The sequence below is a fragment of the Mya arenaria genome, chromosome 6 (genome assembly GCF_026914265.1).
Source record: "Mya arenaria isolate MELC-2E11 chromosome 6, ASM2691426v1".
Taxonomy (NCBI): domain Eukaryota; kingdom Metazoa; phylum Mollusca; class Bivalvia; order Myida; family Myidae; genus Mya; species Mya arenaria.
In genome coordinates, this window is record NC_069127.1 from 29072105 (window position 1) to 29144193 (window position 72089).

General features: G+C 34.1%; 2 protein-coding genes across 2 annotated transcripts; both read right to left on the reverse strand.

The window, feature by feature from the left end:
- Positions 1–15499: 15499 nt before the first annotated feature.
- LOC128237681 (probable G-protein coupled receptor Mth-like 11) lies at positions 15500–17674 on the reverse strand. The gene is given in 3 exon segments (XM_052953266.1): positions 15500–15967; positions 15970–16057; positions 16059–17674. Coding segments are annotated over 3 exon segments (2172 nt in total).
- A 12029-nt stretch (positions 17675–29703) lies between these two features.
- On the reverse strand, positions 29704–34925 carry LOC128239291 (uncharacterized). The gene is made up of 2 exons (XM_052955877.1): positions 34789–34925; positions 29704–32181 (listed from the first exon to the last, which is right to left on the reverse strand). Exons 1-2 carry the CDS (start codon positions 34797–34799, stop codon positions 30027–30029), a joined length of 2166 nt encoding a protein of 721 aa, XP_052811837.1. The 5' UTR covers positions 34800–34925; the 3' UTR covers positions 29704–30026.
- Positions 34926–72089: the final 37164 nt, after the last annotated feature.

Consider the following 72089-nt stretch of genomic DNA (forward strand, 5'->3'; position numbering starts at 1 on the left):
TAACTGCCTTTTGGGACCTCAATAAATATACTCTGATAAAAGCATAGACAACTGCATTTATTGACTTTATATAAGAATGTCATTTGTTTAAAAAACGAGTTAGATAGTAACACCAACATTAATTCTCAATGTTTTTTATGATAGTATGCATTACATAATATGTCCCTACTTTATATATATATCAGGTCGATCTGTCGGCTTTTCACTGCATTTTCATTAAAAACCAGTTTAATTATTTGGTCGTCCGGACATCGCCAAATAATTTAAATGGACTGCTGATGTCATTAAGCTGTTGCATGTGGCTTATTCTTTTCACAACGGCAAAAGTTGTCGCAAGTAAACATGATTTGCCTTGTTCAATAAAACACATCAAAGCGTTTAAAACTATTAAATGCTAAGGAAAATGTTTGTACTATAAGGAATATATCTCACCACTTCGAGCCATATGGCATTACAAGAACTGGTCAGTCAGTTCGATCCATAAACACCTTTTGGGGCCAACTGGTCGGTCCTTATGAGTACATATGACACTCAGTGGTGTGTTTTATTTGTTAATACATGTTTTTTGTTTTTGTAATATTGCGTCTTTATTCGTTTCTTGTTTTATGTAAGCTAGGAATATCACCATTTGCATCACGGCTTGTCCGTGCAATAGGCATTGCAGTTTTATCATATAATATTTGCAATTCAAATATAAGTTTGCAAGGGTATTGTTTTATCTTAAAAAAAGGATATCAAAATTATCTATTTTAAATGAATGAGAATGAAAAGATACATTCTTTTTTTCAATTTCATATATAACTCTGGTTTCATGTCTCTAATTAGAACCTGGTGCAAAACAGTAAAACAATTTGGGATGGACAAACGTCGGCGAACAATATCTTAGTATGCAACAGGTATTACTTTTCATTTCAGTAACGTTTGCAGCACTGTTGAAACTTTCTGGACATATTTCTTCCACATTTGTAACACAGGCACAGAATACGTCACGCTTGAACCAGCCATGTCAAACACAACTGATAATGTCTCCCGTACAGAAGATCCGTTTTTGAACAACCCCAACCTAAGAGGGTTCGAATACGTCATGCAAGTCTTACAAACTGTATTATGCATCGCTTCTTTCCTGGGAAACGCGATGATCGTCATCATAATGTCCAGACAGAAGAATCGAGGACACCAAACGTCGATAATGTTCACAGCGCTGGCCATATCAGATACCCTGGTTACAATCTTTGGACCGCTTCGGATTCTGCTTTACGTAGCCTTCGGCGTTGAATACTTTTCATGGACAATAGATGATGGAGGATTATTTACTGTTATTATTTCATCTGTCGTTCAAATATCTTCATGGTTGTTGGTTCTTATAACAATCGAGAGGGTGATATGCGTTGCAATGCCACTTAAAGTATATGACATTTTAACTGTTCGTGTTGTTACGTTTTCTGTTGTAGTAATTTACCTGTTCTTTCCTCTGTTCAATGGCATTTTCATTTTCTCTACCTTTGAACACGAAGATCGAAAGGAACGCGGATTCACCGTATTTTACCCACGCGATAAGATATATTCTGACATAAACAAATGGACTGAGGCACTTTTTAAATTCCTCATTCCGATCGCCATTATATTGCCTTCTAATGTGTACATCATATACAAACTTGTTCTCAGCAGGTCATTATCGACCAGCGGGCCTAGCCAAACGACGCGGTCCGTTACGAAAAACGTCGTGATTGTTTGTATCGTTTTTATCGTGACCTTATTGCCTCGGCAAATAAACCAGAATCTTCTTAGCGAAGGAGTCTTAGTTGAAACGGATGAAAACATGCTTACTTTCTTTATGGTATTCATTATTTGTGAATACATCCAAAACTGCAACGCGGCTTTGAACTTTTACGTATACGTTCTTGCAGGAACTAAATTTAGAAATGACTTCTTGGAGTTATTTGCTTGTCTGATTCCACGTTGCTTACGTTGAGCAAAAATGACAGACTGCTCTTTGAGCTACCCTCTCACTTATTTACCGTTTTGACATTTGTTTTTATCTTTTGTCTCGGAGTGATCCAATTTTTTGCGTTGATATATGCAAACAAGTGATATAAGAGAGCTGAAAAAATATCAGATCAAAGATTTTCATATTTCCGTTCGAAAATGGCTAAAAACGTAACTTACGGTTTAAGAAAAAATGTATAAACATCAACTTTTGAAATTAAATATGACAATCTGCGATCTGATTTTTTGTCAGTAGTCTTATAATCTTATATCACTGGTTTCCATGCATGTTCGCATAAATTGGCTTTTTCCAAGACAAAGAAAAAAAAAATTGCTTAAACGTTCAATCTGTGAAATGCATCTTTAAGCGAAATGCTAAATGCTAAACGACAACATCAATATTTAAAATTATAAGAATGACGCAATAGAAGATCATCGCGTTAAGGTATCACCATATCAATGAATTTACGTTATTAAAGTTTATGTTAACTTGTATGTTTCGGATTTTCATGTATGTATATTTGCATTATGCTACAATCAGTACATATAATGCTGTTTTTTTTTCTTCTCATATGAAGCAATGTGTGAATAACACTCCTTGAAGAAGTGTGGTTATTAAAGATGTTCTTTTACTCCCAAACAAGATTGACCACAATAAAAAAATGTTTAAATACACCTAAAAGGATAAGTACATGTCAAAAAATAATGTTTCTTATGAAAGATACGGAGTTTAATTTGAAAGAAAGGTGTAGAAAACACGGTATTTCTACCTTATGAGACTATAGCAGATCGCTGTAAATCTTTTAGCATTCACCAATCATTTAATATTTTTGCGTTTTCTGCTATTAAATATACGGTTACGATCTTGTTATCAGTAATTAATATTGTCCATAAATGCATTATTTAGTAAGTAGTTTATCAATCAAAACTTATGTTTGTTATACATGTGTATGTATTGAATTTGAATAAGAGTGTCTTTTTAAGTGATTATTATAAAATAATATTGGATTATATTATTTGAATTTATGTTAAATGTTGATGTACGGTGGCCCTGTGTAAGTTTGGTATTATTTGAAATGATATTGCTTTCTCATAAATTATAGGTAAAATAAATGACTGTAAATACATAACAGATAAAGTCAGGGTTGTTAGTAATTTGTTCTTTATTTCAACTGAAATCCAATCTGATTGTTCAACTTTTTATGTCAAAAAAGCGTGTGTGCAATATTTCATCGGTGTTATATTATTTATATTTCCTTTGCACATTTAACCCTTTCAAAATGATACCGAAATAATATGGGGTCACGAAGCATCAACATTTCACATTACTGTACATCAGATAACTTAAAGGTGCATTAGCAGCTCTATTCAGAAGAGGTTATAAAACGTCGTTAATGTTGTTAATTGTTGGCCCTTTTTCATACCCAACTTAGTTTCAAACGAGTCCATGCACATGTCGAAATCATTTACCGTTCGTTAGCAAAATGCATATAAGCTACAATTACAGTGTGTGTATACCAAGTGATAAATTGCGTCATAATTGCTACGTCGGAAGGCAATATTTTGCTTCGAATAAAGACTTTATACAAAGATAACATCACTATTTTCCAGCATTTTAAATGAAACATAGCCCAGTCTACGCCGATTACGGAGCCCCGCCTTCGGTCTTTTACCAGAGTTTGAGTGAGAATATAGTTTTTTAAAGCACTTCGACAAGCCTTTATACAGCACTGTCAAAACATAATTTGGAAACAAGTATGTTGAAGTGTTTGATGAAACTAAACACCTTCATCAAACTCCGGTAATTAAACGAAGGCGGGGCTCTTTCAACGGCATGGACTGCCCTTTGTTTCATTTAAAACGGTGATGAAAAAGAAAAGTTATCATTGTTTTAAGTCTTCATTTTTAGCAAAATGTGGCCTTCCGACGTATCATATATGACGTAATATATCATGTGGTTTACACACACTGAGTCAAGTCTATTTGATATATCGAAGTGAATACTGCGTAGTCCATTACAAAATGCATGAACTTTTTTCTTTTTACAAATAAATTCGATATTATCGGTTTTCTTTAATTAGAATCTTAGACTGCAAACACGTTTCCAAAAATAAACTATGGCTAAAATATTGACATCATGCCATTTGCCAGCGTTGTTTATGCAGACATAGTACATCGCAAAAGCAGCCAGTCCGTGGTAAGTTGCCTCTGACGATAACCTCACAAACACTCCGACTTAGTATTGTTACATATCACATTTAGGGTATGATTGCATTGAGGCTTGGAAGAGTCGACTTCTGTTGCTACGACTGTAGTCTTTCTGCTGCAGGGGATCTCCGTATCTATTCATTATGTACTAAAAATATTTCATGAGTATATGTGTGCGTGAAAACTTTAAAACCGGTTTAATCCCCGCGTGAATTGATCAGTAGATTTGCTGTTATTTAGCGATAACCCAATGCCAATTTATAAAGGATTATTTTTCGTTTGTGTATCTTGTTTCATAGTTTATATTTGTCATTTGGCTGCTGGCATCAATGGTACTAATCAAAGTCAAAGTAGGCTTTTGTATATTTTTAGTTCTTAATCTTTGATTACAAGGAATATGACATCAGTGAACTCCAAAAACCATGTAACGTGGTCTTTGTATGTATGAACATTTGATTTTAAACTCAAACGACCCAACGCAACGTTTATAATGGTTCACAAACTACGAATTTGTAGAAAAATTGACAAATCCTATAATGTGTTGTTAAATTGTGTAAATATTATTTTACATGTCGTGCTGTGCTGAGGTGTTTTTTTATTGTACCAACAAATTTAGTGTCGTGCTTTATCATTAAATCTTGTATGTGTAGTCACTTCAATTGATTGTCTAGACAATTGTTCTATACATCATGCAGCTCTTTGATCCCCATGCGTCTGCATTTGTGTCCATCTGTTGCCAACAATCCAATGTTAGTGAGTCCCTTTTATGTATATGAACTATTTGTATTAGTTGTTCAATACAAGGCTATCGATCTGTAAGGTTTTATATGTTGTATTATGTTTATTTTTAGTTCTTGAACTTTTTTATTAAAAACAAAAGAGAAAAGAAGAGTTTTGCCGAAACGTTCACAATAGATTAACTAAGTGTTAGTGCGATTTTATTATCATTACTACTAGACATTAGGAATAGTTGTTGATTCGAGATTTCTATAAACGTATAAATAGTTAATATCTTTTGATGTAAAACTTTAATTTTAAATAAATGCACTCACTAGCAAAGCCGAAATAATAAGAAATAGTAACACTAACGGAAGCGAGACATGATATAAGCTTCAACGCTTCCTTCTCAATTCTGACGTGATTTTTTTACATATTGAGCAACCATAACTTGTCTATTTGTCACCATTCGGAACTAATCGGCCATTTGTATCGAAAATAACCTCGGATGTTTTTGGACGGTTTATATACTCAGAAATCGGTATGTTTAAGTCCGCTGCAAGTAGATCGCGTAGTAATTAAATTTAGCATTTAAACTAATTCTGCGGAAACGGAACATCTTGTTAGGAAAATTACGGTGGAGAAGCTAAAATTTGCTCAGGATGTTGTTTAAAAAATAAAAATAGAACGGGTACATCGTTTTGGGGTTGCGCCATCACTTCAGGAACAACATGCTAACCAAGGATCAAACATGAGGGGAATAGCGACCGAATGGAGTGGAAAACGGAAGGCCAACCGGAGCATGGGGGACGGAGGAGTCAAACCAGGAAGACGGATTGTGTGTATGTTCAGTTTTTTCAGAGACAAGGAGGTGGTTGGTGGTCAACGTAACAGCTTAAGAGGGACAAACTATTATGTTTCGGAACAATTTAACCGGATATCGTAGCCAAGAGGAAGAGCCTTTTTAGGAAGATGAGGGAAGATAGGGACGCAGGCAAACAAGCGTGGGTGTCGTATGGCACTTTGTACGTCAACGGGATGCCAGTGAGGGATGCCTAGGACGGGGAGGGTGGACCTGTTTAGTGTTTAGTTTGGAATTGTAATGGACTTAGTGTTAGTAAACGGGAGAATACAAACTTTGTTTCATTAATAACGGAATGATGTAAAACAAGTCAATTAAATCTTACAGGCAATGACTGTTTGTTGTAGACATCGAAATGCCAAGCGTTATTCAAGTGGGACTGTTATTTATGATTGATGAAATATCAAAATTGGGTTATCTGTAGTGAAAAATATACATGATACGATAGTTCGGTTAAAACTCGAAAAAAATTGTTTTAGACTAGACCGTGATGTCTTTATTGCATGTATATACTTATGGCGCGATAGCTCGCTTATAAACAACTTCATAGATGTTGATCTGTACAAGGGAAGTAACACACATTGTGATAGATTATTAGATCATGGGAATGCTACTTCCCTTAGAGTTGCGAATCGACGCTTAGGCTCGGATTGTGGGATAGGGAACTTAACATGATTAACGTATACGGAGCAAGCTTAACCATCTTCTCATAATTCATATCATTTAAATGTTGATATAATCGAATTGGGTAGATATTAAGCTATTTACAAAAGTAATGTAAAGAAGAGAAGGCAGTTTAAATATAAGCGTTGTAGAGACTTCCTAAAGCTAAAATCAAATTATTGGTATTTTAAGAGTAATGGTAGCTCAAAAACAAATAGTATTCCATTATCTGGTTTTCAATCGCAATTACAGACGATGCTTTCTGAGATGAATGTTAACTTACATGCAGAATCAGAAAATTTTAATAGAACTGATGATTTTGATGATAATGACCCCGTTTTTGAAAATTTAGACGCTGTTCTTATATATATATATATTTGATAACGTATGTAGAGGTAATTAAATTCTTAAGAGTTTGAATTCTGCTGGAGAAGATAAGCTGCTAAATGAGTACTTTATTGAAGCTTGCGATATTAAGCTGAATTAATATATTCAATAGAATTCTAGATTGTGGAGTGTTCCCTGAGGCATGGACTAAAGGCATTATTATTCCTATACATAAAAAAGGAGATAAAAATGATGTAGCGAATTATAGAGGGATAACTTAGTTGAGTAACTAACTGCCTGGTGCGAGGAAAATAATACCACATCTGATAAGCAGTTTGGATTAAGGAAAGGAGTGTCCTCTGATGAGGCTTTTTTTATTCTCCATTTACATACCTAAAACTATTTAACGCAAATAAACGTTTGTATCGTTGTTTTATTGATTTGAAACGCTATTTTGACTCGAAATATAGAAATGCGTTATTGTTGAAGCTAAATAAATTTGTTCTCAATGGTAAGCTATTGAGTATCATACGTAATATGTATCACTATGTCAAATCATGTGTCAAAGGATGTGATTGATATTCAGAATACTTAAAACAATATATATTGTGTTGTTTTTTGTTAAAATGTCATGCGGGTAAATAATTTCATGGTATTTCTATTTATTTCAAATGCCTTCATTAACTATAATGTTGTAATGAAAGTCAATGTGTAGATATTGTGTAATAAAACTGTTTATTTGCGTTCGTTTGAATTGCAATATTCAAATGCCAACTGGTAAACACTCAATTGTTTGCTAATTTCTTTCGCTACTGAGCTTCCTCTCAAATCTACATATTTGCCTTTCAAAATATATTCCAAGGTCAATTCGGACTTTTTAAAAAAAATCACATGTGGTCGGTTTGGCGAAATAATCCAATGGTTCCACTACGTTTTCCAAAAATATATCATTTTCTATTATTGCCATACAGCATGGCGCATTACAATGATGACACAACGTGTAGCTTATTCAATGTGACCTCAGTTATACTTATAAAAATATATACAGATACTTAACAGAGTAATCGATAGTTTTAACCTGGTCATGGTCTCTACGATAGCTCGTATATGCCGGATATTGTTGCAGAGAATGAAGATGCAAATGGTTATACCACTTTGTTCATAATCGTGTCATTTTCCTAACTCTCTAAAAACATACAGCCTAACTGTAATTACTTCGCAGGAATATTTGACTCTGCAGAATATAAGTAAAAAGTAGGACTGAAAATGCATGTTAATTTTAATATTTTTTTTGGAAAAGAGCATGGGCATTTCAAATGGGAAATGGTCCACAGACAAAGAGGTAGATGTGGAATAGATGCGGAGGCGTGGAATCCGATCATAGGGAGGAAGAATAGACAGCAGGAAAGGGAGGAGTAGAGAATGAAATGGCGGAGTGTGAGATGTTGCAAGGTGGAGGGAATTGGGTCTGAAAACGACAAAAGAAATGTACAGAAGAACATTATCATTTTGGAAATTGATGGGAAGACGATTTGTACGAGATGTAAAGAAAAGAGTTGAAACGGCGAAATAAGAGTTAGAGTTTTAAAGAGAGAACGGACCGGAATAAGAGGGGAGGGTAGAAGAGGAAAAATAAAAGGCGGAATAGAGACATACAGAGAAAAGGGTAAATAATAGGGAAGAAGTGTAAACGGGTTTGAAGGACGAAATCAAAACAGGTGTTAAATGGCTATTAAAACGTAGATGGCAATTTTATAAGGAAATTCTTTGTCATAGGGATAGTTAAATTGGACGGTGAAAACGGAAGGCAAATGGTTGAGATGTAGTTTAAACAGGGAAAAAGAACAGACGTGAGAAGAAGAAGAGGCAATTTCTTGTAAAAGCGAAATAAGACGAAAGGGATTTAGAACCGAAAGAACGCTTTGGGATTTCGTACCAATCATATATACCTTAGGAATAATAATACACAATAAACACATATAAAGGTATGCAACAGACGTAATATTTGAATCGACAACTAACATACGAAGCAAATGGTTTTTAAAATGTGAAAGCTAAAACACGTGGCTTCACTGTTCTTGTACACATCCAAAATAGAAACCTTCTGCAAACAAAACTCATTAAGTATTCGGAACCACTGCTACACCCGCACTCAACACAATTTCAATTGCACTGCTATGGCAGTTGAACAATACAAAACTGAAAAGATGAATTTGAATGAGACAGGAAATGTAACACAAAGTCCCTTTATAAAAATTATTTGTCAGAGAAAATTTGACTTTTTAATGGATAGATAGATATATTCATTGACAAGTGCATTTAAGTTATGCGCACATTTTAAGAACAGCAATCGTAATTGGATAATTAACTAAGTAGCCGTTATCATTTTTCTGTACTGATAGCAAACTAGTGTGCACATTGGTCAGAACAAGTCATTGTCACAATCGACTTAAGACCACAATGTCTCGAGACCACAATGGTCGTATATCGTATCCCAAAGTAATTGACGATCATTGTCTATCTGGTGACAAAACAGAGACAGATGAACACACATATTATCAGTCCACAATTGGCAGGATTTACCTATCTGAACATAACGGCGTGAAATAAACAGTCCTAATAAGGGATGCAAACGAATGTCAAAATTGATATTCGAATATTCGGTAATTCTTTCGAACGAATATTCGAATATTCGATTACCAAAATTCATCTTTTCAAAGTTGTAGTAAACTATAATAGTATTTGCTTAAGTAATAGGCGGGGCATTTTAGCCCTACTTTGTCTTTACCACAACGCGCGGCGGACCTTGAATTTCACCAAATGAGCCTCTAAAATACCTCATTTCAGAAAGAAAAAAAATACATAATGAACAAGGGCAAGAACAAAATATTTTCGTTTATACTCATGTGCCTTCATATCTGTAAACAACGTGAATTAGATGGATTTCTGGTCAAACGGCATTATACGCCAATGGAGGATTTTTCCGTAGGACGAGCAGACTAGTTCTGGGATTTACCTCTACTAAATATAGCTATGGAAAACAAACCAACTCGGGAACTAGGTTATTCCTTCATTGCCAAAGGCATTTTAAAAGGCATGTTTTGTGTCACTTGTCTTATAGGCAGTTAATGTAAAAATACGGGGACATTTTATAATACCCGACGATTTGTTCCTAAATGACATATGACGCGTGTTTAGTGTATTGTCATCACATTCACACCTGGAAAATAGGCAAATCGTTCTAAAACAAGACAAACGAACATTAAACACAACAACCGGGTTGCAGGCAAAAGGTTTATTGTTATTTTTATTCAACAACAAAACATCGAATATTCGAATGCCGATTTTGACATTCGAATACCAAACGTTTGATCGAATATTCGAATATTCGTTTGCATCCCTAGTCGAAATCCATTCAAGATTATTTACAAACAGTACGAAACCTTTATATGGTTTTGCAATGTCCCATAGTGGCGAACAGCTATTATAATATATAACATTTATAACGGCTTGGTTTTCGATAATTTTTTCATCGTAGCTAATAAAATTAACGTTGAGACTCAAAAGTCTTTTCCATGCGTATTTGGATGGAAACCTTCCAGTATCAATGTTCTTCGTTAACCTCTTTTTTGATGTAGAGTATCAAGGAAGTGACTTTGAAATTACCTTATTTACCTCATTTTCCTTATGAAACTCTCCTGGAACAAAGTATATTTTTTGACAATTCGCTCCAAACAATGTTGGCCAAAACGCAGTAATAGGAACGCACTAGGACCACTAACGTGCTTATGGGAAACATGCCTATTTACTATATTAATCGATGGAACCAACAATTATACTTATTGGCCTAGTTTTGTGTGAATGAAGCAATTGCTTTAGTTTCAATCAGTGTAACAGTTTAAATTGGCCATGTGCGGATTCCTATTACTAGCAAATCAGTCAATTGTAAACGGTTACTATGTCCTATTCATCAAGCAAAATACATGAGGAATAATCTATTAATGGTCCAGGAGGCTGTTGTTGTCAGAAAAGGGATATCAATGAATTGACCATTTTGTTTATAATCATGTGACTGTCTGAACACAAACAGTCGAACGTCAACTACTTGGCATGAACATTTAAATAGTCCATCAGAACCGTTTCGCTTTCCTTATGTCACATTCAGCTATTGAATATTTTTGAGTTTGTGCTAATCTATCGACGTGGTCGGAGAGGTCGCTATGTTAAAACTTTCACCATCGTTAAGAAACGTTTAGATATTTAATATACTTTACACATTTTGCACATTTTGCAAGTGTTTTAACCAAGTCAAAATGACCTCGTCTGTGTTTGTTTTTACCAAATACAAGATTGAATTAATTACAGGTCGACTGAGTAAAAATCTGTCTAAACCATTGACTGCAAAGACGGTCTGAACAGATATTTTGTTACTCGATTCTGAGTCAAGCTCAAATGACCCAGGACTTTAAATTTCTTATACCCTGGCCTTAATACTTTTTGTGACTTTAAGTAAGAGGAGGACTGTCTACTACTTTGTAAACATAATCTTTGATTACAGTGACCTCAGCAACTGTATATATTTTAAAAGTAATACGCCCTTGTCTCATCTTACAATGAATTGTCCATTGTTCATCGTCTTGGCCAGTCCCGACCACCGAAAACGACCGCTTTTCCCCTTGTCATTGTCGTTGTTGAAAAAACCTCCCCGGCATGACCATAATGCGATTCGTCGCCATGGGTTAGCGCCTCGGCCCTAGAACGATACGAGTATAGGACTTCGTTTACACGTTGCGTTTTGTTGCCTGACCTGCAACATTTTACCCAATGGTACGGTTTACCACAACCATGAGGTATCGTTCCGACTGCAGGGCATTGTTGTCGGCCATGCATCCTTGCTACCCGACTTCGGGTGCACATTTGTGGCTTTTTCGCTAGTAGTATAAACGTTCTTTTGATATGATCATTTCTATTCTTAACCATGTGAATTGTCTATGCTTGTGGAAACCGTAACAACACTTGTTGTTTTAAACCGATTCTTTTTGCCGCACTTGGTTAATCCCTTTACGAGTGTTAACTCATGATCTAGTTGTAATTTTTCTGATAACCTGATGTCTTGTATTCCCACAACAATTCTGTCCCTTATGAGTTCATATTTTAGTTCACCATATCCGCAGTGCTCGAAAAGCAAATATGAGGAAGTAATATATTTCTATAAGGATTCACCAGGTTGTTCAGATCTAGATTTGAATATTGCTCTTTCAAAGATTGCGTTTCTTCTAATATCGAACTAGTTTTTAAATGCTTTTACAACTTTTTTGTACACTTTTGCATTTTCTTTCGTTAAGTCCACTGACTTGAAAATCTGTTTTTGCATTTAGTCCGCTGCCGAACTTAACCTTTTAAATCTTTGAAACAATATATCAAACTCCTCTGGTCTTTTAAGGTTAAAGTTGTCCTGTGGTGGAACGTTTGATGTAGCCATTTTAAATGCGTCTTTCAATTTATATCCTCTTTTTAAAAAGTTACCACTTCTGATACCAAGTTTTATATTAGTTTGTGGGTTCAATATGAAACAGTCGATGTACATTTATGTACAGTTTATTGTCACTGTATAAAATGAACTAGCAGCTACAGGAACACCTAGGCAAAAGCCCCGTAGAGCAGTGTATATATTCATAGCTTTTTATGTGATATCAAGTTACAACGGCTATGCTTGAACGAGGTATACAGCAAAACGCACATGTGTAGTAGGGCCAAAAATGCTGACCAATCGTTAAGTTATGGGCCTGTTTGACTGAGAAATGTATACCATGTGGTAGTTCTGGTAGCAAGCATATTAACATTGATGGATTAGTTATTGTTAATGAATGCGTAAATGTTTACCAATCAGCAAATACTTTTTGGAAGTTGATAAAAATCAATGAATTGGGTTTCTATTGGATTGAATTATCTGTACGCCTTGAATTTTCCACTCCTCTATGTTCATGTTATTTGAGGGGTCTATGATTAGTTTGCTTATTTATTTAATTCATTTAGTTGATAAATTTTGAAGAATCAGAAAACATAAGACGAAATTACATGTTGTTCATAAGTAAGAATTTATATCATGTTTTAGGACTGCCGTTTGGATTAACATGACGCCTTTCAATCACCATTATCTTTTGTCGACGTGGTTATTTGACTTGTTTTTTCTAGTTCACTTGATAACCAATGCTTGTCAAGGAAAGCAGCTATAGGTTACACAGCTTTAACTGATATCTTGATACCATGAGAATGCTACTGTTAAGTTGTAACAATGCATCTTATTCATAAAAATATTTGAAATTGTTGATACGTTTATTTTTAAAATTTACTCAAGCAAAGATAAAAAACAAACAAAAAAACAATGACACTTAATGACATTGAGTTCGTAAGTACTCCATAAGTTCGTCATGCTGCTCATACAAAACAACCTAAATAATTTACTAATAGAATAAAGCTTTTGTTTTCGCTAGAACATGTTAACTTAGACATTGGAAAACATCACAGGTACTGTATATATCCACTCAAGCAAAAATAAAAACAAAAACAATGACACTTGCTGATAATAAGTTCGTAAGTACTCCATAAATTAACCATACTGCTAAAACACAAAACAACATAAATAATTTACTAATAGAATAAAGCTTTTGTATTCGCTAGAACGTTTTAACATAGACATTGGAAAACATCACAGGTATTGTATATGAACATGGTCACATGGACAAATGCCGCATACTATATCCTACAGTTGACCCCGTCCAATGTCACCGTGCGTTCAGCCGAGAACTGCACATACACTACCGACATGTGCTTGGCAAAAATAGCTGTAACGAAACTTAATAAACTCTTTCATATTCGAATAAAGATGAAACAATTATTATCATAATATATGACCAGATTCATACAAAGAGTAAATTATCCATGAAAATATATAACGTGTAATAAAGTGAGGAAGAACAAATGAAAAAAATACATTCCGGATAAAAGAAATTTTAAAAATATTAATGGGCTGGAATGTACTGTACTGGGAATGTATCAACTTATTTTCTTTAAAATTCGACATATAAAACATTTTTATCAACTTAAAGCACAACCTCGAATGACGTATTGGAAAAATGTTCAAAATATACTCTGCCACTCACGAGAAAATTCGTTATACTACTTATACTGATCACAATCATCAAACAAGTAAACTTTGATCATATGGTTTATACAAGTAACCAACAAAAACATTGTTTTGTATATTTTTCTAACAAACGGTAGACGTATTGATTTATTTCATGTAGACTATAACATTCAGTTTTATTTCCTTGACATTTTGTATTATTTTAAAAGGAATGGTGCGAATACTGCTGGAGAAAGAAAGGTACGGTATTACCATCTTAAACACTTCATCAACTGCAATGCATCTGTTAAACAGTTATAAGTACGATACACACGTTTTATCGACGCAGAACAATGATCATATATATTAATGTAATGTATTAAAATTTTAAAATTAAAGTGCTTAACCTTCAACTACTTCCTAAATAGTGCATTAATGGGAACTATTTTAAACTGATAAAAAGATTGCTACCGCGTATTGAAAAGCTGAATTAGCAAACATATTTAATTATTGGCGAGTAAGGATTTACTTCTATCATCTATCGTCTCATAAGGTAAAAAACAATTGTTTTTCTGCAGATTTCTTTCAATATTAACTCAATATCTTTCATTAAAACCATTGATTTTGACCATTATGCAACTTTTTCGGTATATTAAACCAATTGTATTATTTGTGATAAGTCTGATAAAGGATAAAGAGTGCATATTTTAAGTAGCTAAAACAAGACATAGACGAATGTTAGCATCATTTGATCAAAGCAATGATGAAAGGCACACCAACACCAGTAATTATAACAACATGTACACTACAATATCACTAAATGAAATTTGTAATTATTACAAAGTAGCTAAAATGTAGGCAAAATGTAAGCATATCTAAACAGTACCTAAAAACAGTTTTGATCATTAAAAGTACACTACAATATCATTAAATGAAATCCTCGGCTACCAAGTAACATTCGTTACACCAATAGAACTATTTCAAATTTATCAGCACAATATGTAAATACTGTTATTACGAAGTAGATAAGACAGGAAGATGAAAGCATATATAAAAAGAATCTAAATTACTAACAATATTTAAATACTTATCATTAAATGAACATTTCAATATCGCTAAATAAAATACTGGCCTGCCAAATGCACCTTCATCCAAAAAAACAAAAACAACAATTATGAATGCAATGAACGCTGTAATGGTTGTCAGGTTAGCGCTGTGGTCAGTGCACTCGCTTCTCACCTAGGCCACCCGATTCCCGGCCTGGGCGGATGCAAGTTTTGTTTGTGGTCACCAAGTCAGACAAGTGGGTTTCCTCTAGGTACTCCGGTTTCCCCTACAACACAAGACCACACTCTCGTGCATCATCGTGCCAACGAGAGTAATTAATATAAGTTGCAATAGCTTATTTCTCAATCGTTGTTAAATAAACAAGTTCAAAACTAAACTTTTGTTAAATGCCATCAATATTTAGAATTTTGTTAAGCTCTTTTCTATTTCTGAAAAAATACATGATGTAAAATAAAATTATACCGGATGGAAATTTTCACCTGCGATAATCAAGAATGGTAAAGTTACATCGTTTAACACATTTTTGTGTATATTTGATCTGTTCAAGAATACTTAAGGTTAGACTTCGAGGCAAAGGTCGTCTCTGTTTCTGCGGAGGACTTTAATGTGCTGGAGAATACCGCATATTTTTCGTGCACCAGACGGACTACTTTCCTCGTGCACAGGAAACTGATGGCGATAAAGAGGCCCTGGAATGTGTTAAATATTATAAACAAGTACCACATAACCTGCAAGTTGGCCACATTTGCAACAAAGGCAAACACCCATGTTAGACCCATGACTACAGAGAGCTTGATGTTGATCAGCAACGAGCATGTGTTCTTTTTTCTCCTTGCAGCGGCTCCTTGCTTTCTTGCCCGGGCAATGTGCACGGCGGTAAAGATAAAAGAAGTCATGTCAAAGAGCTTAAACAGGGCAAGAGGTCCAAGAAAGAATAAGATTAGGCTATTGCGTGAACTAATCCAACATATGTTTCGCCCATAGTATGGTTTCATACTTGTATCTATATTCTCAAATTGCCAAACTCTAATATCAAAGCCGCACAAACAATACACATTGGAATAACGAAGCCATAGAAACTGTAAAATAATAACGTTTTTCGCACTTTCGCTTGAACTTGGAGCGCTTACCTTACTTGAAAAGGTTTTCCACAAATCGAACGCAATAACGTTCATCCAACAAAAGGCTGCTAAAAAGAAATAATGGTCGCATATTGCCAGTATTTTACATACTAAAGGATAAGAAGACACTTCTGAAGAAATCAAGAACAACAATTGAGCTAGCAAAAGAGATACCACCATAGACATAAGGATTTTGCCTGGAGTATTTAGAAGTTGAGGAAAAGTGAGATAAACGATCACAGTCAAAAGAAGAGAAAGGATTGAAATTACAAGTCCGATCGTTGACAAGTACTCCTCTGACTTATCAAAGTTAAACGTGACCTTGACCGATTCACATTGAAAACAGGTATTGTTTAGACTATGGCAAATAAAAACATCTGTGCCAATCTGGTGGAATTGAGAGTCATTGTAGGTTTCCTGTCTCGATAAAATAAACAAGTTTGAATCGTTTGTAAATATATATTCAGCTGGATCTAGTTTCGCCCAGGTACAATAATGTCTGTCGGAATATTGTTGCATTTGTTTTTCGACTACAGCCTGTAGAATGCAGCGACCTTTTCGTTGAAATGTAGTTGGTGGGCAAAACACCTCCCGACATTTGTCGTACATTATGTCGTATATTTCATCATAACTGCATTTCTTTGAATCAATAATTTTTCCATCTTTTTCAAATGTACCGAGATTAAGGTTCACTAGAAGCGTAAGACTTGCTAAACGATCGCCAGACCCCTCGGTTGGTTTTGGTATAATATCAGTATGAACTGATAAATCCATACAATAAAGCTTGTTCATGTCTACACCATTACACTGCGCGCAATGTTCGTTTCTATACTCGTTACCATATTCATCATAAACAAGGTTATAATGACCTTGTTCACATAAAACAATAAGCTTCACTTCTGACTTATTTCCACAGGTAGAAATCGGTGGCACCACTCCACATACTCTTTTCGTGGAATTGAACAACGGTGCAGTGAACGAAAGTCGACAATGTGGACTGAACGGTATCATACGGACATTAGTCATATTTTCAAAGCAAACATGTTCAGGCGACCAAAATAAAATGTTGTATTCAAAGTTGCAGTATGCACAGTACATATTTTTGTACATTATTTGCAAATAAGAGCCGTCCGAAACAGGTGTTTTCTTCATAAGATCCTTCTCAAAATGAAAGTCACTTTCGCAAAGGGATTTTGTTCGTGCTTCAGTCCAGTTTGACGAACACTTGGAAACTAGCAAAACACCGTAATGACGATGTAAGACAAGTCCTCTCACCGTCTCGCATGAAAACTGGTCTGCGTTTATTTCAAAAGAGGTACTTTCGAGTGTCTGCTCAGTTATAAATCCATCGCAACAATCGTTCATTAACACACAGAGCTCGTCACAATTACAACTTTTGTCCGGATATGAGAGGCCCCTTCCACACGTCCGCATTTCCGCACACGTGTCCGAGTCGTATTCGAGGACGCTGAATGGATCGTAGTCGTCGTCCCTGCTGTAGCCCCATTGATGCGGGTGAGTCGTCTGCGAACGTACCACAAACGATGTCGGAAAAAGAATGAGAGTAACTACCAGCACCAAACCATCAGGACACATTGTGTTATTTCATGATAGACTGTAAATAAAAAACAGAAAACGTTTTATGAGTCCGTATGTAAAATCTTACGATTTAGAATTAATACACTGACAAGGGGCAGAATAATTTAAAACGTCGTGTACTTTTTTGGTTTTAGACGCCAATAGAAATAAATATAAAAAACTGTAGAGTATCTGTTTTGAAAAATCGCATTTCTGATATCATTGTAAATAGTACAACGGAATCATACATGGACAAGCAAAGAAACGAAATAATAGCAATCAATTATGCCCATGTTTGAACTCTAAGTCTTAAGAGACATTGAACGATCACCCTGTTTAAAAGCATATTGCTTAGGCCTAAGAGGCATTGAACAAATACCCTGTTTAAAGGCACATTGCTAAGGCCTAAGAGGCATTGAACAAACATCCTGTTTAAAAGAATACAGCTTAGGCCTTAAAGGCATTGAACAAACACCCTGTTTAAAGGCATATTGCTTAGGCCTAAGCGGCATTGAACAAATACCCTGTTTAAAGGCACATTGCTAAGGCCTAAGAGGCATTGAACAAACATCCTGTTTAAAAGAATACAGCTTAGGCCTTAAAGGCATTGAACAAACACCCTGTTTAAAGGCATATTGCTTAGGCCTAAGCGGCATTGAACAAACACCCCGTTCTAATGCATTTTGATTAGCCCTAAGAGGCATTGAACAAACACCCTGTTTAAAAGCATATTGCTTAGGCCTAAAAGGCATTGAACAAACAACCGATTTAAAGGCAAATTGCTTAGGCATAATAGGCACTGAAAAATATTCTGTTTAAGGCACTAGGGTAAGGATTAAAAGACTTTGACTTAATAAACTGTTTCTTCGAGTCATTACCATGATATATTACTTATGTATGCAAATGCAAATTGATATTGTGAGAAATTTTCAATCTTAACGAAAGTCTGACACATAACGGGGAAGGCCATTTTCTAAATCTTGTTATAATTTGTGGCCCAATTCAATTGTATTAAGATATAGTTTGTCAAAATATTTCTTTTGTATATTTAATAAAAATACGATCAAACTGAACTTATAACCAATCTAAAGACACATGGCTAAGGCCTAACATATAAAGCGTTGAATAGGAAGCACACAACGTATAAATTACACGGACAACCCAAGCATAATTATCTCATTATTTAATTCAATGTACTTTATAAAACTCATTTAGGCCACAACAAATTGATCATTTGTTCGTCGGATTTGCCGCACCTAAAATTCAAAAAAACGAAAACAAAAACAAAAAACAACAACCTTTTTTGCACCCGCACATACTTTTTGGCCACGCATATTATTTTTTTGTTTACTTCTGAATTTCCTCTACTTTCTGAAGTTCTTTTACATAGAATTTAAACTTGCAACGTCGACTTCGCCTTTTTGAAGGTATTTCTATGCTTTACATTCTTTGCGAGCAAAATTTCCTCGTGTCAGGACAAAATCAGGTCCGGGTAACCGCAAAACAGCCGATATTTGTTGACAGTCTTTTTTGTCGGGGATGTTTTTCAGGTCGCACCGTTGTATTTATTTCCGGTATTATTCAGGTTACTTTCAGTTATCGTAATGTAAAATACACGTTTTAAATGAGAATCAGTGTCATAGTCAATGGATTATAGTCTTCAGTAAACAACAACAGTTTCACAGTGCCGAAGGCAATAATTATTTATGTGTGTTTTAGTAAATCATTGTTTTGTACTCAAAATTTAGTGTTAAATAATAACTAAATCGGATTTTGAATGCAAAACTTATATTAAAATACACGGACACACGACTTACAACAATTGAACATGTTTTTGTGAGTAATTTTTAAATTCTTAAATGCATTTCTCAGTTATCATATTACTCATAATTGTTATAAACAGATAAAAATAGTAGGACTTGTCAATGTTTTAAAATATTCCCCCATCCCCCCATCCAGTTTCCGGGGGTATACCAGGGTTAGCCGGGTGAATGTGGTGGATTTACCAGGGGTTGGCTAGACTGAAAGTCCAGTAAAGTGGCCTGTGATTAAAGTGGCCTGTTTCTTACGGGCATTAAAGCTATGGAGGCCGTCATGATATTCTTTTTCAAGGCACGGACCTTTAACCCGCAGGTTCATGGCAAAGGCGAGGTCTTGAAAGGGAAACATCTTTATTCCACCACCTGCTCTTATATAAAGACCGGTGCAACATTTGCAGATTTATTTGGTGCTGCTTTAATTATGATGTCCCGCAATTTAATCCACAATGTCTTTTTTTAAATTGTTCTCTGTGTTATTTACATTTTCGATCTTCCGCAATGTCAAAGTCACTACAACCTTATCATGTGCTTTAAGAGGTTCAAATTTAGACCTGACCCAATATTTGGAAATGCTCAAACGTTGAATTACTCTGGCAAGTCTAAAATGTTTTTGTGATAGTAAGTTACGGAATGAATACAAAACATTTGGTCTTCGAATAACTGCACGTTAACTATGAGGAATGTTGTCTTTACAATATATCCACGTTTAAATTGAACTTAAGAGTAAAACACTGGATCTTATTGCCATTTGTTAAATATTGAGACAGATTTTCATGTGATACAATCAAAACCTTTTCATTTATAACTGAGAACCTATGTTTGCAATTAAAAAGCATTTCTTGACATAATTGTATGATAAATTTGGTAAGAAATAAATGTTTTTATTTTTTTTAATTTTTCGCTTTGCGCTCGCCTCTGAAATACCTTAAATATAAAAAGAAGTTTTTTTTTTTTCGCTCGCTCGCTCCTACTTTTTTTTGCAAAATCCGTAGAACAAATGATCAATTTGTTGTGGCCTTATTTAAAATTTGATGTTCACCAAACAAACCTATATTTGTATTTTCAATGGGTATAAAAACGGAAATTTATTGTTTTTAAATCCTAAAATAGTCAAAACGATTTACCTGAAAATTGTTCAGCTTTCATCAAAGTTCTCCAGAAACGAATGCTAAAGTATAAACGGAAAACAAGCTTCTCGGAAATCAGGGATTTTACAATTTACCAATACCACTCCATAACAATATTATATAAGTTCGCTCTTTCATGCTTATAATAAGCAGAGTATTCCGTTGTTGCTCCTATCCAAAGATAGCCCTAGACAACCTTGAAATCTCCAAATGTTTCCCTTTCAAACTGGAGACGATGCTGACATGTATTTATAATGCTCCAGTATGAGCGCCAGCAAAGCTTTGATAATGGTAGACAAGTTGAGGTGAAATATGAGACTTTTCTAGTTTCTTAAAAACTCCTGTCATATCCATCAGCGAGCGCCTTCACAAACGGAACTCTCCTGATTGGATCATTGTCGTGAAGTAACTGCTTTTTGCTGCTAATTCATAAATTATGATAAGAAAGTTCGTTTCTGGTGTTTGTATTTTTATTTTATTTTTGACTTCTGGTTCTGTCAACGTATATTGCAATGTATCATGAATGCTTATAACTATCATTTTTTGATAAAAAGAAAAACAAAACAGTATTTGTATTTCCTACATGATGGCAGATATATTTCTGCCTATCTATATAGATAATTGTGAAGGAGATTGTCTTCCGTGGTTGTCACTGCATTAAAAGACAATGATCCTGATAATAATATCCCATGTGTATCCAATCACCTTCTATTTTACCAGAATGTTCAATTCTAATCATCATCATTTATACCAAATTATTATGAATCTGACAAATAAATGTTAAACCGGGAAATGACGGAAATGTATACTCAGCGTTCTAATGTTGTTTTCTTAAGAATATATGTGTATATCTTTAAACACGTTATTATTTCATTTTTTACCAAAGTCATTTTTCGGCTTTAAATGTAAATGATACACTACGTTTTTCAAGCATTAAAGCTGCACTCTCACAGATTTACCGTTTTGACAACTTTTTTGATTTTTTTTTTGGTGTTAGAATGAGCGATGTTCTGCGTAAATATCTGCAAACCAGTGATATAAGACTGCTGACAAAAGTTCAGATCGCAGGTTTTGATATTTCCGTTCGAAAAATAATGTTTTATGGCTAATTGCGTTGGTTACGGTTTAAGAAAATTGTCTTGATTTCTGAACATTCACGATGCTCAAAAAGTTTTAATTGACAAATGCCGGTATCATTTTTCATATCGCGTAAAACGATTCTAAGTAATGAATAACACCTGTATAACAGTTACTTTTTGGGACCATATTCAACACAATATGTAGGCATTCATTTCGTAGTCGAACTAGTTTTAGCCCCTAGTAGACTCGAGTTTTGGTGACTCTTGTTTCTCCGACCGTTCCTGGCAGGGCGCTTATCTCATCCTTTAAATGTTTTGAAGAGGGTAGGGTTTGTTTGTGGTGTTTGTATCTGTGTATGTGATGTGTATATGTTTATATGTTTGTGTTCATAGTTCATTGTCATTTGTGTCCTTCGCCCTGTGCCCCTAAACAGGGTTTAATTTTGTCCCAGTATTTTTCTATGTACTATTAAGAAAATCAATGTCAACAAACTACTAGTATCGAATAAGGAATATTTTTTAATGTATCTATTTATTTAAAATTACAAGGTTACAAATAACTTAATTTGAAATGCAAACAAACAATGATTACATAAACATCATCAAGTTAAATAAGTTCTCTCTTGTTTGTGCAAAAATAAAATCAAGTCCTTTAATTCCGTCATTCCAAAAACACATGAATACATTAGATAGTATCATATGATGAATACCACAGAGGCGAACGAGTGAATTGCATTCATATATAGATTTGATTTCTTTACATTTCAATGTTTCGACAATATATTTTATCAACAGTAAATTGCCAGTGTAATAAATTTAATTAGTTTCTTCGCACATAAATACATAAAGATAGAAAATGATTTATTTTTGTCGAAAAGTGTTAGCTACCCTTTTAAAAAAAATAAAAGTATTTTGGCTTTGAATAACATAACTCTATTCAGATGAAAATTGTCAACGTGGTGTTGAGTGAATAATAATAATAATAATAATAATATATATATATATATATATATATATATATATATATATATATATATATATATATATATATATATATATATATATATATCGGATCTTTTTAAAGCATTAAAGGAATGGAATTTAAATTCATTCAACTAAATAAGTTTTAATAATAAACTAGTATCAATTTAAAGACAAACGAAATATAAATATAAAGACCCAACGCTAAACGAAAGTAGCTTATTAAGTAAATTAATTATTACACCATCATAAAACAACTCAATTATGGTTAATTCTTAATTCTGTGTTTTACTCACTGTTTATGCAATTTCACCACTCATTATTGGTATGTATGTTATGGTTTTCTGAGGCTTACCCGCTTATTTACTGTGTTCAATATCCTGCAATACATTCTGGTTAAACCGAAACAACGCAATATAACAGAAGCCAATACATTTTGTAAAACAAACCTATAATTTTCAATTGGCGTCTGGTACCCTTATACATCTCACAGTCTCGTTTCATTACTAACTTAAAAATTAAGAAGTGCTCATTTGCAACGCTCAATAATCCCATTCTTGATCATTAAGATTTTAATTCAAGTTATCTAACTAAAAACACACAGGTAGATGGAAATAAACAATTTTATTAATACAGTGATTATTGAAAAAACAAAATAAGAATAAAAACTAAGCAATTATTGTTGCTAATTTAATTGTTTACAAATAATAACACGTGATGGTTATATTAAACCGAAAACAAGACAAAGCATTTATAGAAAGTTCAAAAATCATTGGTGATAACGAGTACTTAGTGCTTAAAAATTATAGTGTGTCAATAAGTCATTTTGGACAATCTAGTTAAAATGGTTAAACAATGAATAACCAAATCGTATTTCACTATTTTATACATATGCAAAACACAGGATCGATGGCTAATGATACTCCTAGACATTTGCATATCCCAAATGATTTTTATTCTCCCACCTCAGATTAGTAGATCCAAAAATTTGGTCATGCTGGAAATTCTTATCTTGCCCACGGTCAAAGATAAAACAAGTAACCGTATGGAAATCATTTTTGTTTTCATCACACAATTACCTCCCTTGTTGAAGACCGTCGTCTTGTGGCAATATTTAAAATTCTAATTAAATATTTCCCGCTTCAAATGACACCATACAAAAGTTGTTACGCTCCATTCAAGAAGTAATTCTGCACGCTCCCCAGAACTATTTAACTATTTACATAATCTAAATCACTGCGCGCATATCCATGACAACCACGAATAATTATATATCGATACGCACATTATTTTAACTACGCACTAAAGAGTTCCAACGCAAAAAAATAGTTTTACCTTTGGGAGGGAGAACAAACATCTACCACAGCCGCTCGTGTAAACCTCGGTTCCGAAAAACACCTTACGCTCGGGTTGCGATGAACTTATCTTACACTCTCGGCGATGGAAGATACTTATTCTCTTAACTGCATTTATTCCGAAAATCGGTAACCAGAATTTGTATAAGTGAGGTCAAGGTCAATTGACTGAATTTATTCCCGGCTATTAAATAAACATCATGTGTTGATAAAAACACAAATTCCTGTCAATTCCAAAGTGCCGATGTGTGTATTCCGATGATATCCGGTGTAAGCTATGTCTTATCACTTAAATACACAAAATTAATTATTTCTAAACATTCACGGAAGAGAAGTAGATAACGGGCTTGCACATCAGATAAATAAACTTTTCTCTATTTTTCATCCCAACTTTTAACGAAAAATGATATAACAAGCGAATAAACAAAATACTTAACGTTTGAATGACAATTTTGCATATCTTCATTAACTGTATAAATTAAATAACTCAACGTGGTATTCATCTTCTTAGTAGCCTGTTTCACAGCTTTGACAATACTGTTCTTCATGGAGAATTCTGTTCCGATCATATCTACTTAAGAAATATAAGACACCACTGAGGGTCATATGACATTATAAGGACCGGCCAGTTAGCCACCTAAAGTGTACATGAACCGAGGCGTTAGCCGAGGTCCATACACATTCGGGGGGCTGACTGACCGGTCCTTATGGTGCCATATGGCCCGAAGTAGTGTCTTATATTTCTTATATTATGCCGAACAATTTTCATTACCATTCAATATTTTTAAAGCGATTTAAATGTGTTTTATTAAACAAAGCTCATAATGTTTACTTGCGACAAGTTTTCGCCGTTGTGAAAATAGCAAGCCACACTTACCAATTGTATGACATCAGCGGTCTATATTAAATTTTTCGGCGAGGTCCGAACCGGCCAAAAATATAATATGGACCGCTGACGTCATTAAACTGGATTTTTATCAAAATACAGTGATATACGGACCGATCGAGTTTATATATACAAAGAAGGGACACATTTATGTGAGGTTTTATATATGCATGTGTATTGAATGAGCAGATATTCTTAATATGGTAATATATGTCATCAGGTTTTCAGGATTAGAAAATAAATTATATATATTATATAATTTTAAAAACTAGCTTATAAGTTTTTCATAAGAAATGCGCTGCTTGTATTCACATTCCTGTCCAATCTTGAACAAAACACTCGGTTATTTTATTTTTTAACATACTAGCAAAGTACTTTTGAGTAACACGTTGTTGGTCCTCCAATTATTATAGATATCTATATCCATTGGTATCAATCCAAACTTATGTTTTCAAATTTTATACCCAATTCTTAACCATAATATCCAATGTACAGTTATATTTGTAACATTCCAATCGTCATAGACAGTGTGCTATATTTATTTGTATAGTATGCTGTTTAATTCTGTTTAATAACAGAACGTCCTCTGTATTTAATAGTTCTGTTGTGTCTCCTTTCCCAATGTTACTGGTGATAACTTTTCACAACATGCTTGAAATTGTCGCGTTTTGCTCGCATCCTTCAAAATTGAGCAAAAACTAATCCGCTTCAAAAGTAAAAAAACAACAACCCGATCATTATGTTATATCTGAATTATGAAATGAAGCCGATTCGAAGGATTCTTTAAAACAGTAAATGTACACGTTTCTGTGTTGTATTGAATGTACAATTTTCCGTGCAAATTGGGTATCTGTTTTACATATAAATATCACAATTTCATTCTTGTTTTACTCAGAATTGTCATCTTATTTTTGTTTCAAGCACCGACAACATTTGATTTCCATGAATTTCATATTCGCTTGGTAACAGTTTAAACAATGTGCAGCTTTCTTCTTGCGTACACGTAACACTGATTGTTCGACTTTCTAGCACGCATTGGCCACGTTTGGGTTTAAAATTATGCGGACATAGAATCTCTCGCATATATTGTACTTGTAGTCATAAACGTCTGAGCTGCCAAACTGTATTACATTATCGTCTGGATGTTATGATAGCGGCATGATTTTCTCACGAATCAGGTCTAAAATCTTAGAAGCATAAATCACTAAGATGTTTCTTTTTCTGTTGAATTTGCAAGGTGTCTAATGGCATAACATTCATTTCTGTACAACTTAGTATAAAACTGTACTACCACATAGTATTGACAATTTTTGCATGATTGTGCTAGGATATTGTCTGAGCATTTCTGCAAGAAAACAAGCCGTTTAAAGAGCAGCAACTAAACTCTATGATTAAAACGTTCAAGACATAGTTTCATGGTTGAAAAATGATAAAAAACATGGGAGTGGAAACAGTTTGCTTACGCCTGTTGGCTGCAATATGGCTTGACCCTACTGCATCCCACAGGAAGTTTAAAATGCAATTTACAAGCCTAAGGAGAGTAAACCATATCATTAATTGAGGTTTTAATCCAAAGAGATTATCTTGTTCATAAAAATGGCTGTGTAACATCGATATTTTACATCTAAAACATTGCACTACCGAGAGAAAAGAAGGAACTGGAGTTAGTCCGAATAAATCAGCGCTCCCTGTGCGTTGTTTAGCTTCGGTAACATAGCATCCTTCAAAAGGAGGCTCAATAACTTGACTTATCATATCAATATCCGATGATAATTAGAGCCGATGAGGCATTAGATGGCATTCTATTACATTCAAATGGTTATTTCTTTTCGTCTTGGACATTGTTCATATAAAGTTGTAACCAATGCTACCTTTATGCAAGAGCGGTTGCAGGCTTCCTTAGTTGGAGGCATCGTGATATATGGTATTATGTTTCAACATAATATTACAGATAAATGTCTACAAACAATGGTATTGAATTGCAAATGAGTGCTAGACATTTCGGAATACATCTTCATCATTTGATAAACACCAAAATTGACATTCGGAAATTCTCGGCCATTTTCCAATACAAGAAATAATAATATTAATTGATAATAGTGGTTTGCGTGTATTATTTATATCTAGACTTAAATGGATTTTTTTGAATAAATAATTAAGATTCACCAGAGTTATCTCATTAACTTAAACTGCTTAATTATATCTTCTTGCAGTGTACCTAAATGTAAAGATTTCTGACCTTGTAAACCGTCCATATACATCCAAGGTTGTTTTCGATGGTAAATGGCCCAGTTGTCCCGAATGCGACATGTATCCAATCGATGATAAATGAACCCTGATTGTACCATTACGATTGTTTGTGAGTATTTGAATCCCATAAACAGGGCTATTGGTCTAATTCATGATGAACGCAGCCTCATTGTGACATATCGTTTGGCTGTTTGTATTTTGATTCGTTATCGAGGACCTGCTCATGAATTTGCTTAATCCTCAAATGATTCCCTATTTTCGGTGATTATAGAAACTGTTCGAACATATATTTTACCATCACATTGTATAACTATCAACTATTATTAATGTGAAAAACTACATAAACAAGCTCAGTAGTCAAAAGTTTAAACATAAACCCCGTTTAATGGAACATGGTAAACGCCAGAGACACAATAACAAAAAATCACATACAAGAAACATGGAACAACAACACAAAACTCCACAAACAACACATAGGATATATACTATATAAAATATCAGGTATGTTTATCAAGGATTGTTAGGTACCGCCTTGGAACGGTCAGTAAAATGTAAAATGACTGGGTATTTTAACCAGCTTACGGGAACAAACCTCACTATTATCCCAACAATCCTGAATAAAGAAAAAACGTAAAAGGTAAATCTTATCAAAGTATTTATTAACTTTAGTATACTTAATAATTACGACCCTTCTAGTGATCAATGGGAAAAGTTCTCCATAACATAAATGTTTTCAATTTAAACACCCAGAATTTGTTTACCAAAATTCAAATGAACTCTTTTTATTCTAAATGCAATCACGATAACCCAATTATCCACCTAATTCAATTAATTCAACAAAGAATATATACGTTTATGAACTAAATACAAAACATAATGTGTTAAGTAGCAATATATTTAATTCATCTGAAGCAATTTTTAGCACCGGAGATCTATAAGCTTCGCTTTGTTGGATAAGTTGTTTTTTCAACATCATAACTATTTCTTGTTTTAAGAAATTAAAAAAGCTCAGTTATATATTGCATTAATTTAATCGCCGAAATCTATGTTAACGCTTATTGGCCAACTGGATTAAGTGTTGCCACTCTGTTGTTTTGGAAATGCTTTGATGATTCCCGGATGTTTACTTTTAAATGCATTTTACATACTTTAACATAATATGTTGTTATTCAGGTCTATGGAAACACATTTTGTGCACAGGGATGTTCACCTAACGTAGGCAATTAGTCTCATGAAAACCCTTAGTTGGCACACGGACGTTTTATATAATGTCGTTTTCAGGTCTACCGCTACTTTATCCCTTTCCGTCAAGGATAACGGCTGCAAGTTCAAGATGAACTAATTTTAACTTGAAATGTTGTTTTTTTTATTTCTAAAAATAACTTTGACGAAAAGACGGAATGGCAGAGTTCCCCTAGACAGTTCTGGTTTTAATTACATAAAATAAACTTACATTTTACTTCAAACTTGCAAAATATTTATGATGATCATATTAAGTATTTCCAAAACAAAATCAATTCTCGTGACATATTTTCTTTGTAATAGTATTGAAAAAACAACAGCACTGTTTTGTTATAATAACTTTTTTTAACAGTTTCGGCCTAAAGTTTTGATCGAATAAGGTGGTGTTATCTGCAACAAATTGATGTATCTATTTCATGACAACTTCGAAGTAAAAACTATAAGCAGAAATAGAATGTCCCATTCACTCCCTATATGTAAAATAAATAATCCTTGAAAGCACATAAATCGGTTAATACCCACATAATTATCTTACTGGGGTGAACTTTCTATGTTTGTACTAACCTATATTTACTTTGGCCAACTTAACTAAAGTTGCACTAAAGAATAAAGAAAAAAGATAAGGTATTTACCGATCTCCGTTTCATACTACTTTAAAACCTTGAATAATACTGGAATAATTATGAAGATAAAATATTTGACATTCTAAATATTAACTTGATCATAGATTAGAACAAATACTTCTACCGTTAGTTACGGGGTTAGTAAGAGACCTGATCATAGATATGCGGGGAGCAGAAAACCATATCAGGTGAGAGAGAAGATGGACGCCGAATATGGTTTTCTGCGTCCCGTTTATCTCATATCGGGTCACATACTAACCCCATAACTTATTATATCAGCTGCTCATTACCGATGAAAAACCAACACCGATAAAAGTATTTCAATTTTTATTGAAACTATTGTCTCAATTCAGGTATATATTTTTATTTCTAAGTAGCTTAACACAGGACGTAGCAGAACGTAAGCTGCTGAAGATCAAAACAATTCAGACAGTATGTATAAAAACAAATGTTCACTTCAATATCACCAAAAATATACATGCCTGTCGTATGCAGAGTATCATCTACGCTACACCGACGGTAGTATTCAAAATTTGATTTCATTTATTTGCACACACACATACACGTACGCACGCACGCACGCACGCACGCACGCACGCACGCACGCACGCACACACGCACGCACACACACACACACACACACATATATATAATGTTTTACAAAGTAACTAAAATTAAGCCAGGACGTAAGCATATCTAAACATTATCTTAACATTCCAACAGTATCATAAAATATACACTTCAATATCACTAAACAAAATACTGGCTTGCCGAGTGCCGATAAGAAATATCAATGTATCAATGTCGTAGGCATTTCGTGCAATGCCTTTGCTATATGTGATTTATATATATATATACATATTTAAAATTTAAACGGATATCGATGTTATGAAAAGGACTATAAAATTACAGCAAATGAAACATTTCATCGATGATATTAAAGTATGTTTTAGCTACATTGTTTAGCACTTTTTTGTCTTATGCATATCTGTTCTGTTCATGTAAATTCATATAGCCTGTGAGGTGGTTTTCGAGACAGAAGTTGTCTGTGTGTCTGCAATGGACTGGCGGAAAGTAAATGTGCTGAAGAGTACCTCATATTTCTCGTGTACCAACCGGCCCACTTTTCTCGTGCATAGAAAACTGATGGCGATGAAGAGGCCCTGTAGTGTGTTGAATATTATGAAAAAGTACCACATAAACTGCAAGTTGGCCACATTTGCAACAAAGGCAAAAACCCATGTTAGACCCATGACTAGGGAGAGCTTGATGTTGATCAGCAACGAACACGTGTATTTTTTTCTCTTAGCAACGGCTCCTTGTTTGCTTGCTCGAGCAATGTGCACGGACGTAAAAATAAAAGAAGTTATGTCGAAGAGCTTGAAAAAAGCAAGCGGAGCCAGAAAAAATATTATTAGACTATTGCGCGAACTGATCCAACATATTTTTCGACCATAGTATGGTCTCATGCTTGTTTCTAATCTCTTAAAATCCCCAAACTCTAAGATCAAAGCCACGCCAACAATTATCAATGGAACAACCCAGCCATAGATACTGTAAAAGAACAACTTTTTCCTCGCACTTTCGCTTGAACTTGAAGCAGTAAACTTACTTGAGAAAGTTTTCCACAAATCGAATGCGATTACGTTCATCCAACCAAAGGCTGCCAAAAAGAAATAATGATCGCATATTGCCAGTATTTTGCATACTAAAGGATAAGAAGACACTTCTGAAGAAATTAAGAACAACAATTGCGCTAGCAAAAGAGATACCACCAAACACATAAGGATCTTTCCTGGATTATTGAGAAGCTGCGGAAAAGTAGCATAAATTATCACAGTCATAAGAAGAGAAAGGATTGAAATTACAAGCCCGATCGTTGACAAGTACACCTCCGACTCATCAAAGTTGAACCTAACGTGGACTGAATCGCACTGAACACAGGTATTGTTTACACTGTGACAGATAAAAACATCTGTGCCATTCTGGTGGAATTGAGACTCGTTGTAGGTTACCTGTGCCGATAGAATAAACAGTTTGGAATCGTTCGTAAATGTATATTCAGCTGGATCTAGTTTTGCCCATGTACAATTATGTATGTCAGAATATTGTTGCTTTTGGTCTTTCATGTGAAAATGTGCGTTTAAAGTGTGTGGGTTGCAGCGACCCTTTCGAAAAAATGTAGGTGGTGGACAAAACACCTCCCGACATTTATCATACACTAAATCGTATATTTCATCATTGTTGCATTTTCTGGAAATAATGATTTCTCTATCCCTGTACGCTGTATTGAGATTAAGGTCGACTAGCAGCCTTAGACTGTCCCCAGGTCCCCCGCCCATCGCAGCTAGGATCCCCCCATTAGCCGATTCAGGATTTGTGCAATAAAGCTCGCTCATATTTACTCCATTACATTGCGCACAATGCTCGTTTCTGTACATTTTACCATATTCATCAAAAACAGTGTAATTACGACCGTGTTCACAAAGGCCAATAAACTCAACTTCTGAGTAATTGGCACATGTGGAAATTGGTGGCACCAGTCCACATACTCTTGGCGAAGGATTAAACTTCGGCGCAGTGAAGAAAAGCTCACAATCCGGACTGAATGGTATGAGGCGGATATTTGTTGTATTTTCATAGCATTCATATCGTGGTGACCAAAATGAAATATCATATTCAAAGTTGCAGTAAGCGCAGTACATATTTTTGTACGTTATTTGCAAATAGGAGCCGTCCGAAACAGGCGTTTTCTTCATTAGATCCTCCTCAAGCTGAAAGTCACTTTCGCATAGATATTTCGTCTGTGTTTCTGTCCAGTTTGATGAACACTTAGAAACCATCAAAAAACCGTAAAATTTTGTGTTCATGACGAGACCCTTAACTCTCTCGCATGAGAAATGGTCTGCGTTTACTATAGGATAGTTACCTCCAAATGACTGCTCGGTTACAAAATCATCGCAACAATCGTTCATATATACACAGAGCTTGTCACAATGGCAGTTTGTGTCCGGATATGTGAGGCCGTTTCCACACGTCCAAGAGTCAGTGCAAATGCCGGGGCCGTAGGCCGTCTGTCCATGTACCATTAACGATGACGGTAAAAGCATAAGAGAAGCGACCATCATGACGCCATCAATATGCATGGTGCTTACCAAAAAACTGAAAAATAAAATACAGGAAATATTTTTTTATGAAATATCTTCCGATTGGTATTTTGAACGATAGAAAGATTGCAAAAGGTATTTGAATCGCCGTGTACTTTTTGGTTGCAGACGACAAAAATCAGGCATTGAACAAATTCTCTTTCTTCATTAGAAGAATTGCATATCTTTTATCAGTTTAAATAGTATAGAGGAGACTTACAAGTAGCGAAAGAAAAAAAACAAAGCCCCTGTTAAGAAACACACGGCTAAAGCCTAGCAGGCACTGAATAAAAGACCCTGATTAAAACCACGAGGCTACGGCTTAACATGCTCTGAACAAAGGGTATGTTTAAAGGCACCATGCTGATATTTATGAGAACAACTACAAAAACTAGCTCAGTAGCAAACAGTTTTAACATAAACCAGGTTTAATGGCACTGGGTAAACGCCAAAGACATAGAACATAAAACAAAAAATCACAAATAAGAAACATGGAAGAACAGCACAAAACTCCACATAAGCACATTGCATACATACTATATATATATATATATATATATATATATATATATATATATATATATATATATAGATATAGATATATAAAACTAGGTATGTTTATCAAGGATTGTTAGGTACCGCCTTGGAATGGTCAATACAATGTAAATTTACTGGGGGTTTAAACAGTTTAAGTGCACTTAATATGCTTGAAAAAAATACCCTGTTAAAAGGCACATGGTTTAAGCATAACATACTCTAAAAAATACTCATGATAATGCCTAACAGGCACAGAGCAGAGACCATGTTTAGAATCACAAGGCTAAGGCCTAACATGCATAACAAAAATACCATGTAAAAAGGCACTATGTTTAGGCCTACGGGCACTGCACAAAGAACCCGTTAAGACGCCCCATGATAATGCTTAACATGTACTGGACAATAACCCTGTTTAAAGGCCTAACTGTCACTTAACAAATACCAAGTATAAAGACACCATGCTTAGGCCTTACAGACATTGAACAAAGGCCCTGTTTAGAGGCACCATGATAATTCTTTACATATACTGGACAATAACCCTGTTTAAAGGCACAAAGATCAGGCCTAACAGTCACTAAACAACGACCTTGTTAAGAGGCACAATACTTAGACCTAACAGGCGCTGAACAAAGACCCTATGCGGAGGCACTATGTTATGGCTTTACATGTACTAGACCAAAATCCTGTTTTAAGACACAAAGATTTGACCTAACAGGCACTGAAGAAAGACCCTGTTTAAAGGCACCTGCTAAAGCTTAACAGGCAGAGAGCAAAGATCCTGTATAAAGACTCAAGGCCATGGCCTTACAGGCAATTAACAAATACGATGTTTTAAAGCACCATGATAATGTTTTACATGTACTGGACAAAAACCACTGTTTAAAGCAAAAATATAAGACCTTACAGGCACTGAGCAAAGAACCTGTTAAGACGCCCCAACATGACGCTTACATGTACTGGACAAAAACCACTGTTTAAAGACAAAAAGATAAGACCTAACAGGCACTGAACAAAGACCCTGTGAAGACGCCCGATCATGACGCTTTACATGTACTGGACAAAAACCTCTGTTTAAAGCAAAAATATAAGACCTTACAGGAACTGAACAAATAACCTGTTCAGACACACCATGATGATGCTTTACATGTACTAGACAAAAACGACTGTTTAAAGCAAAAACTATAAGACCTAACAGGCACTGAACAAAGACCCTGTGAAGACGCCCGATCATGACGCTTTACATGTACTGGACAAAAACCTCTGTTTAAAGCAAAAAGATAAGATCTAACAGGCACTGAACAAAGAACCAGTTAAGACGCCCCATGACGATGCTTTACATGTCCTGGACAAAACCCCTGTTAAATAAAAACAATAAGACCTAACAGGCACTGAACAAAGACCCTGTGAAGACGCCCGATCATGACGCTTTACATGTACTGGACAAAAACCTCTGTTTAAAGCAAAAAGATAAGACCTAACAGGCACTGAACAAAGACCCTGTTAAGACGGCCCATGACGATGTTTTACATGTCCATGACAAAACCCCTGTTTAAATAAAAAACTATAAGACCTAACAGGCACTGAACAAAGACCCAGTTAAGACGCCCCATGACGATGCTTTACATGTCCTGGACAAAACCCCTGTTTAAATAAAAAATATAAGACCTAACAGGCACTGAACAAAGACCCTGTTAAGACGCCCCATGACGATGCTTTACATGTCCAGGACAAAACCCCTGTTAAATAAAAAATATAAGACCTTACAGGCACTGAACAAAGACCCTGTTAAGACGCCCCATGACGATGCTTTACATGTACTGGACAAAACCCCTGTTAAAATAAAAAATATTAAACCTAACAGGCACTGAACAAAGAACCTGATAAAAACCACCCGGCTAAGGCTTGACATGTCTTAGCAACAAACACACAACCTACAAATTTAACAGACAACCTACATATGATAATCTCATCTTTCAATTAAATAATTTTGTTAAATATTTATTTATAGTTTGATTTGTAGTAAACATACCGTTATTTGTACAAAAACTCAACTTTTTTATATCATCATAAATGCAAATCGCATTACCTGTTGGTCATCCTACATACGAATTTTCTTTGGAAATAAATGGTCTAGAATAGCCTAGGATATCCGAAATTATAGCATCTGTTTAATCAGCAATGTTGTTTGTGTTTTTTTTCAAAACGATCAACAATATTCCTCAGTAACAATCCTAAGAAACTTCGCTTGCTTACATTAAAAATTAATCCGAGTATTTCGTAATTGCTCCTATCTAAACTATTTCCTAAACGTCTGTGCAGCGCCTAAAGGCTATACGTTCATAGCTTGCAATCTAGAGATCGTTTATTTGCTTGATGGCTTATCAGACGTTTACGAACTAAATATTTTGTGAAAATGATTTGCATGTCTTTTTTTATTAGTTGCAGTATCTAATGTTTCTGACAGAAATATTACCAAACCCTTTGAACTTCAATTGCAATTCATCAAATATTTTTTGAAGCCATTTATATTTTTAGGTGCATGCTTTCAATCTTGCGGATAAAAAAAGCATCCAAACTTCTTCTGGCATCCCTATAAATTATTCGGCAAATTCAATAGAAAAATAGTGGAAACGGTTTATCTAAACAAATATTATTTTAAATATGTCGTCTGCAATCTCTAAATTGAATGAAATATACTTTCATAATCATAGACATAACTTCTGCAATGTTGCTGAAGAAGATACCAGAGATAAGTTCTATTTACCATGTTGGCAAAAATTGTTGGAAGAATCAAAACATAAAATCAGCAAAAAATGGTCTTACAAACTGTTTCCGGAATGTGCTCAGTGCATAAAAAACGCAAACATTTTCCGCACAATCAACAGTGACAATTTAAAATCAATCCATTATTTTGTAGTAAAAGTTAGTAAATTATATGTATATGTTATTGCATATTTTTAATATTGACGAAAGTACCTACATATTAAGCTTTTTGATTTCATTAAAAGTTAACTGATGTAATAAGTATAATAAAAAGGTATCCCTTTTCTAATTTTTGGCTACCATGACAATAATGAAAACAAAATACTACTGCTACTACTAATACTACTACTACTAATACTACTATTACTACTACTTCTTCTTCTACTACTACTACTGCTGCTGATGCTACTGTTTCGACTACTACTACTACTACTACTACTACTACTACTACTACTACTACTACTACTACTACTACTACTACCACTACCACTACCACTACCACTACCACTACCACTACAACTGCTACTGCTACTGCTACTGCTACTGCTACTGCTGCTGCTGCTGCTGCTCTTTGCTGCTGCTGCTGCTGCTGCTACTGCTACTGCTACTGCTACTGCTACTACTACTACTACTACTACTACTACCATTACCACTACCACTACCACTACCACTACCACTACTACTACTACTACTACTACTACTACTACTACTACTACTACTACTACTACTACCACTCTACCACTACCACTACCACTACCACTACCACTACCCCTACTACTACTACTACTACTACTACTACTACTACTACTACTACTACTACTACTACTACTACTACTACTACTACTACTACTCCTACTACTACTACTACTACTACTACTACTACTACTACTACTACTACTACTACTACTACTACTACTACTACTACTACTACTACTACTACTACTACTACTACTGCTACTATTACCACTACCACCACCACTACCTCTACTACTACTATTACTACTACTACTACTACTACTACTACTACTACTACTACTACTACTACTACTACTACTACTACTACTACTACTACTACTACTACTACTACTACTACTATTACTACTACTACTACTACTACTACTACTACTACTACTTCTACTACTACTACTACTACTACTACTACTTTTACTACTACTACTACTACTACTACTACTACTACTATTACTACTTCTATTACTACTACTACTACTACTACTACTACTACTACTACTACTACTACTACTACTACTACTACTACTACTACTACTACTACTACTACTACTACTACTACTACTACTACTACTACTACTACTACTACTACTACTACTACTACTACTACTACTACTACTACTACTACCAATACCACTACTACTACTACTACTACTACTGCTGCTACTACTACTACTACTACTACTACTACTACTACTACTACCACCACCACCACTACCACTACCACTACCACTACTACTACTACAACTACTACTACTACTACTACTACATCTACTACTACTACCACCATCACCACCACTACCTCTACCACTACCACTACCACTACTACTACTACTACTACTACAACTACTACTACTACTACTACTACTACTACTACTACTACTACTACTACTACTACTACTACTGTTCTTTTCCTTGGGATGGGTGTGAGATGTATAAAGACACCAGGTTATGGTGACATGTTTACTACGTAAATCCCGATTAACAAGTGCCATGAAAGTGTACAACATCAGTTTATAATAAACAATACATGCAATATAGTTTATGATTAAAGGAAAGTAATGCAATTTAACTCATTGTCTATTGGAGTGTTTGAGTATTGTATATAATACAACACATCTCTATTCATGAATTAAATTGAAGGAATAAATTTTCATACAATTATCTTTAGAAAGCAAATTAAAGTTCTGCAGTATACAGGAGAGAAACTTTTATTTCAGCCAGCACATTTTCTGTATGAAATACCTAGCATTTACTCACATTGATAACAAGTGATAAAATATTAGGTGTGCTTGGGCGAAACTGTTTCTGGGGTTTCCAAGGTAGATAAATGTCCCGGTTAAATTGTCTCCATAGGTCTTAGATCTTGATAATGGTGTTGACACTTCATTTTTCACCCGTTCAATTTATCAACACATTCAGTTAAATTGGAGCTATTTTCATTTGAAACAGTAGATTAAATCTTAAATGAACGCGTGTTCATGTGTTGAATGTTATTATAAACCCATGGCAGAATTTCCACAGTTTGTCTATTTCACACAAAAAAAATCAACAGATTATATGAAAGCAAATATGAATATTTACACAATAACTGCAATAGAAAAAAGGCACCATGCTTAGGCCTAACAGGCACTGAATAAAGACCCTGTTTAGGGGCACCATGATAATGCTTTACATGTACTGGACAATAACCCTGATTGAAGGCACAAAAATAAGGCCTAACAGGCACTGAACAAAGACCCATATTAAAGGCACCATGCTAAGGCATAACAGGCACTGAACAAAAACCTTGTTTAGAGGCACCATGCTTAGATCTAACAGGCATTGAACAAAGACCCTGTTTAGAGGCACCATGTTATAGGTGTACATGTACTTGACAAAAACCCATGTTTAAGGCACATAGATAAGACCTAACAGGCACTGAGCAAAGACCCATATTAAAGGCACCATGCTAAGGCTTTTTGGTATTCCATTCATATTAAATGTAACCATGATTACTCAGAGCTGCTAATGAATATTAGGCTCCGCCTACTGTCTAATGTTATTCTTATTACTGCTGCAGGTTTTGTACATAGCAGAGTTGTGTTAACTATCATGAGATGTATATCGTAATTAAAGTATAAAACATTGAATTGTGTTTATATTCACTGACCACCCAATTTCATAACAGAGGCCTAACAGGCATTTAACAAAGACCCTTTTTAAAGACTCAATGCCTTTGCCTAACAGGCAATTAACAATAATACAATGTTTTAAGGCACCATGATAATGCTTTACATGTAATGGACACAACCCACGTTTAAAGGCACATAAATAAGACATAACTAAAGAAAGACCCAGATTAAATGCACCATGCTCAGGCCTAACAGGCAGAGATCAAATACCCTGTTTAAAGACTCAAGGCCAAGGCATAACAGGCAATTAACGAAAACCATGTTTTAAGGCACCATAATAATGCTTTACATGTACTGGACAAAAGGCCTGTTTAAAGACACAAAGATAAAACCTAAAAGGCACTGAACAAAGAGCCTGTTTAAAAGCACCGGCCAAGGCTTGACATGTTTTGAACAATAAACACACAACCTTCTATATTTACAGACAACCTACATATAATAAACTTATCTTTCAATTTAATAAACTTCGTTAAGTTTTCATTTAAAGCTTGATTTAAAGCAAAAATATCGTTATTTGTACAAAAACGCAACTTTTTTATATCATCATAAAGGCAAAATCCAATACCTGTTGGTCATCTTGTATACGAATTTTCTTTGGAAATAAATGTTCTAGAATAGTCTAGGATATCCAAAATTATAGCTTCTTTTTAATCAACAATGTTATGTGTTTTATTCAAAATGATCAACAATATTCCTCTGTAACATTCCTAAGAAACTTCGCTTGCTTACATTAATAATAAATCCGAGTATTTCGTAATTGCTCCTATCCAAACTAATTCCTAAACAGCGCCTCAAGGCTATACGTTCATAGCTTGTAATCTAGAGATCGTTTATCAGGCGTTTACGAACTTAATATTTTAAGACAATGTTTTACATGGCTATTGCTTGTAAATTTAAGTATCTAATGTTTCTGACGGAAATTTTACCAAACCCTATGAACTTAAAATGCAATCCATTTAATTTTAATTGAAGCCATTTATAACGATTTGAAACAATATAAGGTGCATGCGTTTAATCTGGTGGAAAAAATCATCCAAACTGCTTCTGGTATCCCTATAAATTATTCAGCAATTTCAGTAGAAAAATAGTGGAAACGGTTTATCTAAACAAACGGCAGAATAAACAACGCATAAGATATGTTTGATCAGGGTTATCCAATCGATTACCAAACTACAATTAGACCTCTGTTGATGTTTACTTAAAGTGAATGTTCGATAAAAAGTAACCAAAAGGGCTTGACACCAAAACTAAGGAATAACCGTAAACAAATTAATAATGGTTTCACATATTTCGTCTCGACTGTAAGTTGAATGAAATATACTTTCACAATCAGAGAAATAACTTGTGCAATGAGACTGGAGAGGATACCAGAGATAAGGTTATTTTCACCATGTTGACAAAAATTGTTGGAGGAACAGTGGATCAAAACATAAAACCAGCAAACCGTGGCCTTACAAGCTGTTTCCGGAGTGAGCTCAGTGCATAATAAACGCAAACATTTTCAGCACAATTAACATCGACAATATAAAATCAATCAGTTCTTTTGCAGGAGAAGTAAGTTAATTATATGTTATGTATATGTTATTGCTTTTTTTTAAATATTGTATACTAAGCATTTTGATTGTAATAAACGTTAACGGACGCAAATAGTATAATAAATAGGTATCCCCTTTCCTACTACTACTACTGTTGTATTTCTTAGGATGGGTGTGAGATGTACAAAGACACGTGGTTTTGGTGACATGTTTACTGCGTAAATCCCGATTAACAAGTGCCATGAAAGTGTACAACATCAGTTTATAATAAACAATACATGCAATAAAGTTTATGATTAAAGGGAAGTAATGCAATTTAACGACCTGCACGTATTCTTTAACACTAAAGAGCTTAATGGCATCGCAATCGGTGAAAATCAGTTATTGTCTATAATATTGTCTATTGTCTAATTTAAATTTCTCAGCGAATAAATTAGAACTATACGCTTTCACAAAACATTTCCTTGTCTCACTGCTTTAGCACCTTTACCGAATGTAAACATCCGGTACGGTTTCGGGTAGTTCTCGTTACTGAAACACGAAAGGTGTAATTAATTGGTAAAACTAATTTCACTATTTCTTGCACCGATAGTTCCATTAGTAATCCGTTTATTTTTTTTAATTTTTAAGTGTTTGCCTAACAAATATACGGCGGCCATTTTTATTTTGGTTAAATGACGTCAGTCTTCACGTTCTCGTCTTCGTCGGGCAATTATGCCATACTCGCCTTGACGTGCCGTGATTATCTTACAAGCGTAGATCTAGACTGACACTGACAATACCAGGCACATGAATCAAGTAGTTGGTCTGATCAAAGGTAGACTAATCCTTTCAATTTTCTAATCATTTACTTGAATTTCATACAAACCGGGTATGTTTAATTAATGACTGTCCCTTGTGTCGATGACGTGTTAACACTTCCCCACACAAAAATGTTTTTCTAAGTTTGAAACTGTCGGTCTTTTGCAAGTGCATCGTGATAGGTTTTCATATTTGCCTGTTTATTTTCAACTTTTCAATAAAATTTGGAATCACTTAATCTAACCTTGACATGTATTGTCTTCCGTACAGCAGTTCGCTGGGACACACTCCAAATATGGTTTGCGGTCTGAGTCGATATGTGAGTCACTCCTTAACTAACTTTTTCCGCATTGTGCCTTGACATTGCTTCTTCAAACCACTTTTGATTATCGGTACAGCTCGCTCTCCCATTCCATTGCTTGCTGCGTGGTAACTCGCAACTCCAAAGTGCTTTATGCCATTTATTTTCATGAACTCATCAAATTCTGAACTAGTGAATGCACTGACATTGTCTGTGACAAGTTGCTTGCGTAGTCCACAATATGTACCAAATGTGCTTTGCAATAGTTCAATTGTCATTGTTGACGCCGCTTGATTAGTATAGAATGCTTTGATCCACATGGAATAACATCGATTATGACCAAAAGACCAAAAACATTTTCCCTATAAATTGAAATGCATAGTCAAAATGCACTCTCACCCAAGGTTGTTGCCGCCATTCACATGGATGCAATTTTGCTTCTCCTGTTATGTTGCTGTTTGTCTGACATAATTGACAGTATTTCACGTGATTTTCAATTTTTGTGTACAATCAAGGCCTCCATACATACATTCGGGCTAAGGGGTTCATCCTGTTTGCACCTGGATGTCCTTCATGTAACATGTCCAATATTACTTTAGTTTACGTTGAGGTATAATTACGCGATTCCTCTCTAAGAATGTATACATGATGCATGCTCAAATCATTTAAATGTAAAGTAAAATCTGAAATCCTTTTTTGGTCATTTTTCCGGCAATCCATTGTGCAGAAACACAGCAACTTTTGACATTATCCTAACCTTATTTCGCTGCGTCCAAAGCCTGACATTTTTTATGTAAACGGCATTTCATCTAATTGTTCAATGGGTTACACAATTTCCGTTAGCATTGGCTGTTCGAAAAACCCCTGTATGTTTGGGCAATCGACTAATACAATTAGCATTGCCAATACTTGGTTCTGCCTTGTACCGCAACACATATTCGTTACCTGCCAACGTGAATGTCCATCCCTGTATTCTTGCGGCTGCCAATGTTGTTGTTTGTTTGTTTCCCAGTGGCTTATGTCCGAACGCAAATCAAATAGTTTCAATACAATTATTGATGATACTTTTGCACACCAAATACCAATTCTAAAGCCTCCTTTTGAAGAACTGAATAGCCTTTACTCCATTTGATAGGCTTCTAGAAGCATAAGCAATGGGCTTCTTTGAAGCGTCCTCCATTTTGTGTGACAAAACCGCTGCAATTCCATACGGCGACAGACCAACAGTAGCTGTTTTCAGGGTCAAAACGAACTTACATATCTGAAGAAGAGGCCAAGAGCATCTTTGATTGCAGAAATGTGTGTTCTCCGTTCTCGCCCTAATGATAAGCTGCTCGTATCACAAGTTACATCGTCAACATCTTTGTCATGTCCTTGAGAAACATATAATAAAAGTTAATCATTCCAAGATAGCTTTTAGCTGAGAGACATTTCCAGTAGTGTAACAGCAACAACATCTAAGGCAATGGTTCGATTATGATTATAATGATAATAAATGATGATGTCACTCGTTCTAGTTCAGGAAAACAAATCAGGATACTTGAGCGGCTTGAGTTGTGAGTGATGACAAGTTGTCGAATAAAAACCTTTTCTTCTTCTGCAGTTATTGTGTAAATATTCATATTTTGTTATTTTCATATAATCTGTTATTTTTTGTTTTGGCTGGAATAGACAAACTCTGTCATGGATTTATATTGACATTTAACACATGTGTTCTATTAACATTTAATCTTATGTTTCAAGCGATAAAGAGCTCTAATTGAACCCAATGCGTTGATAAACATGCGGGTGATAATAATAATGTGTCAGACATAATTATTCAGATCTACAACTTATGGAGAAACCTTGACTAATTACCGGGACATTTATTTACAGGGGAACACCTTGAAAGAATTACCTTCCGAACACACCTAACATTTTATCACGTATTGTTATCACTGCTGTAAGACAATGCTAGGTATTTCCTGAAGTAATTTTGCTGATTGTAATAAATATCTCAATTGCTTACTGCACAAAGTTAATTCAATTTAAGTAAAATTTTATCAAAATGGATTCCTTTAATTTAATTCATGAAGAAAAATAGATGTATTATCTAAAATACCCAAACACCACCCTAGACAATGAGTTAAATTGCATTGCTTCCCTTTCATCGTAAACTCTATTGCATGTATTGTTCATTATATACTGATGTCGTACACTTAAATACCACTTGTTATTCGGATTTTGTACAATAAACATGTAATCAAAAAAATAGTGTTTTTGTACATCTCATACACATCCCAAGAAATACAACAATACAATTGCTATGCAACGGACAGGACATACTTAGGCATCTGAAGATCAAAATAGTATTGAAAAGAACGCAAATAACAGTATTCATTATAAAATATCCAGTACAATATCAGCCGTAAAATAAGACTTATCTAAGATGTTAGCAGTTGCTTTATTGTGTTTTGCCACGATGTTAGATTGTTTTAGATCTTTTTCAATATAATTGCAGTTTAGAAAATATATAATTTAATGTTACTAATAAGATACTACCTAATGTAGAGTTACACTCATGAAATCAAGTATGTTTTAGTCACAATATTGAGCACTTATTTGTCTCTCAAAGGTGTTTATCTGCTCTGTTAACGTCCTGGGAGATGGATTTCGAGGTAGAAGTCGTGTACGACTTATATGGGAAAAGAGATGAAATATGATTAAAACTGTTTCGTGATTCAGTAATTGTTTTCATTGCAATTCTACGTAAAAACAGACCATCGTAAATTCCCCAACATAACTTTACCAAGACACGCATTGGACGAAAATACACACAAATACCATAAGGGACTAGACTATAACTAATTCATTCACATATTTACATCGAACTAATGATAATTATGATTATAATCAAATTAAGAATTTCCAAAACAAAACAAAAAATATAGTGGCACATTTTCTTTGTACTAAAGTCGAAAAAATGTCAGCGTTACCTGCCTTATCGATTGACATTAACGTTCACATAACTGGGTGTTCATTCTTAAAACTGGCAAAGCTTCAATTCGCTTAAATACGTAGCAAATTAATAAAACAATGGCTCTAAGATAATTTAAATTTGCGATAAAGATCTTTATTGAAACGCCCCCCCCCCCCCCGAAATACCATTAAGAGATTAGTGTTTAGTTATAATTATTCATCTTCACTGAAAGCATTATGAAGTTGAATAGGCTATTGTGTGTCTTGAAAGGCTCTCCAAGAGGAAATGGTTCTTGACGTTCTCCGGAGGGCTATTGTGATTTCACGTTGAACTATTTCATATTATCTTAAGAGTAGTATAGTAATGTGATTGGTTTTTTTTTGTATTCCTACTTTTTCGGTTCGTGGTAAGGAGAGACACCAGGTATTTTATTTTGAGTTTTCCAAATCAATACCTGAGAATTACTTCATGTTTTATAGTAGATACACATACGTTTTAATTTAACTAACTATTTTTATGTTCATACAATTGCATTTTATTTGTTTAATGTCGCATATACCTGTCTTATAAATTTAGGCGTTTAATCAAATAAAAAAATCAAGTTTCAATATTTTTGAAATTGATAACATGTTTGTAATATATACTCAAGTGAAAAAAGACCCCCCCCCCCCGAAAAAAACCCACTTAATACATGAGTAAACGATTTATTCACTGTGCTCAAAATACAAAACAACACCAACAATTTCGGATAAAACCTCCTTTTTTTCGCCTGAACATTTTCAAAATGAAATTTGAAAAATCAAGTTCTCTATAAACAGCATCCGGATTAGGTTTGCAAATCCAAAGTTTGGAAATTTCTGATGTCAAAACATAGTGTAACCCTCGACTTTGTTTGGCCATTTTTTTCATTTTTCAAATTGATGTTACGCATGTGCGTAAGTGTGTAACGCTGGCTACGCCCCTGAAATTGTTCTGTTGCAAGTTTGGGCAAATCATTCTCATTGGTATGCCTATCAAGCATCAAACATGTATGTCTAAAAAGGATCAATAAAAACAAGCCATATTACTGAAATGTTCAAGGCCAACAGATCCCTTCAGAGAAAATCATGCATAACCCTTTTGTATACATATATTCTCCCTCCAAACAGAGACCTGGTATGTTAATTTGCATATTTAATCCAGGACATCCACATACTATGATGCACTTCCCCCTTTGGCAGAATGTTACATTACCCTTATTCGTTATTTCAATTTATTTCTGAAGACAGCATGAACTTTTATAGAAAAGGAGTGTCAGTAATCTAGCCTGACAGCCTGTGATTTTTTTCAATCAGAAGGAAATTTTGCAATTTTAACATGGCCATGTTTTGACATGCTTGCACAGTGTGTGAATCGTGATAAAAATTGTGCTTGGTTAATTTTGTGCTAATGCGTATATCTTGGACTTGACATATTTCTTAGTTACCGCATGGCCTGTTCCAAAGGGTAAAGCATTTGGAAATGTCAGTTCAAACCTGACAAATATGAAATTGTTTTCCTTAATTCAATTTTGATATTTTCAAAACACCCTCTTTTTTAAAAACATGTTTTTATAGATGTTTATGGATAAGAAGACTCTTAATTTGAACATCAACTTGTTAAGACTAAGAAATAATGAGCCCTTAAAGCTGCACTCCCACAGATTGACTATTTTAACAGCTTCTTTTATTTTTTGTTTTGGAAAGAGCAAATTATTGCGTAAATATGTGCAAACCAATAATAAGATATCTGACAAAATATCAGATCTTAGATTTTCATTTTATGTTCAAAAATTGATGCTTAATGGCTTAAACTGATACTAACGGTTAAAGAAAAAAAATGCATAAAACATCAATTTTTGAACTTAAGTATAAGAATCTATTATCTGTTTTTGTCAGCAGTCTTATATTACTGTTTTCCACCGATTTTCGCAAAAAAATGGCTCGTTCCAAGACAAAAAATAAAGAAGTTGTCAATACTTTCAATCTGTGTGAGTGCAGCTTTAACAACAAAAATAGAATAAACCTACAATTAAGCAAATGAAATTTCAGATATGCATAAATGAAGTGCTATCCTTAATCATTAACAATTTCATTCTTCAAGTTTGGTTTTTCCTCAGCCTACTGTCACTCACCTGATGCACAATCCCTGCATAAGATTTTACGTCGACAATGAATTAGACAATGAGGTTGTATTCTAAGTCAATTAAATGACCTAAAGTAACTAGCTTAATGATTAAGAAGGGCTCATTATCATCAATCACTCCACCCATTCTGAATAATGTTTTTTCATAAAGATTTGTTTTCGTTTTTTTTTTATTTACTTGTATACTTTATATCCAGTTAAATACAGCCATCACACATTTTTCTCTCCTAAATACACATGGGAATATCAATATAACATTGGTCTATTTCTATTGGTCAAAACAAAATCACGACTCCAATATTTATGAAACACCATTGTTGGTCAAGGACAGGTCACGCGGTGACACTACATTTTTCCATTTTCCAAATTTAAATTACACCAAAATGGCGTCTTTATTCGGATTTGATGAATATTTCAATGAATAAATAAAACATTTAAACAAGGTAACAGGTTGTCAACGTTATACTTACATTACAGGGTTAGTAGGTGACATAGTATTGGAAATATGGGGGGGGGGGGCAAGAATCCATATTAAGGTTCGAGCTTCACTCCACCGCAATATGGTTTCCTTTACATTGAATATCCCATATCGCGGGTTACCAACTGACCATGGAACTTAAAGTATCCTTCCACATGTTTTTAAACAAATTCAAAGATAAGAATGTTTTTTTTTTCAAATGACAATTTGTCATTTTGTGATGAAAAAATGTAAAATTAAATTTCCAACCAATTCTTAAGAGGAAAATGTGATATTTATCTTATCTCCTGATAAAAACTTTCAATCACGTTGGGGACTGAATGGGGTACTATATTGGTTTAAATAGGAAATGACGTCATGAACACATAGTAATCTATGACTTCATCTTACATCAATGGGTGGCAGATATTTACGCAAAAATTTGCTCTTTCCAAGACAAAAATAAAAAAAGTTGTAAAAATGGTAAATCTGTGAGAATGCAGCTTTGAGAGTATTTTTTAAACTTTTAATGAAAGTCATTTGCATTTATTAAATATAAGCATGAAAACTGATGTGTTATTTATTCTGAACTCCTTTATAAAAATGTAGGACAAAACATCCCATGTCATTTTTTACTAAGTGGACAAAACATGTCCAACCCATTTAGACAGGGTTGACAAAACAACCAAGATCATTTTGACATGGTGGACAAAATAACCAGGAAAATATTGGCAGTTCAAAAAGTTAAGACCCCCCTCCCATCCTACCAACACTTGAAAGACTAAAACTAATTGGTCATTATCAAGATGTGTTTTATTACCCCCAATAAACACCCTTTTTTACTTAATTTATTAGGTTTAGAAATGTTACTATGGAGATCTTTATCACAGCATAAGGAAGACACAGTGACTTTAATCATAAGGATTTGCTACAATTACATTATGATAAACCTTACTTCAAAACACTCTTCTTAAAAAGGTGTTCAAGGCCAAAATCTAATATTCATATTCATTACAGGCTGCTTTGCATGACAATTATTAATTTTAGATATTTGCTTTAAGCATTTTTTTTAATTATAAAAACAAATTCTCATAGTTTTCAGTTTTCATCTTCTTTTTGATATTGACATGTTAATATTAAAGGGGCCTCATGTGTTTTTAATATTTACGTTAGTCTTATATTAAAGCTGCAACATCACAGATTGAACGTTTTGACATCTTTTTTTTTTACTTTTTGTCTTCGAACAAGCGAATTTTTACGTAAATATCTGCAAACCAGTGATAAAAGACTGCTAACAAAATATCAGATTGCAGCTTTTCATACTTCCGTCCATAATTGATGTTTTATGCATATTCCTTAAACTGTTAGTAGCAGTTTAAGCTGTAAAACATTAAATTTGGAATGGAAATATCAAAATCTGAAATCTAATCTTTTGTCAGCAATCTTTTATCACATAAGCAGGTATTTACGCAAAGAAATTCTAATACATAAAGTTTGAACAAAAAATAAAAAAGTTGGAAATCAATACATACACAAGTTGACTAACATATATTTTGAATAATAAACCTTAAATTACTTTCCAAAGAATGCATTTAAGGAAAAGTTACTTACTGTAACAATGCATGTATTTTAAAGTGAAAACGCACATATTAAATGACTGGTGGATTCTTAAAAATAATGAGATTATGTATTTTAAAAATGTAATCCTTTATACTTTTTACCCTTCCTGTAACCCTAACCAAATCAATTTATTTTTGGCCCTACTATAACACAATCAAGAATTTAGCCCCACATTCCAGAATGCAAGGCTTAAATGGTTATGTTATCATTTTGATCACTGACATGGCATCGTTGACAAAATAAGGATTAAAAAATCTTTGTTTCAGCCCAACTGACCCTATTTTAATCCTTCTGATCCTTTTTTGTATTTGGTGTTTTGATCAATATGTGCTTTTTTAGTAAAGACCTTAATAATACCCTGATATAGGTCAGTTTGCTAAAGAAACATGGTCCTAAAAAAAACAAAAACAGTTAGCGTATGCCTACCTTTTTTGATATTTAAATGGAAACTATGAATACTTTTTTTTGGCCTAAGCAACAATTTTTTGTTTGAAGCCAGATGTGCATACTGTGTATTTTTTTACTTAATTACATTGTATTGCCTGCGAATTACCAATATCAAATCCATTGTCCTATTTAAAAGGAAAATGGTTTTGATATTGGTCCCATGTATTATCATTATAAGAAATGTAGGAATTTTATTCAAGACCATTAGCAAGATGTGTCATGTTTGGTGTCAATATTATGCTTGAATTATCATATTTTATATTTGTCATTGTTAGATATTTAATTTGGATAAGAAAATGAGGAATAATAAAACCTTTAAAGTTTTTTTCCTCAGTTGGTAAGAATTACACCTGTTGTTGTTGTTGGGTTAATAAAAGTCTGCTTGCCTATGGCTCCATTATGGCTTGACCCTGTCACACCCCCTAGTGTGACTGAAACAGATTTTGTGAGGCCAAAGGGGGATCCACCTACATTGAATGTCAGTATTTATTTAAGCTCCACCCCTTTTACTTGACCTGACACCGCCCCTTTCACTGAACCTGACATCTGATTGGCTGAATGAATATTCCTTTTAAAGGTTTCCTTATGACTGACAGCCCCAGACACCCCCACAGAGAAAGACTGGTCATTTGAGAAATCACAATCATATTTTGAAAAGGGGGCTATATGCATGACTATGAATTGGCTTGTAATTGATTTAAAATAATGATCATTATCTGCAGTTATGCACTTAAATTCATAAAAAAAATCATGTTCCTTATACTATGAAATTTTTTGAAGAAATACATGACTGTCAATTTAGAATTGAACTTAATTTCCATTTAAATATTCTTAAATTGTATAACATGTCGAAGGCAAAATGTAGATTTTCACAGATTGATACAATTGCTAAAAGGCATGTTCATTTTTTCAAGATAATGGCATTAATAGAAGGTTTCTACTTTGTGTAAGGTTTTCTGAGTTTAAACATTTTTTTTTGTCTTGAGCTCAAAATACAAAACACCAACAATTTCGGAAAAAAACCTTTATTTTGCGCTTGAACATTTGAAATTCGAAAAATCAGGTTCTCTATATAGACAATCATCGCAAGCGGCGAATGATATCGCTCGACTCCATTGTGTATCCCGTCCCCAGTCACTGTGGGATCAACCGAGAACTGCACATCAACATCTAGAAAGACTGGTATCAGATAAGGCCTTAACAAAAATATATGTTGCTTTAAAACACCTTTCTTTTCAATTAAAAATGAAACAATTATATCTGACCAGCATCTAATCCAGATCGATTTCCAATGAAAATAGACAGCGCGTTTAAAAGTAAGAATGAAAACAACTTGGAAATACCTATATGGTATGAAATATCAGAAAAATAACGATATAGGGTTGGTTTGGCCGCGAAATTCCTCAATTTATTTTTGTTCTAAATAATTAAAATTAATCATTACCCTAGTACTACTTCGAATAACGTATAATAAATAGTGTTCAATATAAACAAAGAACTCTTTTTACTAATAAAATCTAACATAATCAATTGTATACAAAAAACGGTAGACGTCTGTATGTATTTCCCGAAAAATTCTACACTCAGGATTTATTTTCCTTGCCATATTGTTTCTTCAGAGAAAGTATTGTGACTAAAGTTCGTATACTAAAATTAACAATCGCTTAAAAGTGCAATTTCATAGAAAAATCATCCTGTTAAACTAATTTTAACCAATAACAAAGGATGGTTCAAATTAAGCTGCGGTTAACAATGGCACAAAGACAGTGCTGCCACCAATTTATGTACATAAGTTGCAATACAGCCTAATAACAGTTTATATAGAAACTGCAAACCAGCATTATCTACACAGTACAATGTTCATTCATATCAAAAACTAATTACCGATGAAATTAAACACCAATAATAGTAGCCTAAAACTAGGCAAAGCAAGATCAAAACAATATAAAAAAACATTAACAACAGTATTTATCATACAATGTACATTTCAATGTGAACAAATATAATACTGGCCTATCGAATGCAGGCTTAAAGCTCCGTGACATATCTAAAAGTTCAACAAAATGGCATGTTATGATGTAAAATAATATTCCACCGGATGCAAAATTTCTCCGACGATATTGAAGTCTGATTTAGTTAAAATGTATAGCACTGTTTTGTCTAAGACATTCTTATATCTGCTCTGTTCAAGTAATTTCATTTAGCCTGGGATGTGGATTTCGAGGCAGACGTCGTTTGTGTGTCTGCGGATGACTGGCGAGAATTTAATATGCTGGATAAATCCTCATATTTCTCGTGCATTAGACGGCCAACTTTCCACGTGCACAGGAAACTGATGGCAATGAAGAGGCCATGGAGTGTGTTGAATATTATAAACAAGTACCACATAAACTGCAAGTTGGCCACATTTGCAACATAGGCAAACACCCAGGTTAGACTCATGACTAGGGAGAGCTTGATGTTGATTAGCAACGAACATGTGTTCTTCTTTGTCATAGCAGCGGCTCATTCCTTCCTTGCCCGAGCAATGTGCGCGGCGGTAGAGATGAAAGAAGTTATGTCAAAGAGCTTAAAAAGAGCAAGAGGACCAAGAAAAAATATGATAAGACTACTGCGCGAACTAATCCAACATATCTTTCGCCCATAGTATGGTTTCATGCTTGTATCTATACTCTCAAATTCCCCAAACTCTAAGATCAAAGCCACGCCAACAATTATCAATGGAATAAACGATTTTTAATATTTTCTCCTTTAGCCACTATATGCCTATATAATTTACTAGTTGCAGAAAGCAAATACCAAAAGTTTATGACAGGGAATTAAGTAAACACCAAGCATGAACAACAACGCCATTAATGGGAAATAATCAGTCACGAGCTAATAACTTTGGCATTTTAGAAAAATCCTGATGTTTACAAACAATCTGACACGTTGGCTTATTATCTATCGTCATGATATGCCGTCCAAGTGAAATAGCAAGCACTACCAAATACCAAACACCTAATATTGTTTTACTGTAGAAAAAAAAACACAGAAATATATATTACGACGTGTGCATAGTACATTGTCAATAAGCATATACATATTTGTATGCAAATAACGTTCAACAAGACTATGATGATATGTATATATATATAAAAAAACGAATATTTAATTCCAGCCGTTTTCAGATAATTTCATTAATTATTGAGAGTTAAATAACAGACATCTTAGATTGATTTAATTTAGGGAATGTATTCTCAATGAAGTGTAACTGACTTGGCTTTTATACTGACAGAATCGCCAAACTCTTGGTGCGTATTGTGTTGAATACGCGCCCATAAAAGTAACCGTACAAATGATTTGTTTTATTCAGAATCTGGACTAACTCCTATTTTTTTCTGACTGTATAGCGATTTAGATATCATCACCCACTAAACATTCTTTGCTCATGGACAATATTCATTAAAATATCCCTGCATGAAAGCCGTTGAAAGTTGGATTGTAGTCGGATGTTACAACTTTTATTGACATTTAGCGTAATTGTAAGTCACTCAGACATTTAACACATTTAAGATTACTTGTTGCTCTATATGTTGGTGAACCCACTCAGTTTGAAATGATTAGTGGATAAATGACAGTCAGACAGACAGACAGACAGACAGACAAACAGACACTTTATTTCGACTTGTAAAGTGTACATCGTCACTTACATTATGTTTATATTGATCAATGTCAACGTGTATGCATAATAACAAACAATATAGTACAAACAAGTTCATGCACAAAAAGTTAAGACGTTTCAACTAATGTTTAAATCTATCTTAATCAGAGGATAACCCAAATTACTATAATAAGTTCTAACAGAAATTATTGTGGATCATACTTTACGTGAATCTTTAACAAACAGACATAGTTTAATAACCTCAGTTCTATTAATTGTTTGCAATAATTGTAATTATTTAAATACAGATGGTTTTGTATAAAACATGACTAAATATCTTTCTTTCTAAAATCATTAGCCTAACTACCGGTCTGAATATGACGTTGGTGCACAGAGAGTCGCAGTCTAAAATAGAAAAATCGTTAACTTTGGGTTAAAATGTTTTAATAACTTTCATATTCGATATAAGTCTTAAAATGTCTATACATATATAACACTGTGCTTTTTTTCTAAAGTACCATACCAATCTTTTTTTAAGCGCATCATGTTTTCTACATTTAAAAACTGATATAAATCTAATAACATCAATATTGTAAATATCATCATATTTAAACCCAAAACATCTTTCTAATTTTATAGACCTAATTACGACAACCTTTTTCATAATCATACTTAGCTTGCGTATATATTGTTTTGATAATACTAGTATCAGTGGTAGCAACCTTAAACCAATATGACAATATACGCACATATCTTTGAATATATAATGATATAATAATCTTCCTAACCCACGATAAGCAGTGGCATTGCAAGTATTGGTTTTGACTATTTATAATATTAACAAAACTTTAAATGAATTTTATCTAACTCCTTAGATTTAGTGTACCTCTAAACCTTTGCCGAATGGTTTAAGATAGTATTTACAAAATTAAGCATTCATTGCCTTAGTGGCTTTACCAATTAACAGTTCTTGATTTAGGCTTTAATTGCCAGTATAATTAAACACAACACCTAAATCTCATTTTTTTCATTGCCCTTTATACGAAACACCATTATTTTGGTTTTATCATAATTAACTTTTAATATAAACATACTATATTTTACAACGACTGTGAAGAAAGAATATGATAACTTATACTAAGTTACTCTCGTTGGCACGATGGTGCGCAAGAGTGTGGTCTTGTGTTCTGAGGGAAACCGTATTACCCAGAGAAAAGCCACTTGTCCGGCATGGTGACCATTTACCAAGCTCACATGCGCTCAGGCCGGGAAGCGAGTGCGGTAACAACTGGGCTAACCGGACAACGTATTAATTTTAAATCCGCAAGTGTTGCAGTAATTTGTTAAAGCATCCAAATGGGTTTTACTTTCATTAGGAGATTTGACTTTAATGGCTATGTCATCAGCAAAAACAAATAGTAAAATCAAAACAATAAATAGATAGTTCATCTATGTGTTAACCTATATTTACATCGCTTTGCAAATATAACTCAATGTTTTCTACGAATAGAGAAAAAAATAAAGGCGATATTACTTCCCCTTGCTGTAAGCCAACAACATATCTAAAATAATCTGAATACGATGACAATAATTTTGAAGCGGTCACTGAATGATTCTTTAGTAAAATCTTGAATCTTTCAAAATAACGCTCGCCCAATAACAAAAAGTCAGTCATAGGATATTTACTAAATGTATTCACTCAGTTCTATTTGAAACGATAAGTGGATATACGGATGTTCACTAAGTGTCACCCAAGTCTGTTTATTTACAATCGCTAGGACTTTTTTGTACAAAGGAGTTGACGTTCATGTTCGCATAAATGCCCCCAAGAACCCGCGTATCAATTTCGACGGCATACTTACTATGCAAATGTTAATTACGTGCATGAGCAGTACACGCTTCCTATTTGAACAAATAACGAACACTACGATAAAAATAATTTGTGCAAAGACAATTTATATAATATGCATATATATATATGCTACAGAAAATATTGCAATGATGCGATGCGGATAAAAAGGGGCGATACTTCGCTGTTCCATTCTTAGGTATCAATGACGCGTTATTCCCCTTCGTAGGTAAAAATAAACGTTTGAATAGTTCCGAGAAAAAATGGATTAGAAGAAGTGTGCAGAATTGTTTTCAATTTAAGGATCGAAATTCATTTCGGTGTCATACAAACGATCTTGAATGCCCGCTCAAAATGGCTATTTACCCACGGAAGTTGCCCTTTTTAGCGGGGCATTCAAGATCGCTGGAATGAACCCGTAATCAATATTAATCCTTAAATATACGCTTATTAGCCAAGTGAATTAACACTGTATGCATTCATTAGCCCAAACTCGTATGATTTTCACATGTTGTCACTGAGGTATATGGAAACACTTAATGTGCACCTGGATGATCACTGGACGAAGTCACTTAGTTCGCCAAAACCCCTCAGTGGGTACCCAGAATGATGACATAATGTTGTTTTAGTAATTTCAATGTCTTATTCCTTTCCATCAAGCATAATGGTTGGCAGTTCAAGATGGACTCATAGATTTAATTTAATTCAACAAGTACTTTGACGAAGAGACGGAATGGTAAAGTGTCTCCAGACAGCCCTGGTTTTAAGGAAAATTATTAATATATGTATATATATATATATATATATATATATATAAATGGCATTAACTCGTTTGAAATATAATCTATTGTACCCCCCCTCCCCGCCCTTCACAGTTTTCCAGTAGCCATCACCAAGTCCACCGATATTTCTTTCCGTCTTGTAAATTAGTTATGATGATCGTTTTAAGTATTTCGAAGCACAAATCGTTTCTCTGGAAATATTTTATTTGTCATTAATGTCAAAAGAAATACACTTTTTGTATGACTCTTAAAACAAGTTACTGCTTCATTAAAGTAAACAATCCTTATAAAACATACAACAGCAATTATGATCAATTAATATCAATAAAGTATTGTCCCAAGTTATGTTTTATTAGGAGATTATATTGTGTCTGTTTTAACTTTTTTAACACTTACGCCTCACACTATGTTCCAGTCTTTGTGTACTTTCAGGCCCAGGGCTCAACCATTTTGACGTTGAGAAAGCCACCAATCCCTGGTTCCAAAGGCCCCATTCCTGTCCCTATGGAGCTCGTCCTGTTAATGTGCAGCCTTCTGATTAATGTGGACCAGGAACACAGCTTCTTAGGCACTCAGACAGACAGAGAGACCCCTGATTCAAGACAGGGTTTTAACAATTTAAAGTGCGTTGAAAAGAACAATGTAAAACTCTAAATGTGTCTGTGTTACCCCCACCGAATTATGACAGTATAACCCCCGATATTGATGATTCATTGAATTATTTATCTATTCCTGATCTATTCCTGATATTGACCTTCGATCACCACCAGTCTTGAGTTGTATTTTACTGAGATTTAACTGAAATTATAAAATTTGAATCCCAAAAGTCTGTTAGATTTTTTTTATTTTCTTTAATCATTTCTATTTTATCAGCATCATTTCAGTAATATAACAGTTTCTTTAGTAGCTTTATTTCAGTGCTATTAACCATTTGTTTTAATAAAAGTTGCATTTTTTCACAAATCTTAAATTATATTTTACTTGCTACCACTTTTTCCAAATTTAGCTTTCAAAATTCTTTGAAGAACATTTTGTTTTCTAACTTGCATTGATATACATTATTTTCCGCAGAACAATTATGACAATTTAACGGTATTTTGACACATCGTCACCTTAGTGCAAGAACTCAATATCTGCTTCTATATCTATATGCAGTTAGTGAGTTATTGCACTAAGGTGACGACATAATGGTAATTCTTCCATCACGATTGGTCTCATTTTGAATAAAAAAACTCTACCTGATTGAACTAATGGACATATTATTTTAATAACCACTGCTGAGCCAAACCCTGTATTATACTCATTTTATTAATGAAGAAAAATGAATGGATGCCTTGAAAGATGATCTTTCACAAAGGAGTTTTCATTGTTCTCCCCGAAGCTTCACAAAAAGCAGGCTGAAAAGTTGGCAATTTGGGCAATTATTCATGCAATTTGCTTTGTGTCTTTCAGATCATATTCTTTTAAATACATATATATTGAAATGATGTATATAACCATGGTCTTGTTGTCAAATTTATGTGTTTTATTCCCTTCATTAAATTGACTAAATACTTCCCACAATTATATTACATTAAGGTAACATCTCCATTTTAACCATTAACACAAATTATAATAATGGCCCTTGATTGATTTTCTTTTTCACTTTTGTTTCATTTTTTTTCTTTTGACTGGCACTTATTTTAACCAGGTTTTCAAAAAGAGAAAAGAAGTTATTACAATGACTTGTATCGTTGTTTAGGCCGGCCGATTTTGGATGCCATCAAACTCACCTATGGTATCGAATAAATTTTGAAATATTTCACATATAGTGACCAAACTTGGCATATTGGAAGAAGTTTTCCTAGTAACTTTCAATTATGTCTATGAAAATAAACTACAAAATCTGGCATGCCTACTCTTTAATTTTTTAAGCAAAATATAAAAACAAATCAACTTTATCAGTTTAGTTTTAAAGCTGCACTCTCACAGATTTACCGTTTTTCTAACTTTTTATTTTTTGTCTTGGAATGAGCAAATGTTTGTGTAAATGTCTGCAAACCATTGATAAAAGACTGCTGACAAAAGATGTGATCGCAGCATTTCATATTTCCGTCCCAAACTTGATTATTTATGCATTTTTTAAACCGTTAGTACCGGTTTAAGCCATAAAACATTAAATTGGGAATGGAAATATGAATATCTGCAATCAGCAGATAGTCAGCAGTCTTATCATATGCAGTACAGCCCTTTTTGGAAACAAAATAGGCTTTTATAAACTTTGCCTCTCTCAGTCAATATTGGTAACATTTTACACATGCAAAATTATAGAAACTGATGTAATGTAAAACTGATACTTGTAAGTCTAGATTTGACATCTCTAAAACATTGACATGAAAAGTGGATTCAATGTATGCACTTTTGCACATTCGTTATATATAAATATACCGTTTGCGCACGTTTATGTGAATATTGGACACCGTCTTTATTCTTACACATTGACAATAACTGCCGCCCATTAACTCATTTTGCCTGATTAAGCCCCCTGGAAATCCGAGGCAAACTTATCAAAACTAATATAAATACTTTTAGGCCAGCATTAAAACAAACATAGTGTCAAGCTGATTACTTGTACCAAAACAAGTTAGGTTTACACAATATGTACGGAGAAGAAACTTGACCAAAAAGTTTCATATGTTCATGTTTTAATACTAAAGAGAGGAACTTTTCCATGGCCTTAGGACACATCTACGCCAGTAGTGTTTTCTAGCAAGGAAGCGCACTCGAGCGAGATTCAATAAGCTTGGTAAAATTTAACTTAAACTAAAGTCTAAACTAGATATCTTAGCCCAAACTCTTCTGATTTTTGACAAAAAAGTATATTTGTTCTTTAAGTATTTAAGAAATATCAGAAACAATGTGTTCCAGTTGGTGGCAAAAATGAGTTTAGGATAATGTGTTGAACTTTTTTCGTAAAGAAACTATATATGATATACTATGCCAAATATCCACGGAATTTGTCGCATCTGGATTACCTTATTGCCCCTTTCTAAAAGAAGGCGTGGCGTTTGGGTTGTGGCATAATCACGCAGTGCACTACCCTTGTGGCTCAGGTTAGCCAATAAACTCTTCAAATCTACGTCACAAAAGAAAATCATATATATTTCATTGGTATAAATACCAAGCTTTCCCTGTAGTTGATAGAAAGTTGCCGAGCGATAGCATCACTTCGTTGGAGCAAAAATTGATACGAAGTTGCCAAGAAAGAGCAACCATTCGAAGGAGCAAGAGCAGGAATCAGGTAGATATATTTTACGCGATTTTACGTATGTAATAAATTGCTATTACTTCTTAAAGTTATTATTTTAATGTTATGTTATGTTATGTTATGTTATGTTATGTTATGTTATGTTATGTTAACATATTATGTCCATTGTAGATATATTTTTCGCGAATGTTTATAAATTCATCATTTACTTAACAGTCGCTATTGTTGTGCTACTTAAGGATTAAAATTCGGGCTCCACCCATTTTGAACAGCCCCATTGCATACCATACCCCAATAAAATGCAACATGTCGAATTTTAATACTTATATTTACATTCATTTAAATCTACATTTCTGCTAAAATAAATTGATTATTCAGGAGCATTTTCTCTTTTTTCTTTCTCTCGTTGTTATCAACGGTGGGTAAATAAGAACAGATATCGTAACCTAATTTTATACGACAATGAATGCACAGATAAGAAAGTTCCTTATTTATATGTTTATTTTCTATCTTTTCAAGGTCAAAAATATTATAAATTCGTATTATTGCATAAAATGTGTGTTTTCGGTCCGTTATCGTGGTGTATTAAAACGCAAAAACCCGGGCGTTATCGGTAGAAAACGTGCATTATTCAGTAAATTCACGTGCCGTTAATGCCCGGTTTTTTGTTTAACATATGCGCTATCAGGGCCCGCAGCATAACAGTGAAGGCTGAGCGACCTGGTTTCTGACCGAAAGTTGGTCAACGATGCAAACTTTTGCACAAACACATTTTAGCATATATAATGTAGCTGCATACAAATACCAAAACATGAAATAAACCACATATAACTTACATATTTTCTACTGAGTTGTCTTTTCCTGGCAAGCTGATGTGTTTACTAAATAGTTTTTTCTGAAATTGTTTTGACTATAAAAAGCACTAAATTATGTCTAAAACGACTAACTCCTCCGAACTTTAGTTATTTCTGTCGATTTTATTCAGAACATACGACTTATATGGACATGATTCAATTACGTCGTATGCAATGAACAAAGAAATTTCAAATATATTTTTCTCTGATGCTGAAGATGCTGTACATTTTATCAAGAACATGTTTACAAAATTTAAAAAGCTTAAATTAGTTATCAAAACAAATAATGGTTAAAGCAGGACTGTATATAATTAATTGATTACCCAATAGGTATTGTGTATAAATTATCCCAGTAATCCAGTCAATTTTCGAAAAAACAACACTTTCAAAACGAATGAACACTGCTAAAAATGGCGTCGAAACAAAATGCAGCTGCCGAGTTATGTTGCGGCCCGAATCGAGCTTAATGTAGAACTTTTTCAATGACATCACTCATGACGTCATACAAGCACCCGTTATAGAGGTTATTTTGAACTAACTGTTTTTACATTTACGTGACATTTAACAGCCTTTTTAAACACAAACGTTTCTTCAACTGTTCCAGCCATCATGAAATCATCTACATTAAAATCAATCAAATTATCGTTGCTTATCTTGTTTTAACTACTTTACTGCAGATTACAGTTTTGCATGTCGCCAATAATTTTACTACGATTTCATTGAAAAAAATAGTTCCGTAGTAAATATGCCCCGACCATTAGTATTATTGCGCCCAATGACAGGACAGAAGTATCGAACAAACGCTCGCGATTTCGATGGGAAATGCCATTACACTTTATACAGATATAATATGAAATTGATAAACAACAACCATCGTTAAGGAAGGAAGTGTTAATGTAAATATATTATGTTAGAAAACGTGTCCATTGCATTATATATATGTTCAAACTGTATACTGTTGATTATAAAAATGTGAAAAGCTCAATTTAAAATTGAAAGTTTGCAAGAAAAAGATCATTCGTGTTATTCCGGCCCGGATAGAGAAATCCGACCTTTAGTCACGATGCATGGCCGATAACTCGGAATGCCTCGTCATCGGGTCCGTTCGTGACCGAAAATACATACATATTTTAGTACAAATTATTAATAAGGCTTTAAAAAGAAGAAACTCAAATATATTTTTGACTTTAAAAGTTAACGCTTATGTTGTTCAACTGGCTGGCACTTTTGGAAAAACTGACATAATTGTAAATGAAAGAACATGAATATTGAAATAAATGGGCATCAGATGGTGATTTTTAGCAATAACGGACGACGAATAGTCGAAATAACCTACATGGCACACAAGAACTTCACGTTCTAGTGAAACAAAGCACAAAATAGTACGAGTCAATGAATCGCCAAAATAAAAGCTGGTTTGCTTATGCATTGATGGATTACCATATTACTTGGTACAAATGTTGTCCCCATTGAGACGATGTGCAGTGACCTTGACCCGGGTCCATACCTCAAAGGTCAAGGTCACACGAGACATTTAAAGGTCAGAGTACACATGCTCGTGTCCGCTCTATTACTTACTTATGCATCGATGGATTACCATATTACTTGGTACAAATGTTGTCCTCATTGAGACGATGTACATTGACCTTGACTCGGGTCAATACCTCAAAGGTCAAGGGCACATGAGACATTTAAAGGTCAGAGTACACATGCTAGTGTCCGCGCTATAACTTACTTATGCATTGATGGATTACCATATTACTTGGTACAATTGTTGTCCTTATTGAGACGATGTGCAGTGGCCTTGACCCGGGTCCATTCCTCAATACTGGTCAAGGTCACATGATACATTTAAAAGTCATAGTACCCATGCTTGTGTCCGGGATTTTCACTTTTAGCAGTGTAGACATGTCAATTCTTACTGGATTTATTGACCTTAAACATGTCATGTACTTTTAGCAACAATAACTGAATTAAATACAAGAAATCGAACCAATTGCAATTTGTGCCAGTAATCCAACATGAAGTTTCGAGTCTATATTATGACAATGCTAAATAGAGGATAAGGTATAAATGTTAATTGAAAGTGTTAAACAAGTTGCACAAATTTATACTTAGGGCACTCTACCAAGCATTATCATTATGTGCAACAAGTTTAATATTTAACAATAAAATGGACACAAATGTGATAATGTATTTATAATATGCGTTTTCTCTTCAAAAGCAGTAAAACAATGGTATGACGTCACCACACTATATATGTATCACTTTATCGAAAATACTTAAGGCTTGCTATTTCATCGATGTTATAAATTAAGGACTCATTTCCTTCTCTTTTTTAGCCAAAATAACCTTGACATTGATCTTACCTACACTACACCCAATATGAATAACTTTAACAAAGATCCTTTTATAATATGTTCATATATCCAAGAATATTTAGGTTACCGATCAAACAACTTGTATTTCCTATATTCCCACTCTTGACCAGTGGTTGTTTACAATTTTGGTCAGATTCAACGTACCAGTCAGGTTGCGAGAAAAACAAAATATACTAAAAAAAACAACGGCCGGGGATATAGCCGTCCTTTGGACTGTCTTGTTATATGTAAAGTCAATCACTGTATTTTAATAAAAATCCAGTTTTATAACGTCAGCGATTCATATCATATCTTTTGTCGGTCCAGACCTGTTGCGTGCGGCCAGAGATCTTTACAACGGCAAAAATATCCTACGCTAACGATAAAGGAAATGTTTGGTATATCATAAGAAATATCACACGCCACTTCGGACCATATGGCATTACAAGGACCGGTCAGTCAGCCCTCAAAAGTGAATGGAAATCAGTTAATGCCTCGGTCCATATACACCTTCGGTTGCTAACCGGCCAGTCCTTAAAATTGGATATGACACTCAGTGGTGTGTTTTATATCTCAAATACATGTTTTCCGTCTTTGTAATAATGCGTCTTTATGTGTTTCTTGTTTAATGTAGCTATGACTATCACCATTTGCATCAGCATATTATAGTTAGGGCTTTTAGGACAATTCAAATAGAGTGTATTGTTTCATCTTAAAACCCCCCCAAAATATTCGATTTCAAATGTATTAAAATGAGATGATACATTAGTATTTTCCACTAGAAATATAACTAAGGTTTCCTGTCTATAATTAGAACCTGGTGCAAAACAGAAACACAATTAGGTATGGACAAACAATATCGTCGTCGAACAATTTCGTCGTATGCAACAGGTATTAATTTTTATTTTCAGTAAGGTTTGCAGCACTGTTGAACCTTTCTAGCCATATTTTTCTCCATTTGCAACACACGCACAGAATACGTCAACTTGAACCAGCCATGTCAAACACAACTTATAATGTCACCCGTACAGGCGATCCGTTTTTGAACAACCCAAATTTAAGAGGATTCGATTACATCATGCAAGTCTTACAAACTGCGTTATGCATCGCTTCTTTCCTGGGAAACGGGATGATCGTCATCATAATGTCCAGACAGAAGAATCGAGGACAACAAACGTCGATAATGTTCACAGCGCTGGCCATATCAGATACCCTGGTGACAATCTTTGGACCGCTTCGGATTCTGCTTTATGTAGCCTTCGGCGTTGAATACTTTTCATGGACAATGTATGATGAAGGTTTATATACTGTTACCATTTCATCTGTCGTTCAAATATCTTCATGGTTGTTGGTTCTTATAACAATCCAAAGAGTGGTATGCGTTGCAATACCACATAAAGTCTATGACATCTTATCTGTTCGTGTTGTCACGTTTTCTGTTGTAGTAATTTACTTGTTCTTTCCTCTGTTCAATGGCATTTTCATTTTCTCTACCTTTGTACACGAAGATCGAAACGAACGCGGATTCACCGTATTTTACCCACGCGATACGATATATTCAGACATAAACAAATGGACTGAGGTGCTTTTTAAATTCCTCATTCCGATCGCCATTATATTGCCTTCTAATGTGTACATCATATACAAACTTGTTCTCAGCAGGTCATTATCGACCAGCGGGCCTAGCCAAACGACGCGGTCCGTTACGAAAAACGTCGTGATTGTTTGTATCGTTTTTATCGTGACCTTATTGCCTCGGCAAATAAACCAGAATCTTCTTAGCGAAGGAGTCTTAGTTGAAACGGATGAAAACATGCTTACTTTCTTTATGGTATTCATTATTTGTGAATACATCCAAAATTGCAACGCGGCTCTGAACTTTTACGTATACGTTCTTGCAGGAACTAAATTTAGAAATGACTTCTTGGAGTTATTTGCTTGTCTGATTCCTCGTTGCTTACGTTGAGCAAAAATGACAGACTGCTCTTTGAGCTACCCTCTCACTTATTTACCGTTTTGACATTTGTTTTTATCTTTTGTCTTGGAGTGATCCAATCTTTGCGTTGATATATGCAAACAAGTGATATAAGAGAGCTGAAAAATTATCAGATCAAAGATTTTCATATTTCCGTTCGAAAATGGCTAAAAACGTAACTTACGGTTTAAGAAAAAATGTATGAACATCAACTTTGAAATTAAATATGACAATCTGCGATCTGATTTTTGTCAGCAGTCTTATAATCTTATCTTACACTGGTGTCCATGCATGTTCGCATAAATTGGCTTTTTCCAAGACAAAGAATAAAAAAATTGCTTAAACGTTCAATCTGTGAAATGCATCTTTAAGCTTAATGCTAAAGCTAAACGACAACATCAATCTTTAAAATTATAAGAATGACGCAATAGATCATCGCGTTAAGGTATCACCATATCAATTAATTTACATTATTAAAGTTTGTTAACTTGTATGTTTCGGATTTTCATGTATGTATATTTGCATTATGCTACAATCAGTACATATAATGCTGGTTTTTTCCTTCTCATAGCAATGTGTGAATAACACTCCTTGAAGAAGTGTGGATATTAAAGATGCTCTTTTACTCCCAAACAAGATTGACCACAATAAATTTTTTTTAAACACACCTAAAAGGATAAATACATGTCGAAAAAACAATGTTTCTTATGAAAGATACGGAGTTTAATTTGAAAGAAAGGTGCAGAAAACACGGTATTTCTACCTTATGAGACTATAGCAGATCGCTGTAAATCTTTTAGCATTCACCAATCATTTAATATTTTTTGCGTTTTCTGCTATTAAATATACGGTTACGATCTTGTTATCAGTAATTAATATTGTCCATAAATGCATTATTTAGTAAGTAGTTTATCAAATTTATGTTTGTTATACATGTGTATGTATTGATTTTGAATAAGAGTGTCTTTTTAAGTGATTATTATAAAATAATATTGGATTATATTATTTGAATCTATGTTAAATGTTGATGTACGGTGGCCCCGTGTAAGTTTGGTATTATTTGAAATGATATTGCTTTCTCATAAATTATAGGTAAAATAAATGACTGTAAATACATAACAGATAAAGTCAGGGTTGTTAGTAATTTGTTCTTTATTTCAACTGAAATCCGATCTGATTGTTCAACTTTTAATGTCAAAAAAGCGTGTGTGCAATATTTCATCGGTGTTATATTATTTATATTTCCTTTGCACATTTAACCCTTTCAAAATGATACCGAAATAATATGGGGTCACGAAGCATCAACATTTCACATTACTGTACATCAGATAACTTAAAGGTGCATTAGCAGCTCTATTCACAAGAGGTTATAAAACGTCGTTAATGTTGTTAATTGTTGGCCCTTTTTCATACCCAACTTAGTTTCAAACGAGTCCATGCACATGTCGAAATTATTTACCGTTCGTTAGCAAAATGCATATAAGCTACAATTACAGTGTGTGTATACCAAGTGATAAATTGCGTCATAATTGCTACGTCGGAAGGCAATATTTTGCTTCGAATAAAGACTTTATACAAAGATAACATCACTATTTTCCAGCATTTTAAATGAAACATAGCGCAGTCTACGCCGCTTACGGAGCCCCGCCTGCGGTCTTTTTCCAGAGTTTGAGTGAGAATATAGTTTTTTTAAAGCACTTCGACAAGCTTTTTTACAACACGGTCGTCTGACAGAGCACTGTCAAAACATAATTTGGAAACAAGTTTGTTGAAGTGTTTGATGAAACTAAACACCTTCATCAAACTCCGGTAATTAAACGAAGGCGGGGCTCTTTCAACGGCATAGACTGCCCTTTGTTTCATTTAAAACGGTGTGGAAAAAGAAAAGTTATCTTTGTTTTAAGTCTTCATTTTTAGCAAAATGTTGCCTTCCGACGTATCATATATGACGTAATTTATCATGTGGTTTACACACACTGAGTCAAGTCTATTTGATATATCGACGTGAATACTGCGTAGTCCGTTACCAAATGCATAAACATTTTTCTTTTTACAAAGAAATTCGATATTATCGGTTTTCTTTAATTAGAATCTTAGACTGCAAAAACGTTTCCAAAAATAAACTATGGTTAATATATTGACATCGTGCCATTTGCCAGCGTTGTTTATGCAGACATAGTACATCGCAAAAGCAGCCAGTCCGTGGTAAGTTGCCTCTGACGATAACCTCACAAACACTCTGAACAGTTGACTTAGTATTGTTACATTTCACATTTAGGGTATGATTGCATCAAGGCTTGGAAGAGAGTCGACTTCTGTTGCTACGAAGTCTTTCTTCTGCAGGGGATCTCCGTATCTATTCATTATGTACTATAAATATTTCATGAGTGCATGCGTGCGTGAAAACTTTAAAACCGGTTTAATCCCCGCGTGAATTGATGAGTAGATTTGCTGTTATTTAGCGATAACCCAATGTCAATTTATAAAGAATTGCTTTTCATTTGTGTTTCTTGTTTCATAGTTTATATTTGTCATTTGGCTGGTGGCCTCAATGGTACTTATCAAAGTCAAAATAGGCTTTTGTATATTTTTAGTTCTTAATATTTGATTACAAGGAATATGACATCAGTGAACTCCAAAGACATGTCACGTGGTCTTTGTATGTATGAACATCTGATTTTAAACAGAAGCGAACCAACGCAACGTTTATAAACGTTCACAAACTAAGAGTTTGTAGAAAATAATTGACATTTCTTATTATGTTTTGATAAATTGTGTAAATATTATTGTACCTGTCGTGCTGTGCTGATGGGTGTTTTTGATATTATACTAACACATTTAATGTTAAATCTTATATGTGTAGTCACTTCAATTGATTGTCTAGAAAATTGTTACATTGATCATGCAGCTCTTAAATCCCCATGCGTCTGCATGTGCTTCCATCTGTTGCCAACAATCCAATGTTAGTGAGTCCCTTTTATGTATATGAACTATGAACTATTTGTATTAGTTTTTCTAATAAAGCTATTGACCTGTAAGGTTTTTATATGTTGTGATATGTTTATTTTCTTGTTTTGAACATTTTTGTAAAAAAAAAACAACGTTATGCCGAAACGTTCACAATATATTCTGTTTTATTATCTTTCAAATTAAACTCTGTATCCTTCATAAGAACCATTGTTTTCGACATTAATTTATCCCTTTGAAACAATTAATCAATATTATTAATTGTGGTAAAATCTTTGTGCATTTTTACTTTAAGAGTCAGGCGATTTTATTTTTATTATTAACACTAGACATAAGGAATAGCTGTTGTTTCCAGATTATTTTTTAACGTAGAAATAGTTTACATCTTCTGAAGTATAGCTTTAGTTTTAAATAATTGCGTTCACTAGCAATGCCGAAATAATAACAAATAGTAAAATAACATAAGCGTGACATAATATAAGCTTCAACGCTTCCTTCTCAATTCTGTCGTGATTCTTTTACATATTGAGCAAACACCACTTGTCTATTTTTCACCAATCGAAACTCCTCGTCCATTTTTATCGAAAATAACCTCGGATGTTTTTGGACGGTTTACATACTCAGAAATCGGAATGTTTAAGTCCGCTGCAAGTAAATCGCGTAGTAATTTAATTTAGCATTTAAACTAAATTCCTTTAATCTTTGGAATTTTAAATATGTTTGCAATAATACACTTGAATGGAAATCAATTTAAACGTAAATCAATAAATACAAGCTAAAACACTTCATTCAATCAATGATATAATTCAAAAAGTTACGAACTACTTCAACTGACATACCGGCATGCATCCGAGGTTGTTTTCGATAAAACTGGTAAAGGAGTTCCGAGTGATATATCACGTTTAATTGCCACCGTAACAACTGATTATGTGCAGGCTTTCTATATCTAGCAATTTTAAATGTTTTATTGAAACAAAAAAAATGTTTGAACCAAAATGAAAGTACGAAACTGTATTATTTAATTAAAAATCGACGACTTTGGTACTTAACAAAAGCCTGTCATTGACTTAACGCCAAGAAGCCAATTTAACAAACAAAATCTGTTTACTGTCGGTGTATAGATGATGTATAGCTGGGCATTGTAATGTCATACTATTGTATTGCTGGTATATTGTCAAATGTATGTTGTAAGGTGGATTAATGCATTTCGTTTCACAATTCCTCACTTATTTTGCCAATGTTGTAAAACCAATACATTTCATTATAATTTAAAGGACTTCATTGAAGTGCCATTGTTGTAACTCCCAAAACGTTTCACTGTATTTAACATTCGACACTGATCGTGCCAGTATGGATTTTCAATACTTATTGACTTTAAAAGACGCAGCTAACAATGGATCAACAATTAAAAACGTTAGACGGACTGGAGATAAAAGTTGACAAATTCGATCGCGAACTCCAGCGACTATGGACGAACATCGACGCGCTAGCGAAAGAAACGAGTGAGAAGGTTGACAGGGCGTAGAACAAAATAGAATCGGTTGAAATTGACGTAAACGGAGATAAAAGGAAAATAACCGACCTTGAGAAAGACAATGCCAAAATAAATGATGATTTAAACTATATAATATCTCAGAGTATGCGAAATAACCTGATTTTGGGGGAACATTCCGGAAGTAGTGAGAGAGAAGCTTTCGAAAACGGAGCTTCTTGTTAGCATATGTATGGTGGAGAAGCTAAAATGGCTCAGGATGTTGTGGAAAATTTAAAACTAGAACGGGTACATCGTATTGGGGTTGCGCCATCACTTCCGGAACAACAGGCTAACTGAGGACCAAACATGAGGGGAAAAGCGACCCAATGGAGTGGACAACGGAAGGACAACCGGAGCATGGAGGACGGAGGGGTTGAAACCAGGAAGACGGATTGTGTGTATGTGCAGTTTTTTCAGAGAAAAGGAGATGGTTGGTGGTCAAAGTAACAACTTAAGAGGGACAAACTATTATGTTTCGGGACGATTTTCACCGGATATCGTAGCCAATAGGAAGCTCCTTTTTAGGAAGATGAGGGAGGAGAGGGACACAGGCAAACAAGCGTGGGTGTCGTTTGACACATTTTACGTCAATGGAGGCCGGTGAGGGGTGCCTAGGACGGGAAGGATGGACTTGTTAAGTGTTTGGTTTGGAATTATAATGGACTGAGTGTTAGTTAACGGAAGAATACAAACTTTGTTTCATTAATAATGGAGTATCATGTAGTCATCCTTTTGGAGTCGTGGACAAGTAAAACAAGTAAATTAAATCTTACAGGCAATGGCTGTTTGAAGCAGACATCGAAATGCCAAGCGTAATTCAGGTGGGACTGTTATTTATGTTCGATCAAATATCAAAATTGGGTTATCTGTAGTGAAAAATATACATGATACGATAGTTCGGTTAAAACTCGAAAAAAAAAAACTGTTTTAGACTAGACTGTGATGTCTTTATTGCATGTATATATTTATGGAGCGATAGCTCGCTAATTCACAGCTTTATAAATGTTGATCTGTACAAGGGAAGTAACACGCATGGTAATAGATTATTAGATAATGACAATGCTACTTCCCTTAGAATTGCGAATCGACGCTTAGGCTCGGTTGTGGAATAGGGAACTTTACTTGTTTTAATACAAACGGAGCGAGCTTAACGACTTTTCATTATAAGAAGAGGTACTTTTCGCCTTAATTGATAGCTTCAAAATCCATGACTTTATCGAGTACAGTGACCAAGCAAGGCTATCGTTTAACGTAAAGTGTAATACGAATGTTATAGACCCAAATATTGAATATTATCATGAAAAATGGAACATTATAGAACGGGTTTAATAGAGGTACTACCCGAATTAAATGAATTGCTGCGAAATAATCTTATAGTGAATACTTTTTCTTTTTTGTACGAAATGTTGCTGATTCATTGTGTGTTAAGAAAATAAGTGCAAACAAGGGGTTTGAGAAATGTAATGTAGATAGCAGCACCAAGTAGTTTGATGAAGAATGTACAGTTGCAAAGATGTTGTATAGAAATTTCTTACATCAATATAATTCATCTCATTTAAATGTTGATATAATCGAATTGGGTAGATTTAAAGCTATTTACAAAAGTAATGTAAAGAAAAGAAGGTAGTTTAAATATAAGCGTTGTAGGGACTTCGTAAAGCTAAAATCGAATTGTTGGTATTTTAAGAGTAATGGTAGCTCAAAAACAAATAGTATTCCATTATCTGGTTTTCAATCGCAATTACAGACAATGCTTTCTGAGATGAATTTTAACTTACATGCAGATCAGAAGAGTTTAATAGAACTGATGATTTTGGTAATAATGACCCCGTTTTTGAAAATTTAGACGCTGTTATTACGTGTGATATGTAGAGGTAATAAAATTCTTAAGAGTAGAAAGTCTGCTGGAGAAGATAAGCTGCTGTTATAAGAGTACTTTATTGAAGCTTGCGATATATTAGCTGGTTTAAATACCAATATATTCAATATAATTCTAGATTATAGAGTGATCCTTGAAGCATGGACTAAAGGCATTATTATTCCTATACATAAAACAGGAGATAAAAATGATGTAGCGAATTATAGGGGGATAACTTTGTTGAGTAATTAACTGCCTGGTGCGAGAAAACTAATACCATATCTGATGCGCAGTTTGAATTAATGAAAGGAAGGTCCTCTGGTGTGGTTGTTTTTATTCTCTATTCACTTATCGAAAACTATTTAAACCCAAATAAACGTTTCAAAACTGAAAAGATGAATTTGAATGAGGCAGGAAATGTAACACCTTTATAAAAATTCATTATCAGAAAAAATATGACTTTTTGAATAGATAGACAGATAGATTCTTTTCTTTCACCAAATTGAATGGACGAATGTATGTATACAAGTATATATAACATTTTAGACAGTAAATAAACATTGTTAAATACATATCATATCATTAAGCAAGTTTAACAAACCGAGAAAACTAGAAAAGCATTGGTTTGGTTTTTGCAATGTACAATAGTGTCGAACGGCTTTTAGATATAACATTTATAACGGCTTGGTTTTCGATAGTTCTTTCATCGTAGCTCATGCGTTTAACGTTGCGATTCAATAGTGTTTTCCAGGTTCATATTGATGGAAACGTTCCAGTATCAATACAATTCAACTTCGTTATATTTTCTGATGTAGAGTACGAAAGAAGTGACTTTGAATTCACCCGAAATAACGACTTATGCCGGGTAATAATTTTGGTACAACACTCCTAAAGAGTTGCTGTATATGTGATGTTGATATGCTTAATGGGAGATTTCCAAGTGATATTACATGCAGCCTAATTATTTATAATAAGAGAAAAAAAAACACGATTTAATATCGATACACTAAATAAGACGGAACAAAAATTCACTTTTGCATTGATTCTCTGTTTTCTATAACAGCCACATTTTAAGGCTGCAAATAAAAAAAATATCTTGCACAGTAATGCGACGTATTGTCAACGTTATGTTCGTGTATGTTTCATTTCTGAAATAATAAATTTTAATCGGAATAATACAAATATATTACACAGCATGCTTCAAGCAAGCATTCCGTTTTGAATTCCAAGTTAAACACTAAATCCATTTGCATTCCGATACATCTGACCGAATAAAATGTACAAAAGAATATATTTTTTGGCATAATTTAGCTTAATTTGGCTTAAAGTTTAAAACATACTTTTACGTTTTTTAATTTCCTTCATGTACAGTGCACGACTTCATTCGAATCAGGTGCAAATGAACACCTCGATTAAACGTACCGAGTTAAAATCAAAAAAGCGTTTAAATTTCCGAAACACTAAACAAAATAAGAGACGAAATTAAAGTTCGCACTCTCTGTTTTCCATAACATACACATACAAGTATTAGGGCGTCAAATGGGAAGCAATCCATAATCAGTAAGGTAAAATATTGTCAAAGTTATCGTTTTTGTTATGTACCATAAATAAGACAAAATCATATATATTACACAACCTGCTACAAATAAAAAAAATCCATTTATACGGAATTATATACAAAATTCCAATTTATTTTCGCTAGATCATGATTATTTGTTTCCCAAAGAATATGAGTAACAGCGAGAAGCTCCTATGTATATTTATAAGCCGTTTTATCCGTATTCTCGTAGTAACCTGCCTTGCATTTTCAATAAGACAAATGATGAAATTGCTCTAAAATCGTGTTACTTTTACTGGCGTAAATCGACAATTCTGTATAACAAAACGGATCCAATTAAAAAGCAATTTAAAATGTGTAAATTCGTTTCATGATTAAACAAATATCTATGTTTTGTAATCTGTAGTACCAGTCAGATGAAATTTACAACTATGTCTAAAACAAAAACAATTATGAAATTAGAAACGTGGAAAAGGGGACATGATCCATCTCCTTATGAAACTTCTGGAAAACAGTATCTTTTTTGGCAATTCGCTCCAAACAATTTTGGCCAAAACGTTGCACTAGGACAGCACTGGGACCACTAACACGCTTATGGAAAACAGTTCTATTTACTTTATTGATCGATGGAAACAATAATTATACTTGGCCTAGTTTTGTGTGAATTAAGCAATTGCTTTAGTTTCAATAAGGGTAACAGTTTAAATTGGCCATGCGCGGTTTCCTACTAGCAAATTAGTCAATTGTAAACGGTTTCTATGTCCTATTCATGAAGCAGAAAACATGTGAAATG